General features: G+C 41.9%; 1 long non-coding RNA gene across 1 annotated transcript; it reads right to left on the bottom strand.

Moving 5' to 3' along the window:
• Nucleotides 1-27,553: 27,553 nt before the first annotated feature.
• Nucleotides 27,554-28,089, bottom strand: LOC108094206. Its single transcript, XR_001771534.2, has 3 exons — nucleotides 27,955-28,089; nucleotides 27,642-27,898; nucleotides 27,554-27,582 (listed from the first exon to the last, which is right to left on the bottom strand). It is a non-coding gene; the product is annotated as an uncharacterized LOC108094206 (long non-coding RNA).
• Nucleotides 28,090-72,089: the final 44,000 nt, after the last annotated feature.

Genomic DNA, 72,089 nt, shown 5'->3' with positions numbered 1-72,089 from the left:
GAATCACCACTTGGTTAAGGCTGACCGGCGGACAGTTCCTTCTTCTTTTGGCAAAAGTGGCGTGGGAGGATTTTTCTGCGTTCACCGCTATATTCCACCTGGCCAGACATTTGTCGTACGCATGCAGCTGTTTTTGTATTATTGGTGAAGCTGTTTGCCTGTTAGCAACTGCGAGGAATGCGGTGTCATCTGCATATATTGCCACCAATAGTCTGTCGTCCTTGATGACCGGTAGATCTGCCGTGTATATGGTGCAGAGGACGGGGCCCAGTACACTGCCTTGGGGTACTCCTGCTCTGACTTCCATCAGGTCGGACTCTTCGTCTCCACATCGCACGTAGAAATTCCTTTTGTGCAAGGTACGATTTGAGAAAAGGTAGTACGGAGCAGGGAGTTCCTTTTTAGTTTGTAGAATAGGCCTGTGTGCCAGACCCTGTCGAACGCCTGCTTTACGTCCAGAAGGACCGCTGAGCAATATCTTTTCCTCTCATGTGTCTAGAGGACTCTTTCAACTAGTCGGTGGCACTGTTCGGGAGTCCCTATGGCAGCGTCTGAATCCGAATTGGTGGTCGGGCAGCAAACTGTTGTCTTCCATAATTGACGGTAATCTACGCAAAAATACTCTTTCGAGTACTTTGGAGAACACTGTCAAAAGGATAATCGGACGATATGACGATAGTTCACTATCAGGTTTTGCCAGGCTTGGGAATGAGGATGATCTCAGCGCATTTCCATTGTGTTGGAAAGTGTCAATTTTTAGGCAGGTATGGCAATTTGTGCAAGCAGTGTGATGCAGTTTGCCGGAAGCGCCTTCACTGCAGATGCATGCCGTCGTATCCTGGGGACTTTGTGTTTTTAAGGAGGACAACCTCATCCAATACCTCATCAGCATCCACCTCGGGGACGGGCAGATCCATTTGGCACGGAACATCAAGAAATGATGCCGTGTCACTCATATCCCTGGCAGAGCAGATGTCGAACGGTGTGAATGTGCCGCGGAGGTGCTCAGCAAAGGCGGTCGCCTTGTCCTTATCGGATCTGCACCATGATCCAGCCGCATTTTTCACAGGAGCTAGCCTTTTTGCTGGTCGTTTCAGGAACTTAGTGGCATTCCCGAGATTGTGGTCGGATCACCTGGTTCAGCCTCCTCCAGGAATTTGACCAGACACTGCCTCTTCATGCTGTCCAGCATCTCCTTCAGCTCCTTAACCGCTCTGTTTAGTGCTGTTTTGTCCGTGGGTTGCGACTGACATGCCACACTCGTCTGAGCCGCCGCTTTTCCGCAACTTTTTCAGCCACGGCCCAGGGGTATTTGTCCCTGCTGTGTTGGTCTCCTTACTGGCGTGGCAATGCTGTCAGCCTCATGAATTGCCCTTGTCAGGTACTCGACCACCTCGTCAACGTCTTCGCTCGAACTGAGCTCCAGGTTTGAGTCCACGTGCTCCTCTAGATGGGAGCGGTAACGGCTGATGTTGGTGTGTTAAGTAAACATCCTTGGCCTTGTGGACTTTGTTTCCGTTGGTACGTTCAAAGGTCAAGGCAGCTCCTCGTTTTAACTCTCCTTGGATCTATGCCTTTTCACAAAGCAAAAGTCGAGTAGATCAGGCAGCTCTTTCAGATCGGTCGGCCAGTAAGTGGGCTCTCCTGATGTGTGGCAGTCCAATCTGCGTTCGCAGATGCAGTTGTATAGGCTTCTGCCTTTGGGGTTGGTTATCCATGAGCCCTACCCAGGTATGTTTGGCATTGAAATCGTCTCCAATCAAATACCTATGGCCTAGGCAATCCAGCATCTGTTGGAACATGGTTGAGGTGACACTGCTTCGTGGTGGTATATAGGCAGCCGCCACCACCAGATCTCCCAGTGGACTAGTGATTTTCACACTTGCACACTGAAACCAGGGCTTCTGTAGTGGGGAAAGCTCAGCGAACTTCAACCCACTTTTAATCAGAGTGGCCGCTCCGCCTCTTGTTCTTCCTTTTGGATGGTTCGCATGAACGAGTTCGTAACCTTGAATTTTGAAGAAGGTTTTTTGATTAAAGTGGGTTTCGGCAACTAGCAGGATGTCAATGTGATTCGTCTTTTTGGTACTGCTCAACCTCTGGCCTCCTGGTACTCAGGCCGTTGGCATTCCATAAGGTTATGCGAAGATTTATTTGCATACCTTATTTATCATGGAGGTGAGGGAAGTGAGGAGATTTGTTGAAGGGAGAATGAGCAATCATTTGCTCCATCATGACTTCCATGCATTGGAGCATGGAGTTTTGCGGTAACTCTTGGCTGGATTTGGCTTCTGGTCTGACGAATGTTGAGTTTTGTCCACCAAGTGCATTGGCATAACTTAGATTTCCGCTCACCTTAGCAGATAACTGCTGCCTCTGTGCTGCCGGCTCCGGGACTTGTCTGGGCTTTGGTCCGAGCCGTTCCTTGGCCTTTGATAGACCCGGCAGCCCTTGTACGACGCTGCATGGTCACCTCCGCAGTGTGCGCATTTTGCAGGAACATTCTTGGCCTTGATGCACTCTTGTGAGCTATGGTTCAGTCCACATTTGACGCAGGCATGGGGAGTCGGCAATAGCGTTGAGTGTGGAAATCCCTGGCAGCGGAAGCATTGTATAAGGTCGTCAAACTTCTTCGGTGGCTCGATCCAGACTATGGACCTGCAGAGACGGGTGATTTTAAAAGCGTCACCGTTGTTTCTGGCAGGCTCCAGGTTTACGAAGAATATTGACATGGGGATCTTGGTCGTTTTTTTTATGTCTCTTACCACATGCCCCTGCATGTACGCACGGTCTTCCTTGGGCTGAAAAGTGTGGTACCGTGCACCATGCAATTCCAGGTGGACCTTGAATTAGATAAAAGAAACTTTATCAGGCAGCATGACCCTGACTTTTCCTTCACGCCCAGACTTGAGGTCGAAGCTTTTCTCCTGCCCAATTATGTTCGCTATATCAGAAATCAGGTCGCTCACATTTTGAATGTCAGGCAGGAAGATTGGTGGGGGCTTAAATTTTGGCTGCAAGTTATCATCGTTGTCATTAGGAATGTCCATGTTGTCATCATTGTCGTCAACGGGCATAGCGGTTGGCTCCAAGAGAAGTGCTTGGCTGGGGCTCAGCGGAGTTACCGCTTTTTCTCGATGCTGGCTTCCTCTTCACTTAACATCCTTAGTATCGCTGCTGCTCGGACTGATGCTATCCCTGGCGGTTTCATCGACCTTGACCATCTTCCCAGAGGTCGCTCCTCTGGATCTGTCGGAACTCTTCCTCATTGGAGCAGCTAATTGCCATCCCACTTTGGGAGGCGGCTCCGTTCCATCGCCAACGCCTCTCATGGCAACGAATGCCACAACTTAGCACAAATTTAACGGTACTCCTTGTGCAGATAAGCCAGAACCGCTAAATAACAAACTCACGCACACGCACTATCTGTGCTGTGCAAACGTGTATCGGTGAAAGTTAACCCAGCGGAAAAACCTGTGGAAAATATGCTTCTTTCCTCTGCTTTCTTCATACAAGCGGAATGTGGAAAACCTCCTCTACCCCTTCCTTTTCTGCCTTCTCTCCTTGCCAAATACGGGGTGACACACAAAAGGCAGGGGTAGAGGGAGGTTTTCCAGTGGATCTACAGCTGCCCAAAGCAGGACAAAATCCACTGGATTTTCCCTTACCGCTGAACAAACCTCCTTCTTTCGGCAAAAACCCACCCCGAAATCGGTCCGAAGTCGTCTATCCCTTCCCAACGCCTGCCAAAAGAAGTAGGTTTTCATCTATCCCTACCTACGCCTGCTAAAAGCAGTAGGATTTCCACTGGTTTTTCAGGACAAAAAACCCTACTTCCACTTTCCCGCTGGGAAGTTCACACACACACAACGTCTCAGCTACCCAGCGGAAAAGTGGGAAGGAGGTTTTTAGAGTACCTGAAAACCTGCTTCTTTTAGCAGGCGTACGGGTAGGAGTAGATCATTTCGGACCGCCAAATGGGGTGGGTTTCTGAATAACATCAATATTAGGTCACATATGCGCTGTGTGATTTCTGTGGCATCCTGATTATTATATTTTTACAAAAAAATCAGGAACTTTAATATTCCAGAACCATATGACTTACACCAAAACCTAAAACTTTTTGTTCTCACATTTATATTTATTTGTTAGTATTTTATTAAAAAACGTAAAAAAAGATATTAAAATTTTTATTTAATAAATTAATATCAATATAAATGATTATAACCATAATAATTATTGATGATTTAAAATTATTTTACTCAAAAACAAAACCTACATAGATGTGCCACACGGCTTTTGAATAAGATTCGGTCCCAATTTGATTTCAAAGCAACAACCAAGATTTTTAAACATTTTCTATGAAATAAAATAATTTGATTGTCAGATCGTGGCCTAAGATATTTTAAAGTATTGTTAAAAAATAAAAGTTCGTTTTGGTAGTATTGATAACACTTTACATGAAAATATACCTATAATATACGTAACCTTTAATAATTACGGCCCCAGAAAAATATCATTTAAACGAAATATTTATTCGCGGGCAAAGTATGACATTAAGTTACAACGAAGTTATGACTAATTATTGTCTTTCTTCGGAATGATTGCATTATGAAATATATGATGCACGGTCACATTATAACAAAAATTTCGTAAAAGTGCAAGTGGCTAAACAAAAAAGAAATTTCAGTGATTTTAAAAAAAAAAAACAAGATAAAGGTAAGTTATATGATAAATATTTTTGTTTGTATTATATATCTTTATTTAAGCGTCGGGTATATTGTGAACATCTGCATTTTTTACTAAAACTAAATATTAGCCGCCAGTGGCGTTTGTCAAATTGTGTTTTTTGTTCTTTGTGCGCTGTTTTACAATTACAATTTCTTTCGGCTTTTAATAAATTGTTGATAATATTTATGCAGTACAAACTTCATCTTGGTTGTTAATGAAAATATGAATTTAGACAATTTATTTGTGGCGGTCCGTTGAGACTTTTTTTGGGACCTGTCAGGCTCCATGTTGGTTTTATTTTTTACCGCTTTTATTTTTGGTTGCTTTTCGTTTAACTAGTACAAGGCTGAGTGTAATAAAGGAACTAAAACGGCAGAGTCATCTAATGGGAAGCAAACGTATTTAAACTCTATTTTGTAACGCCCTAAATTGAGGGCGCACAAATTTTATAATATATTTTTCCCTTCTTTATAATTATTAGCTATAAGTTCGGACACGGAGTCCCCCACCCAGTATTAATTTAAGTATTAGAAAATAAGGATATATTGTTAGATTAAGCCAAGACCCACACCCCGACCCTAACGCGTTATCGCACTCGCGCCCCGAACGCGATACTCGACAAAAAGTGCGATCTCTGACCCGAAAATCGCAGCCAACTTCGCGTTACCGGGGATTAGCTCGCCCTCTTCCGTTCCTGACCTTTGCCGAGTGCAGACGCCTGCTCAGGGACCCCCCCCTCCGGGCACCGAACATTGACACGCGTTTAGTGATTAGTGATCCGTATGACTACCGGTATACACACACCACCATCCACGTAAGCCAAGTACACCTATTGTGCGAGCAGCAGCCAGGGCCTCCTTTGTGAATAAAATTAACTAGAAAAGCAATATAAAAATCTCGTGAATTATTAAGTTACACCTACACCCCCTTTTCCTTCTCCTATCCCTAGAACTCCTGCCTTAGAATAACCGTAGCCTCCGAGTCAACCGGAGAGTAATACATTAGAATCCCTGTAGTCTCCGGAGTTAACCGGAGTACCACGCCTTAAAATCCCCTGCAGACTCCGGAGTCCAACCGGAATGCATCACCTTAGAATCCCTGTAGACTCCGAGTCCAACCGGAATATAACACCTTGAAATCCTTGCAGACTCCGAGCCCAGCCGGAGTGTAGAGCCTGGAATCCTTGTAGACTCCGAGCCCAACCGAAGGGGTAGAACCTAAGTCTCCCCTAATACACTCCGAGTCCACCCGGAGTGTAGATTCCCCCCGCCTCCGCAGATTCCGAGTCCAGTCAGAATCCTCCGCCGTAGCCAACTACCACCGAATATTCCCGGGATCCTCACCCCGCAGCTGGATCGCTCACAGTACCTCTTCCCACCGACAGAGGGCGCGGCGAACTAAATATTCCCAGGTTCCCCGCCAAGTGCTGAGATTACCATTCTCTCCACCGGTAGAGGGCGTAGCAAACCAGTTTTATTACCCGGTTCCCCGCCAAGCAGTGCGATCAGGTAGCACTCGTCTTTAACCGAGACTACAACCCCCTCATACAAATTCCAACTACAGGTTCCACCCTTCTATATAAATTTCTTGTATACCTAGATTCCCTGGCCCCGATTGAGATTTTATCCCGGCCAGAGAACAAACATTACAATTTCTGATATTGGGTAGTGTTCTATCTCACTACTTAAGTGATTATCATTTAAATATATACCTATTAAAGAACTAGCCAGTGGACTTTCAAATAAATTACGGCAGTTTAAAAATCGGTTTCCTTTCAAGAAAACTGTTCCATCATGCATATAAAATTCTGCTATTTTAAATTGAACCCCAGACTTCAGGCCGCAAATGTTGTCTGGCCTTTGAAGAGATAATTCAAAATCTTTAAAAAAAAATATTTAACTATTTCACCATGCCGGTTAACTTTAGGTCCCAAATTCGTATTTTTTCCTAGTAAAGTGATTTGAAAATTTATTGTTGATTTGTTCTAAAATCGTCTTGGCGTTTTTGACATTTTTTTTACCTTTTGCAAAAGTTTTCAAATTTATACGCAGTAAAGCCTGAGATATGGCTGTGTTCCTCGACGCAATCGAAGGATGTAGCATATTGTGAACATTATAAGTTAGACCTTCAGCAGGAAATATATTTGTAAATGTTTTAACAAAATGATCTATTAAGTCCCTTTTCTGCGACTAACATTCTACATGGTGGGCCATTTAAAGTTGACCCACTTGATTCTTAAAACAAAAACAAAAAAGTGGACAATTTTTTTTTATTCCAAAAATCATTTATTTTGGTCCAAGGAGATTTTTTACAAATTATTATTAAAAAATGATATCACGTAAATGGGCACCTTAAGCTCTGACAGCCGAATGCATTCTTTTTTCAGCATTTTCCATGACTTTGGTCAATGTTTCCAGACGATATGGCGGCTATTTCGTCTAATGTTGTCTTTTAGTTGACTTAAGGTTTTGGCTTATTAGCGTATACCTTGGATTTCAAATAACCCCACAAATAAAGGTCTGGTGCCGTCAAATCTGGTGATAATGGGGCAGAGTTGCCATATTAGCTATTTTATTGCTAGATCTAGCAATTTTGAAAATGCTATTAGCTAGAATTGTAGCATTTTTTTTTTATGATTCGGCTACTTTTGGCACTTTTTAAATAGTACCGATAGCGCTTCTATCGATAGGATGGTTGAGTGAGGTTTACTCAAATAATTTGCATTATCGATTTTGTTTATAGTTCATGTGCGAACTAAGTTCGTTCACTCATGAGCTAGATACAAATTATGAAATTGTGAAACGGTGAAAAGCTGTCAAGATAAATTCTGTGGAAACTATTTTAAAAAATAATGCCGAAAGTTATATATAAACAACATTTTCGTGACGCGTGGTTGCAGAATGAAGAGTATAAGGATACGCAAAGATGTGACAGATACAACGAAGGCATATTGCTGCTACTGCAAATGCAGTTTTGGCGCAAAGCTGCATGACATCAAGTCGCATGCAAATACAAAAAACATTTTTCAATGAGCGGCAGCTATCAACAAAAAAACAAACTCCAGTTTTCAGCGGTGCCCACTAAAACATCGGAGCAGGAGGCAGCATTATCATTATATGTTGCGGAACACACATCAGATAAATATAAAGATTCGGTCGGGGACACCATTGATATTAACAACATTTCTGTTTTATTTTAATAAAAACCATTTAAAAGTAATACACAAAAAGTAGCAATTTTTTTTTTTAATTTTTTTTTTTAGCTATTTCTAGCATACTTTTTCTATCAATTTAGCTATTTCAGCTCATGAAATTCTGGCAACACTGTGTTGGGGGCCAGTCAAAATCACCACTTTTCGATATCAACCGCCCAGGGAACAATGTTCGCAATAAATCGATTGTTGCTCTAGCTGTATGGCAAGTTGCCCCGTCCTGTTGAAACCAGAAGTTATCCATGACATTTTCACGAATAATAGGCATCGGAAATTCGGTCGGAGGAGTAGTGCGAGCGATGCCTAATTCCTGAGATTGTCGATAAGTCGATGTCGTAGAGTCTCATCAATACTGGCTCGTACAGCTTCGATATTTTCATTAGAACGTCTTGTTCGTCGCCTGGATACATGACTGGTATTACTTAGATTACCGGTGCTTACAAATTTTGCGTACAAAGACTTAATTGTGTTTTTAACTGGAGCACTTTTAACTTTATTCATTTTACGAAACGCCCGTTGGGTTAACACTATTGAGAATTTATTTTCAATGTAGAGCTGAACAATTTAAGCGCGTTCCTTTGGAGTGTATTGTTCCATAGTATCAATTGTCTTCGACTGACGCTTCCAACGCGGTATGACATTTGACGATCTGTCGACGCTGTCAAAAGTTACAGGGTTGCCAAATGGGTCAAATTTAAATGGCCCACCCTGTACATAAGAAATGTGCTTTTCCATTTTTGCCACTCATACGCCAACATAGAACAATCTATTTCGTTCAATGCCCGTTCCATAGTATTCGTTATTACTTGATTTTGCTTATTTCCACTTCTGACACCATGTAATAATTCTGATGCAGTTTGTATTTCAAGATTTTATTTTAATTCGAAACACGTGCTTTTCGTTCTTATGTCTCTTCCAATACAGTCTTATAAGTTATCGATTAATTCTCTTATTATTTACATTAATGGTATTCCTTATTTTCTACTATAGGTGGTAGTTTAGTTACGTAGCCAATTGTGGAACTTTCTTGCTAAAATTTTTAAGAATACTAATTGGCTCAAACCGATTAGTTCGATTATAACGATTATCAATTAACAATCAATTCAGAACTGGCACGGACTTGGGAATCCGACTGTCTAATTAAAACAAAGCATTGTGATGGCCCTAGCGGGTGTTGACACAATGTGATTTCTGCCCAGTGCTCTTAATGTCAAAGTGAAGAAATTCAAGTAAGCGCGGGTCAACGGTGGGAGTAACTATGACTCTCTTAAGCCCCTTAGAACTTTTCCATGTTGGTGCAAATACAAGAATTCAGCCTCGGAGAAGAAACACTTCTGTGGTACTTAACCTGGAAGCACAACATGATCATAGTGCAGGAATCGACCCAGCGGTTGGGGCGACCTGTACGATATGTGGAAGACATTTAGCGCTAAAGAGGGCTTGGTGTTCACATGTCACGTATGCACAAAGACGAGTTTGATCAACTTCGTCTGCGTGTAGACGTAAACCTAAGATGGAGTGAGGAAGACAAGTGGATGATGGCGAGAAAGGAGTTTGACCTTGCAGCAAGTGGTCTCTTACGGCATCCCAATAAGCAACTAGCGGACTTTTTACACACAGCAGCATCGAAGGGATAAGGAAAATTCGACAGAGGGGTGACTATAAGGCAAAAATGGAGCAGATAAGAGGGCAATCTAAGGCAGCAGTACGCAATGGTGCAGCGTAACTGGGACAAACATAAGGGGAGATGCATAAAATCCTTGATTGATGGAGCTGATGAGTCGGTAATGCCAAATAGAAAACGTATGGAACCTTATTGGAGAGAAGTGATGACCCAACCCAGCCCAAGCTCTTGCGAGCACCCACGGTTCCACATGGAACACGCGCTTGAGAGGGTTTGGTCCCCATTACTGAACGGGACTTAAGGGTAAACAAGGTGCCATTATCTTCATCTCCGGGACCTGACGGGATATCTCCAAAAACTGCCAGGAGTATTCCAGCGGGTATTATGCTTCGCATAATGAACCTTATTCTCTGGTGCGGCAATCTACCACAACCATCACGACTGGCCAGAACCATCTTAATCCTGCCTACCGACGAGTGTGCCGATAATGCGACGATAGTCGACTTAATTTTGAGGGAAAACGTTGTAAATCATGCTACATCGCGACACTAGATGTTAGCAAGGCATTTGATTCCGTATCTCTTGCCGCAATCAAAAACACCTTGATTGCAAATGGCCTACCAAAGGATTTTGTCGACTACGTACAAAGATCGTACGAGGTCAGGGCACCACACTCAATGGGGACGGATGGATATCAGATGTGATCATACCTGCTCGAGGTGTAAAGCAGGGGGATTCTCTGTCTCCAGTACTATTCAACCTGATTATTGATCGGTTGCTTAGATCCCTACCCAACGAGATAGGTGCCAAAGTCGGAAATGCCATAATAAACGCGGCAGCATTCGCTGATGATCTGGTCCTTTTTGCGGAAACTCCGATGGGCCTTCAAAAATTGTTGGACAATACAGTTGACTTCTTGTCTTTTGTGGGACTCAACCTAAATGCTAGTGCTAAGTGTTTCACTGTGAGTATAAAGGGACAGCCAAAGCAGAAGTGTAGTGTTGTGACGCAACACAGCTTTCGCATAGGCTCGCGAGAATGTCCCTCGATGAAGCGCACCGACGAGTGGAAGTATTTAGGTATCCGGTTTACAGTGGAAGGGAGAGCCCGGTACAATCCAGCTGAAGACTTCGGTCCGAAGGTGTTGAGATTGACACGGGCCTCCCTGAAGCCACAACAGAAGTTATTTGCCCTTAGGACTGTCCTTATCCCACAACTCTATCACAAGCTGACCCTTGGGAGTGTGACGATAGGCGTTCTAAAAAAATGTGACAAATTGGTACGATTCTATATCCGGAAATGGTTAGATCTTCCGGCGGATGTGCCAGTATCCTTCTTCCACGCCCCCCATAATTCTGGGGGACTCGGTATACCATCATTAAGGTGGATAGCTCCAATGCTACGTCTGAAACGATTGGGCAGTATTAAGTGGCCCCACCTCGAACAATCCGAGGCGGCCAGCTCTTTCATGGACGACGAAATGCGGAGGCCCGGGTTAGATTATTAGCGGGAAATGCGGAACTGTTCTCACGTCCGGTCATAGAATCGTACTGAGCAAATGAATTGTACATGTCTGTTGATGGCAACGGTCTCCGTGAAGCTGGAAAATTTCACCAGCAACATGGATGGGTGAGTCAGCCCACGCGTTTACTAACAGGAAAGGAATATTTGAACGGAATCAAGTTGCGGATAAATGCCCTACCCTCAAAGTCTCATACTACGAGGGGACGGCACGAATTGGATAGACGGTGTCGGGCAGGATGTGACGCTTCCGAAACAACAAACCACATTTTGCAAAAATGTTACTGGACGCATGGAAGGCGGGTAACTAGACACAACAGCGTAGTAAATTCAATCAAGTTGGGACTTGAGAGAAGAGGATACGTTGTTCATGTCGAACCAAGTCTGCAATGCAACGCTCAGGTTGTGACAGACGGACACTCGATCGACGATGCGCACAAACGAAAAGTCAAAAGATACGACAGACCGGACATACAAACTGAATTGCGGCGACAATACGGAGGGACAAGTGACATCGTGTTCCACTCCGCGACACTTAACTGGAGGGGGATCTGAAGTAGTCAGTCCATAAAACGATTGATTGCAAAGGACTTCCTAGAAACTGGTGATAGCAATATCATCAGCATCAGAGTAGTGAAAGGCGGTATTTACTGCTTCAGAAATTACATGTATTGGAGCGGTTACTCTGGCGGTGCGGGTTGATGAAAGCACTGCGGTCAAATAAATTGCCTGCTACCTTGGCATAACATCGTAAAAGGTACAAACATCGCATATGTTGGCATATGAGGAGAGTTTTAGTACGTAGGCGCTGTAGAACTTCGGTTCTGATAGAGCAGCGAATCGTGCATGCTATGAACTCTATAAGAGAATAGTAGTATCTTTCAAAGATTTCCCTTCCTTAGCGCTCAAAACAAAAAAAAAAAAAAAAAGTCAAATGCCTCGTCATCTAACTAGTGACGCGCATGAATGGATTAACGACGGACGTGTTTTTCGCCGCTGTCCAGTGATACGCTCGTAACTTTCGACCCCGTGCGAATTTAAAGCTGATTTTTCCGGTTGGAAAAGTGCGGTTTTCCACGCGAAAACACGGATTGCAAGTTGGAGGGTGGAGATCTTATTATCAGGGTTTACCCTGGTGGCTCCAGGGTTTGATGGAATATGCAGAAGTGGTGAAATCCCGTATCTCGTCAGTCATTGGAAGTCAAACCAAGTCGTCTCGAAACCTCCTCGTGGTATCCTCCGGGTGCTAGACAGTTTACTGACTAGTAGCTAATTCGAGACGGCGAATGGTTCTTTGGGGTTACCAGCCCCTTAGAACTTTTCCATGTTGGTGCAAATACAAGAATTCAGGCTCGGAGAACAAACACTTCTGTGGTACTTAACCTGGAAGCACAACATGATCATAGTGCAGGAATCGACCCAGCGGTTGGGGCGACCTGTACGATATGTGGAAGACATTTTAGCGCTAAAAGAGGGCTTGGTGTTCACATGTCACGTATGCACAAAGACGAGTTTGATCAACTTCGTCTGCGTGTAGACGTAAACCTAAGATGGAGTGAGGAAGACAAGTGGATGATTGCGAGAAAGGAGTCTGACCTTGCAGCAAGTGGTCTCTTACGGCATCCCAATAAGCAACTAGCGGACTTTTTACACACAGCAGCATCGAAGGGATAAGGAAAATTCGACAGAGGGGTGACTATAAGGCAAAAATGGAGCAGATAAGAGGGCAATCTACTCCCAAGGCAGCAGTACGCAATGGTGCAGCGTAACTGGGACAAACATAAGGGAGATGCATAAAATCCTTGATTGATGGAGCTGATGAGTCGGTAATGCCAAATAGAAAACGTATGGAACCTTATTGGAGAGAAGTGATGACCCAACCCAGCCCAAGCTCTTGCGAGAACACACGGTTCCACATGGAACACGCGCTTGAGAGGGTTTGGTCCCCTATTACTGAACGGGACTTAAGGGTAAACAAGGTGCCATTATCTTCATCTCCGGGACCTGACGGGATATCTCCAAAAACTGCCAGGAGTATTCCAGCGGGTATTATGCTTCGCATAATGAACCTTATTCTCTGGTGCGGCAATCTACCACAACCATCACGACTGGCCAGAACCATCTTAATCCTGCCTACCGACGAGTGTGCCGATAATGCGACGATAGTCGACTTAATTTTGAGGGAAAACGTTGTAAATCATGCTACATCGCGACACTAGATGTTAGCAAGGCATTTGATTCCGTATCTCTTGCCGCAATCAAAAACACCTTGATTGCATATGGCCTACCAAAGGATTTTGTCGACTACGTACAAAGATCGTACGAGGTCAGGGGCACCACACTCAATGGGGACGGATGGATATCAGATGTGATCATATCTGCTCGAGGTGTAAAGCAGGGGGATCCTCTGTCTCCAGTACTATTCAACCTGATTATTGATCGGTTGCTTAGATCCCTACCCAACGAGATAGGTGCCAAAGTCGGAAATGCCATAATAAACGCGGCAGCATTCGCTGATGATCTGGTCCTTTTTGCGGAAACTCCGATGGGCCTTCAAAAATTGTTGGACAATACAGTTGACTTCTTGTCTTTTGTGGGACTCAACCTAAATGCTAGTGCTAAGTGTTTCACTGTGAGTATAAAGGGACAGCCAAAGCAGAAGTGTAGTGTTGTGACGCAACACAGCTTTCGCATAGGCTCGCGAGAATGTCCCTCGATGAAGCGCACCGACGAGTGGAAGTATTTAGGTATCCGGTTCACAGTGGAAGGGAGAGCCCGGTACAATCCAGCTGAAGACTTCGGTCCGAAGGTGTTGAGATTGACACGGGCCTCCCTGAAGCCACAACAGAAGTTATTTGCCCTTAGGACTGTCCTTATCCCACAACTCTATCACAAGCTGACCCTTGGGAGTGTGACGATAGGCGTTCTAAAAGAATGTGACAAATTGGTACGATTCTATATCCGGAAATGGTTAGATCTTCCGGCGGATGTGCCAGTATCCTTCTTCCACGCCCCCCATAATTCTGGGGGACTCGGTATACCATCATTAAGGTGGATAGCTCCAATGCTACGTCTGAAACGATTGGGCAGTATTAAGTGGCCCCACCTCGAACAATCCGAGGCGGCCAGCTCTTTCTTGGACGACGAAATGCGGAGGCCCGGGTTAGATTATTAGCGGGAAATGCGGAACTGTTCTCACGTCCGGTCATAGAATCGTACTGAGCAAATGAATTGTACATGTCTGTTGATGGCAACGGTCTCCGTGAAGCTGGAAAATTTCACCAGCAACATGGATGGGTGAGTCAGCCCACGCGTTTACTAACAGGAAAGGAATATTTGAACGGAATCAAGTTGCGGATAAATGCCCTACCCTCAAAGTCTCATACTACGAGGGGACGGCACGAATTGGATAGACGGTGTCGGGCAGGATGTGACGCTTCCGAAACAACAAACCACATTTTGCAAAAATGTTACTGGACGCATGGAAGGCGGGTAACTAGACACAACAGCGTAGTAAATTCAATCAAGTTGGGACTTGAGAGAAGAGGATACGTTGTTCATGTCGAACCAAGTCTGCAATGCAACGCTCAGGTTGTGACAGACGGACACTCGATCGACGATGCGCACAAACGAAAAGTCAAAAGATACGACAGACCGGACATACAAACTGAATTGCGGCGACAATACGGAGGGACAAGTGACATCGTGTTCCACTCCGCGACACTAAACTGGAGGGGGATCTGAAGAAGTCAGTCCATAAATCGATTGATTGCAAAGGACCTCCTAGAAACTGGTGATAGCAATATCATCAGCATCAGGGTAGTGAAAGGCGGTATTTACTGCTTCAGAAATTACATGTATTGGAGCGGTTACTCTGGCGGTGCGGGTTGATGAAAGCACTGCGGTCAAATAAATTGCCTGCTACCTTGGCATAACATCGTAAAAAGGTACAAACATCGCATATGTTGGCATATGAGGAGAGTTTTAGTACGTAGGCGCTGTAGAACTTCGGTTCTGATAGAGCAGCGAATCGTGCATGCTATGAACTCTATAAGAGAATAGTAGTATCTTTCAAAGATTTCCCTTCCTTAGCGCTCAAAAAAAAAAAAAAAAAAAAAATAGTCAAATGCCTCGTCATCTAATTAGTGACGCGCATGAATGGATTAACGACGGACGTGTTTTTCGCCGCTGTCCAGTGATACGCTCGTAACTTTCGACCCCGTGCGAATTTAAAGCTGATTTTTCCGGTTGGAAAAGTGCGGTTTTCCACGCGAAAACACGGATTGCAAGTTGGAGGATGGAGATCTTATTATCAGGGTTTACCCTGGTGGCTCCAGGGTTTGATGGAATATGCACAAGTGGTGAAATCCCGTATCTCGTCAGTCATAGGAAGTCAAACCAAGTCGTCTCGAAACCTCCTCGTGGTATCCTCCGGGTGCTAGACAGTTTACTGACTAGTAGCTAATTCGAGACGGCGAATGGTTCTTTGGGGTTACCAGCCCCTTAGAACTTTTCCATGTTGGTGCAAATACAAGAATTCAGGCTCGGAGATCAAACACTTCTGTGGTACTTAACCTGGAAGCACAACATGATCATAGTGCAGGAATCGACCCAGCGGTTGGGGCGACCTGTACGATATGTGGAAGACATTTTAGCGCTAAAAGAGGGCTTGGTGTTCACATGTCACGTATGCACAAAGACGAGTTTGATCAACTTCGTCTGCGTGTAGACGTAAACCTAAGATGGAGTGAGGAAGACAAGTGGATGATGGCGAGAAAGGAGTTTGACCTTGCAGCAAGTGGTCTCTTACGGCATCCCAATAAGCAACTAGCGGACTTTTTTACACACAGCAGTATCGAAGGGATAAGGAAAATTCGACAGAGGGGTGACTATAAGGCAAAAATGGAGCAGATAAGAGGGCAATCTTCTCCCAAGGCAGCAGTACGCAATGGTGCAGCGTAACTGGGACAAACATAAGGGGAGATGCATAAAATCCTTGATTGATGGAGCTGATGAGTCGGTAATGCCATATAGAAAACGTATGGAACCTTATTGGAGAGAAGTGATGACCCAACCCAGCCCAAGCTCTTGCGAGAACACACGGTTCCACATGGAACACGCGCTTGAGAGGGTTTGGTCCCCTATTACTGAACGGGACTTAAGGGTAAACAAGATGCCATTATCTTCATCTCCGGGACCTGACGGGATATCTCCAAAAACTGCCAGGAGTATTCCAGCGGGTATTATGCTTCGCATAATGAACCTTATTCTCTGGTGCGGCAATCTACCACAACCATCACGACTGGCCAGAACCATCTTAATCCTGCCTACCGACGAGTGTGCCGATAATGCGACGATAGTCGACTTAATTTTGAGGGAAAACGTTGTAAATCATGCTACATCGCGACACTAGATGTTAGCAAGGCATTTGATTCCGTATCTCTTGCCGCAATCAAAAACACCTTGATTGCAAATGGCCTACCAAAGGATTTTGTCGACTACGTACAAAGATCGTACGAGGTCAGGGGCACCACACTCAATGGGGACGGATGGATATCAGATGTGATCATACCTGCTCGAGGTGTAAAGCAGGGGGGATTCTCTGTCTTCAGTACTATTCAACCTGATTATTGATCGGTTGCTTAGATCCCTACCCAACGAGATAGGTGCCAAAGTCGGAAATGCCATAATAAACGCGGCAGCATTCGCTGATGATCTGGTCCTTTTTGCGGAAACTCCGATGGGCCTTCAAAAATTGTTGGACAATACAGTTGACTTCTTGTCTTTTGTGGGACTCAACCTAAATGCTAGTGCTAAGTGTTTCACTGTGAGTATAAAGGGACAGCCAAAGCAGAAGTGTAGTGTTGTGACGCAACACAGCTTTCGCATAGGCTCGCGAGAATGTCCCTCGATGAAGCGCACCGACGAGTGGAAGTATTTAGGTATCCGGTTCACAGTGGAAGGGAGAGCCCGGTACAATCCAGCTGAAGACTTCGGTCCGAAGGTGTTGAGATTGACACGGGCCTCCCTGAAGCCACAACAGAAGTTATTTGCCCTTAGGACTGTCCTTATCCCACAACTCTATCACAAGCTGACCCTTGGGAGTGTGACGATAGGCGTTCTAAAAAAATGTGACAAATTGGTACGATTCTATATCCGGAAATGGTTAGATCTTCCGGCGGATGTGCCAGTATCCTTCTTCCACGCCCCCCATAATTCTGGGGGACTCGGTATACCATCATTAAGGTGGATAGCTCCAATGCTACGTCTGAAACGATTGGGCAGTATTAAGTGGCCCCACCTCGAACAATCCGAGGCGGCCAGCTCTTTCATGGACGACGAAATGCGGAGGCCCGGGTTAGATTATTAGCGGGAAATGCGGAACTGTTCTCACGTCCGGTCATAGAATCGTACTGAGCAAATGAATTGTACATGTCTGTTAATGGCAACGGTCTCCGTGAAGCTGGAAAATTTCACCAGCAACATGGATGGGTGAGTCAGCCCACGCGTTTACTAACAGGAAAGGAATATTTGAACGGAATCAAGTTGCGGATAAATGCCCTACCCTCAAAGTCTCATACTACGAGGGGACGGCACGAATTGGATAGACGGTGTCGGGCAGGATGTGACGCTTCCGAAACAACAAACCACATTTTGCAAAAATGTTACTGGACGCATGGAAGGCGGGTAACTAGACACAACAGCGTAGTAAATTCAATCAAGTTGGGACTTGAGAGAAGAGGATACGTTGTTCATGTCGAACCAAGTCTGCAATGCAACGCTCAGGTTGTGACAGACGGACACTCGATCGACGATGCGCACAAACGAAAAGTCAAAAGATACGACAGACCGGACATACAAACTGAATTGCGGCGACAATACGGAGGGACAAGTGACATCGTGTTCCACTCCGCGACACTAAACTGGAGGGGGATCTGAAGTAGTCAGTCCATAAAACGATTGATTGCAAAGGACCTCCTAGAAACTGGTGATAGCAATATCATCAGCATTAGGGTAGTGAAAGGCGGTATTTACTGCTTCAGAAATTACATGTATTGGAGCGGTTACTCTGGCGGTGCGGGTTGATGAAAGCACTGTGGTCAAATAAATTGCCTGCTACCTTGGCATAACATCCTAAAAAGGTACAAACATCGCATATGTTGGCATATGAGGAGGGTTTTAGTACGTAGGCGCTGTAGAACTTCGGTTCTGATAGAGCAGCGAATCGTGCATGCTATGAACTCTATAAGAGAATAGTAGTATCTTTCGAAGCTTTCCCTTCCTTAGCGATCAAAAAAAAAAAAAAAAAAAATAGCCAAATGCCTCGTCATTTAATTAGAGACGCGCATGAATGGATTAACGACGGACGTGTTTTTCGCCGCTCTCCAGTGATACGCTCGTAACTTTCGACCCCGTGTGAATTTAGAGCTAATTTTTAGTTTAAAATTCGCGAAATTTGCAGACGATTACAATCGTGTAATTTTCCGGTTGGAAAAGTTCGGTTTTCCACGCGAAAACACGGATTGCAATTTTGTAAACAACAGCACGTGCTGGGAATTTTCCGCTGCGGTTTGATAGTGTGGGTGAGTAAGTGCTCAGCTTTAAGCTCTCCCCTGATCATAAAGAGGCTGCAAGATGGCGCCACCACTCCCTAAGGAGAAAGGTGGGCTCTCCGAGAGCGAGCTTTCGGAGAATAGTCGGGGAGTAGGGCGGCGAGTACTGCGAGGCGTCGTCGTGGTAAAAGAGGGAAGGCGACGACGAGCGCGGTGCCGAAACCAACGCAGGCGAAGCTGTTAGCGCTTAACGTCAACGAGCGTCTGCCGGCGCCGGTAGGTGTGCTGGAGGAGAACCCCTTCTCCTCTCTGGAGGAGGCGTTGGCCCCAGCTACTGCTGCTGCTGATGTCGCTGCTATCTTCTCTGCTTCCCCCGCTGCCGCCCCCGCTGTTGACTTTGCTGCTGCCGCCAGAAACTTTGGTGGAGCCGCAGCTGCTCCCCCTGTCCCCGTCCGTCCATGATACGGTGGCCGAGCTGGCCAAGATCAAGGACGAGATTTTGGATGAAATAATTGCGTCGAATTTGTCGACCAAGCAGGCCTGCGCTATGATGCGGTGCCTGAATAGGTACGAGGGCCTGGTGCTTGCGCTCTCGTCGCGAAATGCAGCCTTGGAGGCTCTCCGCGACCAGCAGCGAATGCCTCCGCCGCCGCCCCCGAAGTCCGTCATGGCGCAGGCTGTGGTCCCCATGCCACCTGCTGGGTATGCAGCCGCATATCCCAGCCTGCCAGCGCCTCAAGCTGTTCCGGTGCCTGCCCCGCGGAAGCCACGCGAGACGTGGTCCGCCGTTGTGGTGAGCAAGGACCCGTCAGTGAGTGGAAAGGAGGTTGCCCAAAAAGGTGCGCAAAGAGATCGCCCCTTTGCTTGGCGTCCGCCTGCATGAGGTGAGAGGGCTTGCGCGTGGCGGTGCCATCATCCGCACCCCCTCATCAGGTGAGATTCGGAAGGTTGTCGCAAACAAGAGGTTTGCAGAAGTCGGTCTGGAGGTGAAGCAGAGCCCGGTGCAGCGACCCAAGGTGGTCGTGAGCAACGTGGACACTGCGACGAAGCCAGCCGATTTTATGAAAGATCTGTACAGGAACAACATTGCGGAAGTTATGGATGTGGCCTCCTCTGAAAAGGCGGTACACCTCGAGAAGCCATGGTCTGTGACTGACGGCGTCACTGTAAATGTGACGCTCGACGTCAACGGAGCGAAGGCGTACATCGGCTGGTTCGCATATAACTGCCGAGCCTTGGTGCGCACGTACGCCTACCATAGGTGCGTCGGACTCGACCACAAGGTCGCCCAGTGCCGGTATAAGGAAAACATCTGCCGCCAGTGCGGAAATAACGGCCACAGTGCGCGGAGTTGCACGAACCCGATGGACTGCCGGAACTGCAGCTTCATGGGGTATGTCTCAGGACACAATATGTTGTCCCCAAGCTGCCCAGTGTATGCGGCTATGCTGGCGAGGGTGAATGCTAGACACTAATGTTTAGCTTCATCCAGGCAAACTGTGGCCGAGGCCGAGCTGCAACTGTTGAGCTCGGAGTTCGATTGAGGGAATCTGGATTTCTGTCGCACTTTTGCAGGAGCCATATCCAGGCGTCGGGAGGATGGATGTGCTGCCTGAAGCAATGAGGATTTTCGCCGATCGGCGAGGGAAGGCAGCCATCCTAGTGGATCACCAGGATGTCATCTGTATGCCAGTGGAGCCCCTCAGGGTAATGCGGTCTCAATGCTTTTTATTCTGACCTGACCAAAGCTGATTACTGCTTACCAAACCAAGAGTAGGTAATGCTTCCTAGGTCGTGAGTCGGATCAAAATCCGCACTCTTACGGAACCACCTGCAAATATAGAAATCAGAACTGTGGAAATATCACGATTTGGTTTCGCTAGCGGCATTTAATTAATAACTTCTAAACTAAAATAGATGTCTTCAGTCGGTTTTTTTTTTCACTGCTCAGAGAAAAATAATAAAATTGTTTAAGTTAAAAAAAAAAAAAATTTTAATTTTCTTTTATTTTTTTTTAATTTAAAAAAAATTTTTTTATATAAAATTTTGTTTTACTTTTATTTTTTTAACTTCAATTAACATATCTCATAAATAAACTTTATTTTATTATTTAAAAAAGGCTAGAATTTTATTTGGAATTACCGAAATCAGACAGAGGCATAGTAAAAATACTAGAATATACTAAAAAAGATCCCTTTTTTGCTACTGACATTGTGCCTTAAAAGTTTGAAGGCTAGCAGGTACAAGCAGTTCATATTACACACATTGGACGCCACTGATTCACACTTTCGGCTAATAAAAGAGTTAGACTGAATCCACTTGAATCAGGAAAGTTCTACTCCACGAAAGACAGGTGTACGATAATCCGGGCTCGTTGTTAATACACTGAATTACCACTACGTTTTATGAGCTACACATTTATAGACCGGTCACAAACATTATTTTTTTTGTAATACATACCTTAAAATCATTAAAAAACCAAACTTTTAATAAATTCACTAAAAATTTTAAATTTCCGAGGAACTTGACTTCGATGCGCGCAAACAGGTAAAATTTTGTAAAGCTCTTTGCAAAATCATATGCTATGTTTGTCCGTTCACAGCTGGTGATCAGCTGATCGAAGATCTTTTAAAATGTTTGGATAAATCTAATCAAAGTATCTATTATCGAATTGTGAAAAAAATCATAGCTTTTTGAAAGTTGAAATTTGAATTAAATGCCGCTAGCGAGGCCAAATCGCCCACTGTGATCTGGCGCGAAATTAGATGACATGGAAAAGGTTAGCCATCTTTTGTTGTCTCTACCCGTTTCGTATGACGGCGTCATTACCGCCATCGAAACACTTGCAGAAAATAATTTGACTTTGGGTTTCGTCAAAAATAAATTACTTGATCATGAAATTAAGTTAAGGCAAAAATCTAAAGATACAAGTTTAAAAGTATTGCAAGCTGTGAATAAAATAAATAAAGTGAACAATTTTCAAAACAAAAATAATCAGTTCCAATATAAAAATTACAAGTTTCAAGATAAAGTCCAATTTAAATCCAAATTTAAATTTAATAAACAAAAATGTTTTTACTGTGGCAAGATAGGGCGCTTAAAGAAGGATTGCTATAAATATAAGAAAGATAAATAAAATATGAATAATAAAGAAAAACAGGCACAATTGGCTCAAAGGCAAAAAGAGACAGAGAGATCTGGTTTTGCATTTATGCTCAAACGTCACAATAACATCAGTGATCGGCATATTTCTTTCTTATTGGATTCGGGTGCATCTGATCACTTGACCAACAACGAAAAGCTACTCTCAAGCGTTTGTCATCTTGAATCACCAATCAAAATCGCTGTTGCAAAGTCGGACGAATTTATATTTGCAACTAAAAAGGGATCAGTGAAATTGCTAACCGATACTTTTACCAATGTTACCCTAAACGATGTGCTATTTTGTCCTGATGTATCACAAAACCTTATTTCTGTTAAAAAGATGCAAGCTGCTGGTTTTACGATTGTATTTCATCCAGGAGGTGTGATTGTGAGTAAAGATAAAATAAATATAATGGATGCACATTTTATTGATAATGTCCCTTCTGTGAGATTTACAATACCTAGGAATGCATTTGTATCAAGTAAAATAAATTATAACATATGGCATGAGAGGTTAGGGCATATAAGTCAGGGAAAATATCTTGAAATTAATAACCACAATTTATTTGAAGATACCTAATTGCTAACTAATGTTAATCCAGTTAATGATTTATGCGAAGCCTGCATGAAAGGAAAACAAACTCGACTTCGTTTTGAAAAGGTTAAAAAAAGATCACATAAATAGGCCGATAACACCTCCAACAATAAATAAAAAGAATTACTATGTTATTTTTATAGATCAATATACACATTACTGTGTAACATATTTGTTAACTTACAAGTCAGATGTATTTACTGCATTTAGGGATTTTATTTTAAAAAGCGAAGCTCATTTTAATCTAAAAGTAGTTAATCTATACATAGATAATGGAAGGGAATATTTATCAAATGAAATGCGAGAATTTTGAGTTGAAAAAGGCATCAGCTACCATTTAACAGTTCCACACACACCTTAGCAAAATGGTGTATCCGAAAGGATGATAAGGTCTATAACTGAAAAAGCTCGTGCCAAACTACAGAAAAGTTTCTGGGGTGAAGCTGTATTAACAGCAACGTATTTATTAAATAGAAGTCCAAGTAATGCACTTAAAGATTTATTGAAAACACCATAAGAAATGTGGCATAACAAAAGTTTAAAGTATTTAAAAGTTTTTGGTTCCACAGTATATGTTCATTTTAAACTACAAAAAAGAAAGTTTGACGAAAAGTCATGGAAAGGTATACTTGTGGGGTATGCACCAAATGGGTACACAGTGTGGTGTGTTGGAAAATAAATATTTGTAACAGCAAGAGATGTTGTTGTTGATGAAACAAATATGGTAAAATCTAGAGCTGTGGTTGAGGATGACATGTATCTTAATAATAAGGATGGTGAAAGTATTCAATTAAATATTGATAATGAAAATGTCCTCAAAAATAATGGGAAATCTGATCAAGCAGATGAACAGTCTAGTGATATGGTAGAATTTGATACTGCCGATCCAGAAATGTCTGGTGAAAATTCTAATAAAAAAGAAGACTTGGAATCGCAGATAAATATTAGAAAAAGTGATCGAATAAAGAATAAACCAAAAGTATCTTATCAATATTTAATAAATAATTGTGTAATGCATACTCAATCTTTAATCTATTCCATACCTAATAAATTTGTCGAGGTTAAATACAGTAAAGATAGAACATATTGGGAGAAAGCTATTAAAGAAGAACTGAACTCACACTCATTAAATAAGACTTGGTCAATTGTACAAAAGCCTAAAAATAAAAATGTAGTTGGTTGTAGATGGGTTTTTACAATCAAACAAAATGAATTCGGCGAACCAATAAAATATAAAGCCAGACTTGTTTCTCGTGGTTTTACGCAAGAATACTTAGTTGATTATAATGAAAAATTGGTACCTCTAGCAAGAATCTCGAGTTTTAGATTGATTATGTCTATAGCAAATCAATATGATTTTAGTACATCATATGGATGTTGAAACAGCATTTTTGAATGGAATATTAAAAGAAGAAATTAATATGCAAATACCCAAGGGTCTAATAAGTAGAGAAAATTATGTTTGTAGACTACATAAAGCTATTTATGGTCTCAATCAAGCTGCAAGGTATTGGTTTGAAATATTCGAGAAAGCATTGACAGAAATAGGCTTTGTTAATTCACCAGTAGATCGTTGTATATATCTTCTTGACAAAGGGGATATATTCTCTTATATATATATTCTTTTATATGTAGATGATTTAGTAATCTCTACCAAAAATAATCAAGTAATGAAAGATTTTAAATTATACCTAATGAACAAATTTGGAATGGCTGATTTAAATGAGATTTAATTTTTCTTAGGCATAAAAGTTGATAAAAGTGATGGTCATATAAGTCCTAGTCAATCTGCTTACATAAAATCAATACTTTTAAAATATAATATGGAAAATTGCAATCCTGTTAACTGTCCTCTGCCAACTAAACTTAATCATATTGCTCTTAGCTCAGATGATAAGTGTGATGCCCCATGTCGAAACGTAATAGGATGTTTAATGTATATTATGTTATGTACAAGACCTAATTTAAGTACAGCCGTTAATGTCTTAAGTCGTTATTGTGAAAAGAATAACACAGAACTTTGCCAATGCCTGAAGAAAGTTTAAGGGGGGCTTCTCATGTAAAATTTTAAAAAAATCTAAATTTTTTTTTTTTCATAAATGGATAGAATAACGTCTTGAGAGTATATTCCCGAAGTTTTATAACTCAACTCTCAATATTATGGAAAATATCAGTGATTGAACGAGCGCGCTCAAGTTCAAGACCCACACTAACTCAAAACTTTAAATCGTTTTTTCTCAAAACGATGTTTTAAAAAACGCGGTACACGATTACGGAAAAACTGCTGAACCGATTTTTGATTTCTAAAAAGTGTTTTGCAGATTATACATTGAACGAGTGCGTGAATATCTGAAATTGTGAAAAAAAGTTATTTTATACACTTTTTAGCCCAATTCAGCAAAAAAAAAGACGAAAAAATGACACTTTTTTTTCAAGACGTGATTTCAATATTTTAAAATCGAATTTTTGAAGTGGCTGACATTCACGCACTCGTTTGAACCTTGCTGCATACAAAAAAATTTTTTTGTTTTTTTTTCAGATGAAAACTTTTTGCTCCACACTGTACCGCAATAAGTCCCTCAGCCGCGTCGAGCTACACGCGACCTTGAATAAGTCCGCCATTTTGTTTTTTAGAATTTTCAAAAAATGTTTTTCTCATACTTTAAACATGTCTTCAAATATGTGCAAAAAATTATTTGTGTAAGTTTTCATTTTCCAAGAGAAAAAAATTCCCAAAAAACCACTACTTTTTGGCATGTTACATGAGAAGCCCCCCTTAAAGGTGCCTAAAGGGTACAGTTGATTTAAAGTTATCTTTTCAGAAAAACTCAAATTTTAATGAGTTTTTGGTCGGCTATGTGGATTCAGATTGGGGTGGCAGTGAATCAGATAAAAAAAGTACTACTGGATACATATTTAAAATGTTTGATTCTAATGTAATATGTTTGATTCTAATGTAATATGTTGGAATACAAGGAAGCAAAACTCGGTAGCAGCATCTTCAATAGAGGCAGAATATATGGCCTTATTTGAGGCAGTTAGAGAAGCCAAGTGGTTAAATTCATTTTTAATAAGTTTAAAGATAAATGTAATTAATCCAATTAGATTATATGAAGATAATCAAGGATGTATGTATAAGTATTGCCAATAACCCCTCATGTCATAAACGTTCAAAGCACATTGATATAACATATCATTTTACAAGAGAACAGCTTGATAAGAACCTAATTGAAACTGTTTATATTCCCACAGGTAAACAAATCGCAGATATGCTAACTAAATCATTACCAGCGCAACGTTTTTGTGATCTGCGAGATCAAATGAATTTGATAAACTGAAAAATGGAATGGAATGGGATGATATGGATCTCATTGAAAATCAAGAGGCTGTCTCAACTTTAAGTTTTTTTTTTTATTTTTATGGTTTGAAATAAAATTGTTTAACGTAAATTATAATTTTTATACATCAGTCTGATTGGGTTTTTGTGGGTTTTCCCCAATCCTTCCAACAAATGTTGGACTGAAATTGTACAACTCCCACTATAGCACATACAGACACTTTTCTTATCTTAAGGGGTTATATCCAGTTGCGATTTTGAAAAAATCGAAATTTTTTTTTTGCCTATTTTGAATGTATATATGTATATCTAAGAAGATTATCTGAAAATTTCAAAGTATTCCGGTAAATAGTATTGGAGTAATCAGTGTATTTGTAAAGACGTCTCCCATGTAGTTCAACTAGTAGCCAAAACTTTAAATGCGTTTTTCTCGAAACTATGTCTTCAAAGTCGGTGAGCAAAATTTCTCAGAGACGGCTTGTCCGATTGACTTGAAACTTTCACATTCTCTTCTTAGATATTTTTTTTCAGGTAATGAAACTTGGAATTTTGGCTCCGACAAAAACTTCGATTTTTTTAGCCACTTCAAAGTTGAAATTTTTGTGCCAAAAACAAAGTTTTATGTTTGGGAAGCCGCCATTTTGTCAAAAATCAAAATTTTGAAAATCCCAAGTCTCATTACCAGCATTTGTCTATTCTTTACGTAATCCTTTTGGTTTTTTGCAATTCAGATAATTTGGACCGGAGAAATTTTGCTCACCGCAAAACCTTTTTTTGAAGTGGACCCTCGGGAGATCCTCTACAGGACCGACGGAGTCCAAAATTTTTTTTTTTTTTTTAAATATATTCTAGAACTAGAAATAATGACCTATCTTTTCATATATATTACGTATTCATACAATAAATTGCCTCTCCAAAAATAATTTTCAAAAAAGCTCATTTTTTTGGCCTCGCAACTGGATATAACCCCTTAAGTAAACTATAACGAATATATATATACTATTTTTGAGGAGGTGTGTGGAAATATCACATCATTAAAGGCAAATACAGTATATATATAATATAATATATATATATCGAATATCTATATTTTTGGCATTTATGGATTATACGGCCATACTATTATTTTATGCTTTTTCGTCCTCTTCCTTCTTGGTTCCTTGAACAATAAACACGTGTGTCTGCTATAAAATTGAAATACTCTAAACAAAGTGTTTTTCTTTATTTGCCTATTGGAAATATACAAAACGAGGAATCAAGACAGACCAAGGAGATATTAAGAATTGATATCTGTTTTCCACTACCTAACGGCTCTGCGAATTGATCTGTTTCTTACAGATTTTCTACAAGCACACTTAACCTGCTGATGTTGTTGGGTCATACGCTAGAGCACAAGTAACTGATATGGTGATGTGGCTCTGCTTTTATAGGCCGCGTTGGTGGTTAGTGTGACCAGATCAGGTAACGGAATTGTCCCATCAGCTATCGGGTACTTTGGGTGGCGTGAGTGGCTAACGATTGTTATCGTTTGTCCAGGGTTGCGTGACAGGCGATTGTTATCGTATCCCCAGGGTTGCGTGAATGGCGGTCGATTGGTATCGTGTGCCCGCGCTTTTGCCCTGATGAGAAAAATCTACAACAATTTAAATCTCGACGACCGCTTCTTCAACGACTTGCCTTGTACTCTGCAAAAAGATCACTTCTGCTCTGCACCTTTGGAAGGACGACGAGGGACCTTTTACCACTGCCACCTGCTCCTTAAATACTGGAACACGTGGCCACAAGATGACCGCTACTCCTGCTGCTGCCGTGGCTGCTGCCGTGGCTGCTGCCGTGGCTGCTGCCGTGGCTGCTGCCCGTTCTTGCCTTGATGAGAGAAATAAACAACAATTTAGAATTCGACGACCACTGCTACAACGACTAACCTTATGCCCTGTAAAAAACACCACCTCTGCTCTGCACCTTCTGGACCTGGACGACCCCATCAGAAGAAGAATTCGGCATACTCCTAGGACGCACCTAACGATGACGGCTGCGCTCCTTCTCACTGGACTGTTGCTGCACTCAAATTTCCATTTAAAGCTTGCCATGGAAAAATCATCAACGCCAGTCTTGCTGCCCAGGCCTGCCATCAACACCGCTACAAAGAAGGTACTCACCGCAAAGCATTATCACTAATCAACTAAAATAAATTAGAATAAATAGCATTTTCAAATTGTAAACAAAGTAAACACTTACCTATTAACAGCTGTTATTTGTAATCAAAGAGCACGGCCACTCTGAAAACACTTCTTACATTCTTATACGCCATGTTATTGGTATTTTATATTTCTAACTAAACGAATTCAGTATATTATTTAGATTACATTTACTACTTATCGATTATGTAGCGAATAGGTAAATAGAAAGCAGCTGTTATTTGTAATCAAAGAGCACGGCCACTCTGAAAACACTTCTTACATTCTTATACGCCATGTTATTGGTATTTTATATTTCTAACTAAACAAATTCAGTATTTGTTTATTATTTAGATTACATTTACTAATTATCGATTATGTAGCGAATAGGTAAATAGAAAGCAGCTGATCGTAAGCTTTCTGCGCCACCTAGAGGAGGATAATGGCACGAGTTGGCGTGAGCAGGGCCGTCGACTGGGAGTGGTGACGGGGTGTTTCCCCCGGGCCCGGACTTCTGAGAGGGGCCCGAATTTTTGGCGAAAACTCAAATAAACTGGGTATAAAAAAATGCTCCGCCATATTTTAAAGAAATCGCTAAGATGTGGAGCCTGAGAAATGATCACTTTTGCCAGAATCGCTTTTACAAACAGCGGGCAGCGGGATTTCTGGCTTTTTATTTTGTTTAAATCAGGGACCGTAAATAATGATTATTGTCGCTATTTTTAAATGAATAAATAAATCACTTCCAATCAACATAGAACAAGCATGACTAGCACGTTTTTATCCTTTAAGGATACACAATGAATATCCTTGATGATTTTTAATTGTTATATTTATTCTTCTATTATTAAACATTATTTTTGAGCAAAAAAAATAAAAATCACAGGTAATCATTAAAATCATTAAAACTCACCAAGCAACAACTTTTGATCCTTTAAGGATATTACCAATATTGTCATATGTCCTTATAAAGGGACCCTAGAGCAACAATTGACAACAACAACAACAAAATGTATTTTACCTGTGTTTGTTGCAGTTATTTAATATAAGGTCAACTGTTACATACAGAGCAGCAGCAGCAGCAGATATACACAATTACCAAAACAATGATAATAATGATAATGATAATCATCATAATGATCAACCAGTAGAGCAATTAGGTAGGGGAGAGTGGTCCCATACCGACCGGTCGTACCATACCGACCCCCCCATGTTTCTCAGAGATGGCGATGCTAGCCGAATTGTCGGTAACTTCAGTGAAAAGCTGTTATAACACAGACATTTTGGAGATAGATAGCCAATTTGACTTCTTTTGTTTCACTGAAATTTTTCCGTTTGTTTTGTTTCAACGCCTGTGACATTCATTTTTTTTCTTTACTGAACTTGAGCTTAAATATTTTTAAAGTTTTTTTTCTCCGCATAAAAATCGGAAGGTAAGGTTTTCTGATAGTTGATAGTCCTAGCTGTCATTCACGCTATTAGAATCACATCGCTCTTTGCGTCATTAGATAATGGCGAGCAGTTAATTAGAAAAGGTTGTGGTGGTCCGAAACCGACCGCGAAGTGATGGTCCGAAACCGACCCCCATTTATAGGCAGCTTAATATGTCATAGCGTATTTTTGAGGGAAAATATGAAAAAGTAAACAAGATTCAGTAAAGAAAAGTAACAGAAACAAAAAAAAAACATCAGAAGAAAGCGAAGAGACAGTCATCAACCAGCGGCTTTCGAAAAACAACGCGACTCCTTACTATGAGAAAGAGGACAACTCAGACTTCATCAATTGACTACAGTGCCCTTTATTTCATACATTAATTTTTATTTTCTGGAAAGAACCTTCATTATATTTCTTAATAAACGTCAAAATCATTAAATTCTATTTTATGTTATTAAATTTTTCTGTTAAGAAATAGGGGGTCGGTTTCGGACCACTACTTTTGAGTACGACCAAAAAGTGGAGTTTTATATTTGCCTGAATATCTAACGCTTCAAAGCACCCACGCACTTACTAATCATTTAGATGTATAGTAAACTGATCCTTCTACATAGTAAATTTTTGAACTGAACTGAAAAATTGATTTTTCTCACCTTTATCGCCTTTGCCATTTAGGGGGTCGGTATCGGGCCACCCTCCCCTACATTAATTTTCAATTTATTATTTCTCAGCTAGCTGAAGGGTGTGTGCTGCACAACGTACGGAGGTGATGGAACCAATGCTAGTATTAAACATTAGCTCTTCCTCATCGTCGTCGTCCTCGTCAATGTCAGCAGTCTCCGTATCATTAAGCAGCTCAACTGCTTTCACCATATTTCGGCCATTGTCCATTGACCATAACCACGGTGTATATTTGCTGCTTCTGAATCGCGAATTGGCTCAGCAGTGACTCAATGTCAGCAAATGTTTCTGGACGTGTGCGACATCTTTAACTCAATAAGGCCCAAGGTCCTTATCGCAATACCAGTGTCGTGAATATATTGCACATTTACGCACAAGATCCCACGATTACACCGGGTGGCTGTGTCCATTTTTAAGCTAAGCATTTTGTCCTTGAGACTGGCCATTATGCTGTTTTTAATGTCATTATATTTTTCCTCCACCATGCCCATTATGTTTCTGGACGAAACAGCCGGCATATCCAGAGCAGAAAATATTTGAGACGTTAGCGTTTTGAAGCACTCCGAATCAAAAATAGCCAACGGAAGCTTTTCCAGCGTCACCAAATCGATGCACGCATCCTTCACTTCATTTTTGCCCATTGTTATTGCAAATTTAATTTTTTTCGGCAGCTTCGTCTTCCTGAATGTTAGCTATCTCAGCTTCATACTCCGATTTATGCATAGTTTGCATATGCCGCTTCACGTTGCACACGTACTCGCCAACTAACATTAATTTGCAAATTTTGCACTCGGAAACAACTTTTCCCGCGTGGAAATTGAAAAAATTGGGGAGAACAAAATTTCGCTTGCGAACCATATCGAAACTCAATAGAAATGATATGTCATTCTTACTGATAAGTTTCAGTCTTAGACTAAGATAAGCGCTACTAAAAATAGATCTAAGCGCGTGCGCTTCCGCTGTCTTCTTTTGTTTTCTCTTCTCGTACGCTTTCGGCCTAAGGTAAGCTTTATCACATTGATCATTATGATCATTATCATTATCATTATCAATATCATTATTATCATTGTTTTGGTAATTGTGTATATCTGCTGCTGCTGCTGCTCTGTATGTAACAGTTCACCTTATATTAAATAATTGCAACAAACACAGGTAAAATACATGTTGTTGTTGTTGTTCTTGTTGTCAATTGTTTCTCTAGGGTCCCTTTATAAGGACATATGACAATATTGGTAATATCCTTAAAAGATCAAAAGTTGTTGCTTGGTGAGTTTTATTTTGAGCGAAAAAAATAAAAATCACGAATAATCATTATTTTTGAGTTTTATTTTTTTTGCTCAAAAATAATGATTACTTGTGATTTTTTTTTTTGCTCACAAATAATTATTAGTCTTGATTAAAAAAATTGAAAATCGATAAGTAATCATTACAAAGTATTTTTTAAAATATTACTTATAATGATTACGGTCCCTGGTTTAAATGATTTTTTTGTTTATGATCGTTACATTGGTTGCGTTCAGTAAAACATGATTAACGAATACTGATCCATCAATGCAACGATTGTTACTTTTAAGAATATTCTTAAGAATACTTTTAAAAATACTTGTAAGAATACCTATAGGGATAGCATTAGAAGAAATACCTCTTTTCTGACTTTGGTCACAATGAAACGAATTTCAAGAAACGGGAATGACAAGAACGACGACTCTCAAGCTTAAAAGATGCCAAAAGATTACAAGCAAAAAGTTCGCAATGTGTGGCTTAAAAGTGACGAATTTAAGGAACCGTTCTTCCAGTCAAAAAGAGCTTTTTTTTAAAGGAAAAGTTGGCGCTTCTTTCGTTTCCATGAAAAAGAAAGGACGTTACAGTACTGAATAACGATAACCACCTATATCACTTTGACTAAGTCTCTGAGGCTCGAATTCTCTCATTGCGGACCGATATAATGCTTTTGTAATTATGCACATCTCCTCAACAGACGCTCGTAAATCATTCACTGGATTTAGCACATCGATGTCTCCTTGGATAATCATCAATTTCTCGCAATTATTTCGAGAAGTTGCATTCGGTATTCCATTTGAAACCTATCGAATGAAATGGTTTTTTCCTCGAATGACGTTCTCATACGTTCAATATCACTCATCACCCTGCCGTGTTTTTGCATAGCCACTATTAGTTTAGCACTAGGCTTTGACGATACTTCCTTTTCTTTTTCAGTCAGTTTAGGTTAATATAAATAAATAAAATATTCTAAGTAAAAACAGTCGGACACAAGGGTAAAATAAATTTATTTCCAAAATGCTCAAAATGCTTCCTTAATAAATTTCCAACAATATCTAAATTTTAAATTTTAAAAATTAAAAAATTTAATTCCTCCAAAAAAATGTATTGAGTTGTGTAAGGGTTAAATGTGCACAGAAGCACCACCAAAATGCACAAAATATGTTTGTATGTGTGTTTGCCGTTTAACCAAAGCCGAAAAATGCACAAATGTTGAATTTTATTTGACAATAAATTGTCCAAACTATTTAAGTGGATCCCGTACGGGTTAAAGATGCCCACAAACACCTGGATAAAAACTAACCGTGATAGCGACGATAACTTGAAAATTAGTCCTTTTTTTATAACCGTCATGTTACGAGTCCTTGCCTTTGTGTTCACGCCATTCTCGAATATTGTGTCCATTTCGCAACACTTTATTTTTGTCAGAAAATAAAATTTCACATTACACTGTAATTTTTATATTGATCTTTATTATTCAAGTAGTAGTTGAAATAAAATACATTTGAAACTTTCGCTATTTTCAAAAATATTTCTTATCGCGGGCCCCCAGCGCGTTGTACCCCCCGGGCCCGAAATTCCCTCTCGACGGGCCTGGGCGTGAGATGTAATCTATGTTAGGTACAACTGCATTTTTGGATACGTCAGTGGTGGTTGGGATATCGGTTTTAGTTGGCAACCGTGGACAAAAGGTTTATTCGATATTAGGTACGGCTGCATTTACGCTAACGTAATTTTTGGCTGACTTTGGCATCACTAAATCGGCAATTTGCACATGAGGGAAATCTCATACTTCCTTTTCAAATTTTGAAGCTCGGCGTGTGTAGTCCAGCCAGTGATTTTATTATAAAGTGAGAAAATAAGGTTGTGTCTGATCAAGGTCCGGTTGGAGCGCGACTTCACCAGACGTCGTGCAGCAGATTGCATAACCCTGCTGCAAGTCCATTGCAAGTGTAAGTAAACAAGGGATTTTTAACCAGATTTTCGTCTATTAATTCCCCTTCCGTACCCGAATAGGTACACTCGGAATTTTAAGTATTCCCTGCGCGGAGGCGGGAATTACGATAACGTCAGCAATCACTGTTTCCCCAAACAGGGGGCAGTTCAGTCTACCTTCTTCAAGCAGTATCATCAAGTTATATCTGCGGCGCATAGGAGGAAGGATTAAGGATTATTTTCACCAGCTAGTTCCTGTCGGGTACCCTATAATTAGTCATGATCTTCGCCAGAAACTTGGCAATAAATGGCTGAGTGGCTCTAGGTGGCCGAATACCTTAAAAGGAGGTGTTTTCTTTTGCCTTTTTCTTGTCTTGCTGTCGGAACTTGTAGACCCCGTCAAATGTGTTAATTCAAGTTCAAGTAAAGTACAGTGGTCCGAGATACCTGTCGCAGTGCAGTGCAAAATTGTCGTTGTGCCTAAGCAGACGCCTGCGTGTAATATCAACTAAACTAAAAGAAGTGGCTAAATACGGAAATCAGTGAATTGTAAAAAAAATGTGAATTGTAAAACAGATAATAATTTTGTTAAAATTTGAGCCTCAGGAAACAGTCGAAATCATGTGAGTTTACAAAACGTGTATATGAAATAAAATCACCTATGTTTAAAAATAATTAAGCTAGGTTAAAAACATTGTAGGTTAAACGCAAAAATAATGTGAATATTAGGAAAACTGAATTTCAACTATCGTTAGCAGTAAAGATTTTTAATGAAATTATTGGAAGAATTAAAAAAAAAGGAATATAAAATGAAACTGTGTCAGAGGTATATGCCAAGTTCGGTCGCATTACTGACAGCTATCAGCCAATTAGGTTTTATTGCCAATCTGCTTTGTTAATAATTTTTCAGCTCAAATCCCAATTCTTGGAAGCGCTTTCATCACTAGAGGAAATTCAAGTGAGCCCAGCATGACTCTAAATAATACCCAATCTGGCACACAATATGTAATTACTGTTTAATGCGAACCTACATCTGATTTTTTAAAAATGAATTTAATATGATCTTTTAATATAATGCAATCTATGACACTTTTTGATTAGAAGTAAAACAAAGAAAACTTAAACAATCATGAAAAAAAATCATTAATTAAAATTAGGGCGCTAACGAATAGTTGTCAATGTGAATCAAATTTGAAATTAAAAAAAAAAAAATAAATCTAGAATTAAAGGATAGAACCAAGTATTCATGAACATATTGAAATTATACAAAAATTAAACTAAAATTAGTTCTTAATCATTTGTAAATTTATCTTGTAGGTTATTTATATTATTTTATTATACTTTATGAAGTCATACAAGTTTGCAAAGCCAAGGAGAATTTTTTATGGATTATATTATCTTTAGCATTTATATTTAGGAAATAAAAACAAATTATAATGTCTGAGAAGTTTTTAACTATACCTTGATTAAGACGACTAGTAAAAAGCAACTGCATATGGTACTTTTCCAACAAATATACATTTATTCATTAAGAAATTTATTGTTGCACGGTGGGTAATGGATTATATTATCTTTAGCCTTTATATTTAGGAAATAAAAACAAATTATAATGTCTGAGTAGATAACCAATCTTATTAACTCCATGCTGACCCGAGAGCCACCTTAGTTGCCTTTTTCTAATGGGGCCTGTTGCAGATCATGTTCGGAATATTGACATGGCCAAGGAAGGGAGGGCTAATATCGCGCCCGCATACATCTTGTGGCGTATGTTGAGAAAAATTCTATTATTTTCTGTCTGTCCGTTTGTCATGCTATCTCTATATCCGGCCGATTTTGGCTCGTTGTTTTTTTTTTTGCACGCAAGAAAATTTAATTATTAAGGATTTAAATGAGCACCCAAAAGCTGCAGCCTCTCTAGAACACCACGACAATTGCCGACGAGTTAAAGCCGGAATAAAACGCGTGCAGGGCTCACAGTTCGGGATAACATCAGCCAGTGGCGTAGATAGCTTTTTGATATGAGGGGGATATGACTCAGAATATGTGTTTTTTGAGAGTTTTTTTTGAGAGTTTTACCATTAATTGCCGTATTGCACATTGAGACAAAATAAATACTGGCGCTTCAAAAATGTTATGCTTACATTAAAACACATGCCTGGAAAAAATTCGATTTTATCATCTTATAATTCTCAGACCCAAGGGGGGATTGATCCCCCTGATCCCCCCCTATCTACGCCACTGACATCAGCTCACCGTTGTTCGTTACAATTATCACGAGTTAGCTTCTCATTGTTTGCCGGCTTCCTAAATAATCAACACGTATTTCTCTATAAAAGCAATTATACCTATTGTTTCCCGGTCTCAACATTGTGAACTGTATGGAAAACAAAAAAAAAACTAACTGGTTGCAATTCTCAGGCAATCCAGTGATATTTGTGTTCGCCTTGCCGACACCAACCTGAAATCCATCGGCACGAATAGGCGCCCGCCGTCACAATAAAAAATGAAACATACAGTGGCTCCAAGCTTTTTTCGTGCAAGAATAAAATAAAGTTTTAAGCAAAAAAATTTAAAATTTCAGAAAACACTTATTTTATTTAAAAAACTAAAAACAAACATTCTTAACTACAAAACAAATTTTCATATTAAAACTAAAAAACAAGGAAATCCGGATGCGCAAGCTTCCGTGTAAATACAAACATATAATTCAAAAGCGCGGGCACACGATACCAATCGACCGCCATTCACGCAACCCTGGGGATACGATAACAATCGCCTGTCACGCAACCCTGGACAAACGATAACAATCGTTAGCCACTCACGCCACCCAAAGTACCCGATAGCTGATGGGACAATTCCGTCACCTGATCTGGTCACACTAACCACCAACGCGGCCTATATAAGCAGAGCAGTGATGCCAATTTGTCCTTTTTCCGGACAGATCTGTCCTGTTTTTAACGCTTCATCCGGAAAAAATTGAAATTCATCCGCATACCTGAAATCTGTCCTTTTTTAAAATTTTTATCCGGAAATCTGTCCTTTTTTTAAATCTAATATTATTTGCTTTCAAAAAGGCTCAATTCTGCATATTTTAAATATATTTTCAATAAATTCTGAGATTAAAAGCAAAATAATTTCACAATATTCCAATATTCATCTAATAAATTGGGAAAATATTGAAAATACTTCAACATGTTGGTCAGAAGTGAAGATGTATCGGGATTCTGCAGGCAACAACCCCTATGAGAACCTCTCAGTCTGCTTTCATTGCCATGGTCAAATGCTGAGGTAGAGAGTTTTTAGCCAAGTAAACCTGGTAAAAACCTAAATTAGGAACCGTTTAGAGGGAGATTCATTAAATGCCATTTTGGCAACCAGGTAAATATATATATTTTTTCAAAAGCTTACCGCTTATAAATACATGTACATGTGTTCTTTCTTGAGATTTGGATTGCGTCGTTGCCTGAAAAGTCTCTCCAACTAATTGGCTCCATGCCTACTTATGAGGACAGCAATAATAACGAAGGAAAAATAAGCGAAGATGCCTTAAAACTATTATTTTAATAATAAACAAGAAAGGAAGCTAGCTTCGGCAAGCCGAAGCTTATATACCCTTGCAGTCATCAAATATGTCGAACAAAATACATAAAGGCTAGCAACATCAAATCTATGGCGATTTTTATATTATTTTTATATTGTTCATATGACAGCTATATGATATAGTCGTCCGATTTTGATGAAATTTAATTTGTAACTCAAGAGTCATTAGAAACCTCTATATTCCAAAAATCATGATTGTCTGATGAAATACAACGATGTTATAATTTTTTTCCGTTATTTCTATATAGATTTTTCGATCTCTCCTATGGCAGCTATATTATATAGTACTCCGATTTTTATGAAACTTTTTCTCATTATAAGGGTTATTAAAAAACTTGATGTTCAAAAAATCTTGCTCGTGCGATAAAAAACAACGATGTTATCAATTTATTTCCATTAAATCTATATAAATTTTCGATCGCTCCTATGGCAGCTATATGATAGTGTTATCCGATTTTGATAAAATTTAATCCGAAATTCAATAACAGTTAGAAAACGCCATCTTGAAGAATTCAACTCGATCTGATCAAAAACAACGGCGTTAGAATTTTTCATTTCATTCCCTCGTATGGGAGCTATCCGATATAGTCGGCCGATCCGGCTCGTTCCGACTTATATACTGCGTGCATAAACTACACACCTTTTGCGAAAGTTTCAGCAAGATAGCTTTAAAAATGAGAGACTAGTTTACATAGAAACAGACAGACGGACAGACAGACAGACAGACAGACGGACAGACGGACAGACGTACAGACGTATTCCGACTCTGCTCGTGATGCTGATCAAGAATATATATACTTTATGGGGTCTGAGGTGTCTCCTTCACTGCGTTGCAAACTTCTGACTGAAATTATAATACCCTTTTGCTCTGCAAGGGTATAAAAATACAATTACTGTAAACTGTCCTTTTTTCTATCCTTTTTATAATATTTTTATCCTATTTTTCCCGTTTTTTTTTCTCAATCTGTCCTTTTTTTTCGAAAAAATTTTGGCATCACTGAAGCAGAGCCACATCACCATATCAGTTAATTGTGCTCTAGCGGATGACCGAACAACATCAGCAGGTTAAGTGTTCTTGTAGAAAATCTGTAGGAAACAGATCAATCCGCAGAGCCTTTAGCTAGTGGAACACAGATATCAATCCTTAATATCTCCTTGGTTTGTCTTGATTCCTCTTTTTGTATATTTCCAATAGGCAAATAATGAAAAACACTTTGTTTAGAGTATTTCAATTTTATTTTTTTTTTTTTTTTTTTTTTTTTTTTTTACGCGCGTAGTCCCACGGCCCACTTTCCCGCCCAACCGACCGAGGGGCGACCGCCGTGTAACGTACGGCACGATTCGCGATAATTTTGACGCGAAAGAAAAGTTAAATTTGACGCGATGTTAATTAAGAAAAAAAATTAAAAACGAAGAAAAATTTTTAATTTAATTTAAGTTTAAATTTAGCAATCTAATTTTGTGCCAGAAATGTTAAAACTAATTGCTTAAGGAGCTGCAGAGAGTCAGAAGAGGATAAAATAGGAAAAAGTCTATTGTAGTCAGAACAAAGTACTCTGAAAGGCTCATGCACGTTATAATTACGTCTACACTGATTTAAAACTAAAGGAACATAATTTCTAGTTAATCTACTTGGTACCGAGAAATTTAGTCTACTCAGCAAATTAGGACAGTCAATATCACCACGTATAAGGTTATGAATAAATACAGTACCAAGCATCGTTCTACGGTTAGTAAGGGAGGGCAGGTTAATGAGGAGCAATCTATGCGAATATGAGGGTAGGAATAGGTTTGCATTCCAGTTAAGGCGGCGTAGTGCAAAAATTAAAAAGTTTTTTTGTACTGATTCAATGCGATCAGCATGTACTCCGTATTGAGGACTCCAAACGGGTGCCCCATACTCGAGGATTGGCCGGACCAACGATATAAATAAAGCCTTGGTAACGTAAGGATCCTCAAATTCCTTCGACCATCGTTTAATAAATCCAAGCATTCCCCTAGCTTTATTAACCATGCTCGAAATATGCAGAGTGAATTTAAGTTTGGGGTCCAATAGGACGCCAAGATCGTCAACAAGCGCTATTCTTTCCAAGGCACCACCACTTAGCGAATAGGTGACGTTATGCGGATTGACCCGACAGAACGTCATCAGCTTGCATTTGGAGCTGTTTAATTTTAGTAAATTGTCGTGACACCAGTTTTGAAAATTGTTTAGGTCTGCCTGAAGGCTTAAATGACGGGAGCAATCATTATACTGCAGACAGAGTTTTACGTCGTCCGCGTACATAAGTACGCGGGAATGCGTAATGATCGATGGAAGATCATTAATGAACAAAGTGAAAAGTAATGGTCCCAGATGGCTTCCTTGTGGTACACCAGAGGTAACTCTGAGGAGACCGCTTAAGGAATTTTTGAAAAGGACTCTTTGAGTTCGGCCACTGAGATAACTAAAGATCCAACTTAAAAGATCTGCTGGAAACCCCATCATGTCAAGTTTGCGAATCATTAGGAAGTGATTTACAGAGTCAAATGCTTTACTGAAGTCTGTGTAAATGACATCAGTTTGGAAATTATTTTTAAAGCCATCTATCACGAAGGATGTGAGCTCTAGAAGATTTGTTGTGGTAGACCTGCGTTTCATAAATCCGTGTTGGCATGGAGATATGATTGATCTACAAAGGTGCTGCAAGTGGGGGGTTACTGCACGTTCGAAAAGCTTTGGAATTGCTGACAATTTAGAAATACCTCTATAATTGCAAGCATCCGACTTGCTTCCCTTTTTATGAAGGGGAATGACAAATGACTCCTTCCAAATGAGGGGAAGGACAGACACACGTGTTTATTGTTCAAGGAACCAAGAAGGAAGAGGACGAAAAAGCATAAAATAATAGTATGGCCGTATAATCCATAAATGCCAAAATATCGATATTCGATATATATATTATATTATATACATATATACTGTTTTTGCCTTTAATGATGTGATATTTCCACAGTTCTGATTTCTATATTTGGTGGTGGTTCCGTAAGAGTGCGAAAATCCTCATTCCTTCAGGCAGCACATCCGTACTCCCGACGCCTGGATATGGTTCCTGCAAAAGTGCGAACAGAAATCCAGATTCCCTCAATCGGACTCCGAGCTCGACAGTCGCAGCTCGGCCTCGGCCACAGTTTGCCTGGATGATGCTAAACATTAGTGTCTAGCATTCACCCTCGCCAGCACAGCCGCTTACACTGGGCAGCTTGGGGACAACATATTGTGTCCCGAGGCATACCCCTTGAAGCGGCAGTACATCGGGTTCGTGCAACTCCGCGCACTGTGGCCGTTCTGTCCGCACTGGCGGCACACGTTCTCCTTGTATCGGCACTGGGCGACATTGTGGTCGAATGCGACGCACCTGTGGCAGGCGTACGTGCGCACCAAGGCTCGGCAGTTGTACGCGAACCAGCCGATGTACCCCTTTGCTCCATCCAGCACCTCAAGGGCCACGGCGTTGACGTCGAGCGTCACATTGACTGTGGCGCCGTCAGCCGCAGACCATGGCTTGACGAGGTGAACCGCCTTCTCAAAGGAAGCCATATCCATTACTTCCGCGAAGTTGTTCCTGTAGAGGTCCTTCATGAAGTCAGCTGGCTTCGTCGCCGTGTCGACGTTGGTAACGACCACCTTGGGTCGCTGCACCGGGCTCTGCTTCACCTCCAGACCGACTTCTGCAAACTTCTTGTTCGCAACAACTTTCCGAATTTCGCCTGATGAGGGGGTGCGGATGATGGCACCGCCACGCGCAAGCCCTCTCACCTCATGCAGGCGGACGCCAAGCGAAGGGGCGATCTCCTTGCGCACCTTTTCGGCAACCTCCTTTCCACTCACTGACGGGTCCTATTTAGGCATCGCATCATGGCGCAGGCCTGCTTGGTCGACAGATTCGACGCAACAACTTCGTCCAGGAACTCATCCTTGATCTTGGCCAGCTCGGCCACCGTATCAGGGACGGACGCGACGACGGGAGGGGAGACGGGGACAGGGGGGGCAGCCGCGGCTCCACCAGCATTCCTGGCAGCAGCGGGAGCAGCAGCGACGTCAGCGGCAGCAGCAGAGGCTGACGCCAACGCCTCCTCGAGAGAGGAGAATGGGTTCTCCTCCAGCACACCTACCGGCGCCGGCAGACGCTCGTTAACGTCGAGCGCCAGCAGCTTCGCCTGCGTCGACTTCGGCACCGCGCTCGTCGTCGCCTTCCCTCTCTTTCCGCGACGACGCCTCGCTGTACTCGCGGCGCTACTGGCCCGACTGCTCGCCGACATCTCGCTCTCAGAGAGCGCGCACTCCATTGGGAGTAGGGGAGATTAAAAGCAGTGCTTTACTCACCTACACACACAAGCTGCAGCGGAAAATTCCCAACACGTGCTTTTGTTCACAATCTTCAATCTGTCTTTTCGCGTGGAAAACCTCACTTTTCCAACTGGAAAATTACACGATTGTAATCTACTGCGAATTTCGCGATTTTTAAACCAAAAATCAGCTTTAAAATCGCACGGAGTCAAAAGTTATTTGCGTAATACTGGACAGCGGCGAAAAACACGTCCGTCGTTAATCCATTCATGCGCGTCACTAATTGAGGTGTGCATCGGATCCCTCCGAGTTTTATTTAACGTGGCGTGTTTCACACCGAAGGGAGTACAGCCAAGACACTCTTATATACCCATGTATATAGTGCATGTGTCTAGATTAAGCGCCAGACCAACGCCCCAAAATAGAAGCTACAGCTATGTACGTGGCAACTATCCCGGTAGCAATTCGAGTGTGTGCTTGTCGGGCAAACACTCCCCCTTGCTGAGGAGCGAGATCTATCTAAAATCTCTTCTGATCTTTGGGTCACAGCACCCGAGTCGTATATATGGTACGCAACTCCTCGTCGAACTCGAAGGTTCTACCCGCGATATAGGTATCAACCACAGCCACCACGATACTCCCACAAGGGGGCCGACCTCAATGAGCAGCCTTGGAAGGCACTGCTCAACCCGTGGTACCGAAATGCAGGGTTCGGTGGACCCTCCCTTTTGGCTCCGACAAGCCCGGATAGAGTGCCCATGCCATATTAGTCGCCTCCTACGACAAGCAATGGTGGGCTGTGGCAGTATTCTCCGCTCACCACACGGCGTAAACAAAAGGAACTAGGAGTTCCTCCCTCTCCTGGTGAAAACTTCCTCAGCAGACTCCTTCAGCCTTCGAGTCCTGTCCTCGTCCTCCAGAATCCTTCCAAACGTCCATGCGGCGGTATCGCTAAGAGCTCTGCTATGCAGAAATGCGTTTAACGACCCGTGCCCTGTAAGCAGGAATCCCATGCGCATCGAAAACCCAAAATTGGGATTTCGATGGACGAAGCCGACATTTGGGATGAAGTTGTGGGTCACCCGTCCTGGGGGGTCCACATCATCCCTATGGACAATGGACATTAGTTGCGCTCCTTTTTCTTCAAGCGCGAGTCGGGAGTTTCCCTCGATGAGAAGAAGCAGGTCATCCGCGTACGCGCTGAGTGCGCAGTACGGGTCAAGGCGCTGTAGCAGTACATCCATCAGTAGATCCCAAATAAATGGGCCACTGATTGACCCCTGCGGGCAACCTCTAGTGACTGGTACATTCACGGTACCAACACTCCTTCGGATCACTGCTCTTCGGCCGGAGAAAAAGCTTTGCCACAAGCTCATTTCCCGGCATCCCAACTCGGCCAATCGGCGCAGTGCAGCGCACCATTCGACGTTGTCGAAAGCTCCTTTGAAGTCCACGAAAAGTCCAAGCACGTATCGCGCCGTGCTGGCGGCGACACTGCTCTTTACGTGTCTCCAAGCTTCCTCCACACATCGTCCTCGGCGAAATCCAAACTGCCATCTGCAGCCTTCCGGAAGAACTTCTCTAACGCGATTCACCATGATTCCCTCAAGCACCTTGCCAAAAACGGGCAGCAGGCAGATTCCCCTGTACGAGGATGGCTCGCGCATGGATGGCTTGAGCAGCGCCACTACGCGTGGACACTTCCACTCGCTGGGAAAGTACCCCGACCGAATACACCGGGAAAACAGCCTCGTGAGGTATTGAGGTATGGCGCGCCAGACCGCCTTGCAGATCGTGCCGTTGATGCCGTCCATGCCAGGCGAGCGTCTGCTCTTCAACCTGGCGACACAAGCGTCAACCTCGAATTCATCGACCGCCGGTGGGACTGTCAGCGCGTAGGCAATCGGTGCATAAGATTCCGCAACTGGGAAAAAGTTACGGAGGAGCACTCGCGCACAGTCACTCCAATCGGTGACCAGCTCGCCATTCACGCGAAGACACCCAATCTCCGAGCGTTTCTTACAACTGCGGCAAATCTTGTAGACGCGCCCCCATGGATCGTCTGCGTTTTCTCCCACGAAGTTTCTCCAGCTGTCCTCCTTCGCCTTCAGAATGAGGTTTTTGTAGCCGGCTGAGGCGATCCTCAGTTCAACCACAAGCAGCTCAGTCCTTTCGACGTCGCCCCGTCGGCGGGCGTCCTGGAGCCTGCGCCGAAGTCTTTGACTTCGCGGCGCGCAGAGCTGAGGTCGGCGGTCCACCAACGTGCTCTCCTCCTAGGCGATCTCGGCGTCTTCCTACCCAGCGCAGAAACTTGCTGGTCCAACGACGATTCAGAGAAGTCTTCCGAAAGTCCGGCTGCCCGGCTCACCAACTCCTCTTTGAACAATCGCCAGGGAGCAGTGGAGAAGTTCCAGGACGGCACAGGAGCTATGCTCTCAACTGCGCGCGTGGTAGTTGGTGTGGCAACAACAGTAATCCTGTTGTGATCACTTAACTCCCACTCGCCCACTCTCCACTCATATGTGGCCGACATAGATGCTGCTTCGTTGGCGATCGTCACGTCGATATCACTGCGGGCTCTGCCGCTATCGAACGTGAACACCTCACTATACTGGTTAAGAGCGACGACTCCTTTCTCCAGCATCCACTCAGACAGCAGTTCACCCCGGGTGCGGTTAGCTTGCCCCTCGGTCTGCCGAGAGAGTTTGCTAAACCACATGGGGGATACTGCATTCGCATCAAGTCCCATGATGCACGGCGTTCTGCTGGGCTGCAGCAGGACCGCATCCATGTATCTGAGATACGGGTCTAGGTCGGCGTCGAATTGGCAATATACGGAGCAAAGGAAGATTGAGCCAAAACTCCCTTTAACGCTCACGCATACGCCGTGGTCGGTGGTGAGGGGCTCCACTGGCATAAAGATGACATCCTGGTGATCCATTAGGATGGCTGCCTTCCCTCGCCGATCGGCGAAGATCCTCATTCCTTCAGGCAGCACATCCGTCCTCCCGACGCCTGGATATGGTTCCTGCAAAAGTGCGAACAGAAATCCAGATTCCCTCAATCGGACTCCGAGCTCGACAGTCGCAGCTCGGCCTCGGCCACAGTTTGCCTGGATGATGCTAAACATTAGTGTCTAGCATTCACCCTCGCCAGCACAGCCGCTTACACTGGGCAGCTTGGGGACAACATATTGTGTCCCGAGGCATACCCCTTGAAGCGGCAGTACATCGGGTTCGTGCAACTCCGCGCACTGTGGCCGTTCTGTCCGCACTGGCGGCACACGTTCTCCTTGTATCGGCACTGGGCGACATTGTGGTCGAATGCGACGCACCTGTGGCAGGCGTACGTGCGCACCAAGGCTCGGCAGTTGTACGCGAACCAGCCGATGTACCCCTTTGCTCCATCCAGCACCTCAAGGGCCACGGCGTTGACGTCGAGCGTCACATTGACTGTGGCGCCGTCAGCCGCAGACCATGGCTTGACGAGGTGAACCGCCTTCTCAAAGGAAGCCATATCCATTACTTCCGCGAAGTTGTTCCTGTAGAGGTCCTTCATGAAGTCAGCTGGCTTCGTCGCCGTGTCGACGTTGGTAACGACCACCTTGGGTCGCTGCACCGGGCTCTGCTTCACCTCCAGACCGACTTCTGCAAACTTCTTGTTCGCAACAACTTTCCGAATTTCGCCTGATGAGGGGGTGCGGATGATGGCACCGCCACGCGCAAGCCCTCTCACCTCATGCAGGCGGACGCCAAGCGAAGGGGCGATCTCCTTGCGCACCTTTTCGGCAACCTCCTTTCCACTCACTGACGGGTCCTTGCTCACCACAACGGCGGACCACGTCTCGCGTGGCTTCCGCGGGGCAGGCACCGCAACAGCTTACCCAGTAGGTGGCATGGGGACCACAGCCTGCGCCATGACGGACTTCGGGGGCGGCGGCGGCGGCATTCGCTGCTGGTTGCGGAGAGCCTCCAAGGCTGCATTCCGCGCCGATAGCGCAATCACCAGGCCCTCGTACCTATTCAGGCATCGCATCATGGCGCAGGCCTGCTTGGTCGACAGATTCGACGCAACAACTTCGTCCAGGAACTCATCCTTGATCTTGGCCAGCTCGGCCACCGTATCAGGGACGGACGCGACGACGGGAGGGGAGACGGGGACAGGGGGCAGCTACGGCTCCACCAGCATTCCTGGCAGCGGTGGGGGCAGCACCGGGAGCAGCAGCGGGAGCAACAGCGAGAGCAGCAGCGGAATGGGCAGCGACTCCAGCGGCAGCGACGCCAGCAGCAGCAACGCCAGCGGCAGCAGCAGAGGCTGAGGCCAACGCCTCCTCGAGAGAGGAGAACGGGTTCTCCTCCAGCACACCTACCGGCGCCGGCAGACGCTCGTTAACGTCGAGCGCCAGCAGCTTCGCCTGCGTCGACTTCGGCGCGCTCGTCGTCGCCTTCCCTCTCTTTCCGCGACGACGCCTCGCCGTACTCGCGGCACTACTGGCCCGACTACTCTCCGAAAGCTCGCTCTCGGAGAGCCCACCTTTCTCCATAGGGAGGGGGACCTCTAAGCTGAGCTTTACTCACCCACACACACAAAGCTGCAGCGGAAAACTACCAGCACGTGCTGTTGTTTACAAACTTGCAAACCGTGTTTTCCCGTGGAAAACCGCACTTTTCCGACCGGAAAACTAAACGATTATGATCGCTTGGTGAATCCGCGAACTTTAAACTAAAAATCAGCTTTAAAATCGCACGGAGTCAAAAGTTATTCGCGTATTTATGGAGAGCGTCGAAAAACACGTCCGTCGTTAATCCATTCATGCGCGTCACTAATTGAGGTGTGCATCGGATCCCTCCGAGTTTTATTTAACGTGGCGTGTTTCACACCGAAGGGAGTACAGCCAAGACACTCTTATATACCCATGTATATAGTGCATGTGTCTAGATTAAGCGCCAGACCAACGCCCCAAAATAGAAGCTACAGCTATGTACGTGGCAACTATCCCGGTAGCAATTCGAGTGTGTGCTTGTCGGGCAAACACTCCCCCTTGCTGAGGGGCGAGATCTATCTAAAATCTCTTCTGATCTTTGGGTCACAGCACCCGAGTCGTATATACGCAACTCCTCGTCGAACTCGAAGGTTCTACCCGCGATATAGGTATCAACCACAGCCACCACGATACTCCCACAAGGGTGCCGACCTCAATGAGCAGCCTTGGAAGGCACTGCTCAACCCGTGGTACCGAAATGCAGGGTTCGGTGGACCCTCCCTTTTGGCTCCGACAAGCCCGGATAGAGTGCCCATGCCATATTAGTCGCCTTCTACGACAAGCAATGGTGGGCTGTGGCAGTATTCTTCTCCGCTCACCACACGGCGTAAACAAAAGGAACTAGGAGTTCCTCCCTCTCCTGGTGAAAACTTCCTCAGCAAACTCCTTCAGCCTTCGAGTCCTGTCCTCGTCCTCCAGAATCCTTCCAAACGTCCAGGTTTCGCCAACGCGCTGCACACCAAGTCCATTGAGGTCGCGCAAATCTGCATAAAGGGGGCAAGCACAAAGGATGTGGTCCCAATCCTCATTAGGATCGCCACATGAGCATGCGGCGGTATCGCTAAGAGCTCTGCTGTGCACAAAAGCGTTCAACGACCCAATTGAGTAGGACAGTAGGAACTTTTCTAATTTATTGAGAAACGTTACTTATCGGTTAACAAGACATTGAACTACACTTTAAAAATTACAGTTACTCCCGCCATTCAAGTGTGTATTTAAAAAAATCTTTTCTTAGACAAGGTTACTTTTATCGTAATAATAAATTAATAACCTATTTTAATTATACCGTAGTATGATAGTATATGACGATTCACAAATAATATTATTTATAGATTATTAAATATAAGTTTATTTTTTTATTCATTACCGGTTACCATTTGTCATATGGCTATACATTACCTATCACTATCACTATTAATATGACGAGAGACCTGGTTACCGTAAAGAGGTTATATATTAATCTCAAACATAAGTTTGTTTCTTTTACTTTGTCATGATCTTATATGCGTCACTTATTATATGACGGGACATTTGACTACCGTAAAGAGCTTCATAGTAAAGAAGGCGGTGAGTGGTTCTCCAATGAGAAAATGACCTGGAGTGATTGCTGTAAAATCATTTGGATCAGTTGACATGGGAACTAAAGGTCGAGAGTTGAGTATTGCTTCGATCTCGACTATAACAGTTTCTAACTCCTCATAAGTTAGATTAGCTGTGATAACAATTTTTAACAGCAAATGCTTAGCTGATTTTACCGCAGCTTCCCACAATCCTCCAAAATGCGGAGCTCTTGGTGGACTAGGTTTAAAATTAACTCCCTTGTCAATACAATTTTCGACAATGCATTTTCTTGCCTTTTCTGGAAATATGGCATCTTCCAGCTCCTGTAGCTTTTTCCTTGCTCCAACACAATTAGTCGCGATTTTTGACTGTAATCGGCTTTTTGCTCAACTCGGACGTTCATTTTTTATGTACAAAAATTGTTTCTGCTCAACTCGGACATTCATTTTTTATGTCCAAAAAGCGTTTCTGCTCAACTCGAAATATTTTTTTTACCGTAATCGGCTTTTTGCTCAACTCGGTATCGCCCGCATTTTCAGACGCATCAACAAAAGTGTGGATCTCCTTTAAGGTTGGTACTTGACCTTCAAAAACATGACGTGAAATTTTGATGTTGTTCAACGCCTCTAAGCTGTTACGGAATTGTATCCATTGTTTTTGTAAGGTATCAGGCAAATGCTCATTATAATGGAATTTCTCCTTTGTTAGGCTCTGCATAAATATTTTTGCCTTAATTACGACTGGTCCAAGTGGATCAAATATTTTGAATATTTCTGAGACAACATCTCGCCTCGTAATTTTTTCGGTTGTAGCAATTTGTGTCTTTCCGCAAAGCTTATCTATCTTGGGATTCCAGATAATTCCAAGAGTCTTGATGCTGCAATCTTCGTATGCCGTATCTTCCAATTGTACATTAGGGATTATGTCATCTTTGTCATCTTTAGTCCCTGTAAAAGTTGGTTGCTGTTTGGGCACCATTTTCTTAATTTGAATCCCGAACTGATTAATATTTTATTGAGTTCAGCCCGGATTTGTAATGCTTCCTGGATTGTGCCTGAAAAACAATATTAGTTTATATTGCCGAAAAACGCGAGAACTTGTGATTGCAGTGGTTAATTCTTTGCGATGGTTTATTAAGTCGAAAAAAGACGAAAGCGAAACGAAAGTTGCGGCGATGCGCACGAAAAGGAGTTCAATTTTCAACTAACTTTAATTCCATCAAATTCTCTTACATGCTAACCTAAGGTGCTGAGCGGGAGAGCGGCGGCCGAATTCGCCTGAGCGATAAAGCTTTATTTAGCCACGATCCCCGCTTTACATTAAATACAAGAGAAATCTCCAAACACCACCCCCTCTGAAGGGACGACGTCCTTCAGGACAAGATCGGTAACAGAGCCAAAGGATGGATTGCTCGCCTAAACGTTCCCTCTGCCGTCTTGATGTCCGCCACTCGGACCTTCCCGTCAGCGCCGACGTGCACCGCTACTACGCGCCCGATCCTCCACTGCTGGGGCGGCAGATTGTCCTCGCCGACGACGACGAGAGCTCCCACGACGACGTTTTGGACCTCCTTGTTCCACTTTTTCCTCCTCTGCAGGCTGGAGACGTACTCCCGGGACCATCGCTGCCAGAACCTGTGCCTGAGCGACGAGACACTGCGCCATCTTCGCAAGCAGGTCGTGCTGATCTGGTCCGGGAGTGCCAACGGTGGTGGAGCGACCAGCGGGCCGCCGATCAGGAGATGTCCGGGGGTGAGGGCTTCGCCGTCGCTGGGGTCGCTGCTTAGCGCTCCGATGGGCCTTGAGTTCAGCACCGCCTCCACGCTGGCGAGGAGAGTTCCGAGCTCCTCCGCGGTCAAGAGGTCTTGACCGACCGTCCGAAGGAACAGGTGCTTTGCAGACTTCACACCTGTTTCCAATAGACCGCCGAAGTGAGGTGCTTTGGGCGGTATGAACGCAAACTCGCATCCTTTTTTTGACGCGAATGCTTCGATACCGCCCCCCCTGCTCCTCCAGACGGGCCCGGAACTCTCTCAGATGCCGATCCGCGCCGACGAAGTTGGTCGCGTTGTCGCACCACACTTTTTCCGGAATCCCGCGACGACTCACGAACCTTTGAAAAGCCAATAAAAATGCATCAGTGGTAAGGTCAGACACTAACTCTAAGTGGACCGCTTTGGACGCAAAACACACAAACAAAGCCACATATGACTTGTACGGTGGTTTACCACGGATGCGATATGTTGTGCTAAATGGTCCACAAAAATCGACGCCACAGATATTGAAAGGGCGGAGAGCTCGGAGTCTGTCTGATGGCAAGTTCCCCATAATCGGCGTCAAGAGCTGCGGCTTGTATCGAAAGCAGCGCATGCACGAACGAACTGTTCGGCGACATACGTCTTGAGCATTGACCAACCAGACTTTCTCTCGCAGGAGACTCACAAGAGCTCGAGGACCAGCGTGAGAATTCGTAACGTGCAGATACGACACGTAGGTTTTAACAAATTGTGAGCTTTTTGTTAGCAACAACGGAAATTTGGCTTCGTACGGGATAGGAGCATTCAATAACCGACCACCATCTCGCAATAATGTCGAAGAGCACCAATCTGATTTCTTTTCCTGCACAAAGGGATTTAGCTTTTGAATCTGCGTTGATACCGGTTTCTTTTTCCGAATTTTGCCTATGTCGTCACTGAATTCGTGAGATTGGAAGACTTCTACAATTTTCTCGAACGCAAAATTTAATTCTCTTGGCGTAATGCTTTTTTCAAAAGGCTGTAAAATTTTCTTACACCTCCGAATAAATCTTAAAACCCACACGAATACTCTCAGCAGCTTCAGGTGCGACGAAAAGGACTTGATTTTCTGAAGCAGGTAGTTGGGCTCTGGTGTGACAACAAGAGTTAACGCCGACTTGCGTAACTCACTCGACACAACTTCTGAAGGGAGTTCGAAATTCTGATTTACAAGCCAACTACTTTCTGTGTCGAGTAAAAATGACGGCCCAGCGAACCAAATGGACGTTAAAAGATCTTCAACGTCACATCCTCGAGACACTATATCCGCTGGGTTAACTTTCGTGGGAACGTGTCGCCAAATTGCGTTCTCCGACCACTCTTGGATCTCAGCTACTCGGTTTGAGACGAAAACGGACAACGACGAAGGATGAGTTTTGATCCAATGCAGAGTGATCTCGGAGTCGGTCCATAGGACCACTTTTTTGATAGGGCAATTTAGTAATGGCCTTACACGATTCAGAAGATCTGCTAGAAGGTGAGCTGCACACAGCTCAAGGCGAGGCAAAGTTTTCGTCTTGAGGGGAGCTACTTTGGATTTGGCAGTCAGTAATGACACTTTTAAACCTTCAGCAGTTTGAGTGCGAACGTAGATGCACGCTCCATATGCTCGCATGGAAGCGTCAGCGAAACCGTGTATTTCAATCGGGACTTGCGGATCTGTATGAACGAATCGCGATACCTTGACTTTGGGCAGTTGCAGCAGAGTTGCTTTGAAGGCTTCCCACGACGTTTGTAGCTGCATCGGTAGCGACTCGTCCCAATCTAATTTTCGAAGCCACAGCTCCTGTAGAAGCATCTTTGCCTTCGTGACCAAAGGACACAACAGGCCCAGTGGATCGAAAAGTCTCGCAGTCACGAAGAGTATGTTTCGTTTTGTCGGACGAAGATCCTGGAAAGAGTCATCCAACCGAAATTGGAAGTAATCTTTACCAGGTAACCAAACCACTCCAAGGGTTTTAGTCACATCTGAGTCAGCCAATAATGGCATGATAGCGCTGTCAGATGCGGAGATCTCTGGGCAGTTCGAAAACCACTTTGCCAATTCGAAACCTGCCTCTTGAAAAACCTGAGAAACTTCCTCACGAAGGCTTTGCAGGTTCTCAACGCATCCGGCGCCTGTCAACAAATCGTCAGCATAAAAATCTTTCTGAATGACCTTAGCGGCATTTGGATACTTAGCTTGCGCCATCTCTCCAAGCAGCATTAAACACCGGATTGCCATGAAGGGTGCTGGCGATGTTCCGTATGTCACGGTATTTAACCTGAAGATCTTCAGAGACTCAGAAGGATCTCGTCTCCACACTATGAGCTGATAGTTTCGGTCAGCTTCGTCCACCATCACTTGGCGATACATCTTTTTAATGTCCGCTGCAAGGGCGAACCTGTGCATTCTGAACCGAAGTAGCGTCGAATACAGCTCCTCTTGAATAGTGGGGCCTACCATCAAGATATCATTCAACGCAACCTGCGTCGATGTGCGGCTTGAGGCATCGAACACCACTCTCAACTTGGTTGAGGTGCTTTGAGGCCGCAGCACGCATTGGTGCGGAATAAAATAGTGTGGACCATCTGGAATTCTATTATCAGTAGAAGACATATGGCCCATTGACGCATACTCCTCCATGAAATCCAGATACATTTTTTTTAAGGAAGGATCTGTGGACAATCTCCTTTCCAGCGACAAAAATCTACGTTTCGCAACTTCATACGAAGAACCAAGAGAATTCGGGTCAGATTTGAACGGCAGACGAACCGAAAATCTCCCGGACGACAGTCTTTGAGTATTCTTCTCAAAGTGTTGTTTACAAAGTTGCTGCTCAGGAGTATGGACTTTAGCCTTAGGCGGCAAGTCCTCCACAGACCAAAATTTCTGCAGGGTTGTGTCGATTGACTCCAACGCTTCTTCCTGGCAGCTGAGATGTACCGAATTTTCTGCCTTAATTTTGGTTTCCGAGGTACATCTCCCTGACACTATCCAGCCGAGAACAGTTTTTTGTAAGATGGGAAGTTCAGGCCCCTGCTTTATCCGATAAGCATGTCTATTTTTTGGGGCTTGAAGAAGAATGGATCTGCCAAATTAATATTTTCAGGCACCCTCCACCCGCTGGTGTTCACCGCTTGATCCGGATGATAACCAGAAATATTCTTTAAGATATAAAAATCGGACGACAACTGGCTGCTCCCTACTCGCGACTTCACTATTGTATGTATCTTCTTTGTTGCTTGGGCATTAGTTTGACCAATGCCCCGCAAGCTCATACGCACATCCTCTCTTTTAATTTGTAGTCTCTGAGCGAGCTCGTCGGTCACAAAATTTATTTGTGAACCAGAGTCAAGCAACGCTCGAGCCACAACAAATTCGCCACTTTTCGATAATACGCTCACGATAGCTGTGGCAAGAATGACTCTATCCGAAGCAGTCGCATGCAAAACATGTGAAGTGGATGGAGTCTCTTGCATGAGCGTGGGCTAAGGAGGAGGCGGCAACGCGAGATTTGTCTTAGGCGAGTATATGTATGTGCAGCAAAGTGTGGTGTGAAGATTTGCACACCCTGCACCTGTTCGATATGCATTTCTTGACCGTGTGACCCTTGCGAAGGCAGTTAATGCATAAGGGCACTTTCTTGGCAAAATCTAACCTCTGCTGCATTGTTAGAGCTGCGAAAGAAGCGCAGTTTCCTACTTGATGCTCTGCTGATGTGCAAAACACACATAGGGAAGGGTCGTCCCTGGCAGCGATCAACGAAAAATTTTTATTTCCACTCTTCTTCGGAAAAGTCTGGCTTGGCTGAACATTTTTCGGCTTGGAAGCCTCTTCGGCGACCATGTGTTGGTATCGCCTGTCCAGAGCCGACTCACATTCGCTCCAAAGCGGAAGCGAAGTATAGTCCAACTGTTCTTCCCACTTTCTCTTTGTTCCTGCATCGACTTTGCTCATTATTAAATGAATGAGGATGGCATTCGTAATTCGTTTGTCATCCCCAATAGACAGCAACGAGTCATAAAGAGCTCTGACTGTGTCGATCAGGTTTCTCAAGGCTGTAGCTGGTGGCTGGGACATTTTTGGCAGATTAAAAAGTGTCGATATATTGTCGAAGAAAATCAGACAATCATTATCGTACACTCGCTTCAGGCTAGCCAGGGCCAGGGATATTAAATGGTTAAATTTTTCAATATCGTGCAGAGTGTCATCTTTGTCGACAAACGTTTCGAAAAGGCTTATAAAGTTTTTAAACTCGGAGTGCTTTCCGCTAAATGTTGGAAGAGACACGGTCGGCAGGCGGCATTGGGGAGTGCGCCTTGCCGGTGGAGCGGATTCATCGACGCTCGCACGCCTGCTTTTGTTTATAAGGGAAATTAGCAGCGACTTGGCCAATACTGCGGTCTCTTCCAATTCTTCCCGGAACAAATCTTCTGGGTCTCTCGCTTCGATTTGATTCTGGATTGTCGAAGCATTTTCAATGTGCGAACTTAATATTTCCAAACGACATTCCAATTCGACTGGATTCAGAGATAATCTACCCTCATCCAAATATTGTTGAGTTCGGGATATACTTCGCATAATTCCGTCTCGTTTATTTTTAAGCGCTTCGATTTCTTTGTTGCTCATTGTGATTTATTATTTGATTAAATTTGGTTTGAAATCGAAAGGCTGGGAATTAATTTTTATTCAAATAACAAAAATCAAAATAAAAATTTTAATTTATTTTGTATTATTTAAACAAAAATAAAAAAATAAACGAGTGGTATATGCCGAACGTCTACACTGTAGGGGATTTGTCGAATAAATTTAACGAAGTCGTTTAGAATAATATTAATTAATTTATTAATTCCGTACGGAACTAATAAACCCCACGCACAAATTGTAGAGGAGCACACGCTCAGCGCAAACACCGAAAACACAGCGATAACACCAAAAACGCTTGCAATAGTCCAGCGACCGAAAACGAAAAGCGCGAAAGCGAGTTCAAAAAAACACTGGCAGCGCTGCGTGGGTGAGAGTGCGTGTGTGTGTATGTCTGTATTTAGCTGGCGGCTCACTCTTTGGTAAATGCCGACTAGCGGAAAATGATGCACTGACCGATATATAAGGGCAACGAATATATAAGCCGGATGCTGGTGAAGCGCGGGAAATGGCGCTAAGGCTTGGGAAAATGGCGGAAAAGCGCGGCAAATTTTATTTAAATCACTTTATTTTCGACCTTAATTTTTAACCCTAAATTGGTGCCCACTACGACGAAATTGGTGGAATTAATTGCACTTATTGGGTCAACAACGAATTTAAATTTAAAGGTCCAAAGCGATTCACTTTAATTCAATATTTATAGTAATATAAAATATAAGGGTATATCAATATGTATGTGAATGTATAATATTCGAATTAAATTGTTAGTGCATGCGAAAATCAAATTTTTTGGTTAGAATGCTCACTATCAACCGTTTTTACACGAATGCAAAAAGTTGACAGATTGGCCGAACACAATTTAAACAATACGCCACAATCAACTTTTTACACTCTATACCTGGCTGGCCGATTCGGTCTGATCAGCGACTTCCCTTTTGGTATCCATATGCCTGGGGTATATAGGGTGCGAAAGATGACGGCACTTCTCCAGCGCACAGTAGGGCGGATTGCCAAATAAGCGGCATAAAATCGAAAATTGTATATATCGAGCTGAAACTTGGCATATTTTAAGAATACACCACTATGAATGTTTAAGCAATGTTTTAAGTAAGTTTGACCACGCCTACCTTAACTGCCCATGGAAGACAACATAACGTATACGTGACCTGAAGTTAGATTTCTTTTTTTATACCTACGTTAATTATTTTCTCACATATTATACTGATTTTTATTATCTATAATAAAGATGGATTTCATTTTTGCTTAAATAGGAATAAAATCATATATATTAAGATTTTATGCTTACATATACTTAGTATTAAAAAATGTTCTTTGACAAAAAAAAAAATAAAACTGAAATAAAATGTGTTCAATCGTTCTCTACAGCTAATTCAAATGAAAATGGATTTATTTCATTTGCATCCGAGTCTTCCGAGTCATCTGAAATATCATTAAAACTGCTGTTGTTAGTAAAAGATTCTGTAATACTAGGAATATCATTTTGGGGTGCTGCAAAAAGTTCAATTACGTCTTGCGGAAGGGGTTGTTTTTTATGTCGAGCTGCCCTTTTTTAATTGAAATACTTGAGATAAAGGGATCTGATGAGTCCATAGATCTGTGGAACACATCCATCATATTATTTATTCGAGAGTTCTGTCGAGCATGCATTCGCCTATCACGCTTGTAGAATTTATTTCGCGCTTCTGACGCGTTTTCTCCAAGACAGCCTACTGGCACTACTGATTCTGCTATTATTTGGGATCCATGAATTAAAATTTTTGTGTAAAGTTGGTGACATCGGATACCATGGGTAATTCAACATGTATAGCTTAATGGTTTTTTCTGAGAATTTTTGAAATTTTTGAGGATCGATTGCAAATTCACAGTTAATAGCTATTAGAATAGTATGCAGACTGTTAATTAATTCCAAGTCGACATCTAAAATTGATGCGAATAAGTTTGTATTAGAAAAAGCCTTTCTGGCTGTATTACCATCATTTGTGTTTCCGCTTCCATTCTGTTTCGGCTTATCTACATGCAATCCCATTTCTTGCCACATTCTCTTTTGCACATTTTTCTTTTTAGAAAGCATAACGAGTTTGTCACTTTCGTTTCTTGCTTGCCATTTTTTAAACTGCATTCTATAGGATATTTTAAGAAGTAATTCAAAAACACGTATCCACGCATGTAGTGGACTTATCCCATACTGAAGGTGTCCAGGTTTCGGAGGGAAAGATTTTACATCAACTGAATTCATAAATTGTTTTGGGCCTGCACCACAGATCGAACATAATTGACAGGAGTTAGTTCCCGTCACAACGTTTAAAACTTTCCCGTCTATAAGTGTCATGTACAACTCATACGAGACGGTGATTTTTTTTTCATCTAAAATCGTTATTTCACAAGGAGTCAAATTTTGTATTTGTCCATCCAAATCGTTTTTTTCCTTCAAAATGTGATCAATTGTTTCCTTGGCGAATTCCATTTTGAGAGGGCGACAAAATCTTACAGATTGCGGGGATCCATTATTCCAAAAAATTGTTCCTTTTTCATCTACAAGCTTCAAGGGTATGACGGTTGTAACAAATAAAGACTGATCTGATGTGTCTGTTTCGTTACTTTAAAATCTTTTTTTATACATACTTTGTCCAGACGATCCATCAAAACCGTAACTCGCAATTAATTTAACGCTGGACACACTTTCTAAATTAACGAATATTTCTTCCTGTAATAATAAAATTCGGCTAGCAGTATGATTTAATAAACTTTGTAAAGCAACTTTTGCAACTGTTTCTGTCACTGTTATTCCTACAGGACTCAATTGTAATTTTGCTTCCTGAACTTTGTGGTAGTTTGGGTATACATATATCGCAATTATGTATTTTACTCATATGACGAATTTCATTGTATAATTGTTTGCTTAATGAATTTTCTAGCAAAAATTCCAATGCATCATTTATTGTGAGAGGTATTGCTTCAGCTGCTAGAATCTTTCTTTTTGCTTCAGTTGCCTGTCTTTCTGACGTACAAGAATTTTGAAGTAGAAATGCAGTATTGTTTTCATTCGATTTTCTGGCTGACATTGTGGCTGCGTGAATCAAAAGTTTGGTATCATTGTCATTTGTAACTGCCACATCACTAGCAAGTTTTCTTTTAAGGCGCGTTCCTCCTTCCTCATAAGCTAGCTTTGGTCTTCCCTTTTTTAAGTTTGGAATATCCGCTTGGTTATCCAGAACTATTTTTAAAGACTTTGATAGCCACTCTGAATGTTTATTCTTGAATGTTCGCATATTACGGCTACACTTTTGTAGATTTGATTTTATATAAATTTCAAAGCTTTTAATTTTTTTGTGAAGTTCGCCCTTTTGGTCGACAGTCAGCTTACCCTCATTTATCTGGCCAAATATCCATTCAGCAAGCGCGGTAGAGTCGCGAGCGCTGTCAATCCATACGTCTAGCAACGTTGCATGACAGAACTCATGCACATCTAGAAAATGTAATTATCGGAAAAGCCCCAAAAAGCCGCAAATCGGATTATTATTATATTTTACTAAACAGTTTCTACTTTTGTTAAACATACATTACACATTGCAGAAATATGCAGAAGACTTTTTTTTCTCCACAGAAGACGAACATATAGGTTAGGTTTTTTTCGCTTTGGACAACACAAAACAATACACATATTATACACATAAAATAATTTTACACAAAATGCTTTCATAAAACTCAATTTGCTTACCTCGAAGTTTAAAATCCATTTTAAATAATGTCAAAATCTTTTCTCGTTTGTGATTGCCAAGAGCACAAAGTCAAAAAGAGTTTCCCGCCAAATTAATCACACAAATCAGCTGTTCAATCACTTGACTTTGAAGCTCAATAAAAATTGCAAGGTTGCATTTGAACTAAAAATACTTTTTAATACTTTCTATACAGGCAATTTAATATTAAAAAGTAAAATAAAAATTAAGATTTGCTTCAATAAAATTTTCGTTTTTATGCCGCTTATTTGGCAATCCGGCCTACTGTGCATTGGAAATAACGAAGAGCTAACTGATATCGAAAAACTTCAGTATTTGCGGTCTAGTTTAGGCGGCGTGGCTTTGGAAACCATACGCTCGCTCGAACCGTCAAATGCAAACTACCAGAAGGCTTTGAATTTACTCCTAAATCGATTCGATAATAAAATCTTACATTTCCAGGCACACGTAAAGGCTATATTTGGGTTGAAGGGTGTCGAGAAGGGATCTGCCAAGGGTTTGCGGGAGCTCAGCGATTTACTGAATTCTCATCTTCGAGCAATCCGAACCCTGGCTACCACGGAGCAGATTTTGGATGGACTTTTGATTCACATCGTCGCTCACAAGCTGGATCAGAGGACGCTGGAAAAATGGGAAGAGGTCTTGCCCATTGCTGAGCCTCCAACATGGACTGCCATGGAGTCGTTTTTGGAGAGGAGGTGTAGGATGATGGAAAATTTGGATCAAGCCTTGGTTACTCAAGCACCAGGCCAGCAGGTGGGAAAAAACTTGCAGAGACATTATTCGAATGTACTTTTCGCTTCTGCTAGCAACTCAAATCCCATGGTATGCCTATTTTGCAATGGTAGGGACCATCATTTGCCGAAGTGCTCCCGGTTTTTAAATTTGAGTTCGAACCTTCGATTTCGAGAAGCAAAGAAGATGCACCTTTGCCTAAACTGCTTGCGCAAGGGGCATCAGCTGCAGCAATGCAAGGCATCTCATTGCAGGCATTGTCGCAGGAAGCATAACTCATTATTGCATATGACCCCGAAGCCTTCAGCATCTTCCAAATCATTTTCGTCTCCATCATCCGACCCACTCCTGAACTCTCAGCCATTACCATCCACCTCATCTGCGTCACAGTCTCATCATCATTTGACAAACCCTCCACCCAGAACCTCGAATATTACGCCGACTGACTACGTGTTGCTTCCAACTGCTATTCTCTACCTAAAAAATAGAGTTGGTACGCTTATACCTTGTCGAGCTATATTGGATTCAGGTTCTCAATCCAACTTCATAACTTCGCGCCTAGCTAGCCAATTAAAGTTGAAGCATAGGCCATCGCTTACGCCCATTTCGGGGATCGGAAAATCGACCGTAAAGTCGAATAGGTCAGTCGACATTCTTGCGCAATCACGGGATGCAAGCTATCGTGCGTCATTCGCAGCAGTTGTGACGCCAAGTATCACTGACTATCAGCCTCACTTCGACATAGATGCAACAGGGTGGAGGATTCCAAAGGATATTTCGCTCGCTGATCCTCACTTCAATAAATCGCAACATATTGACCTGCTAATTGGAGCTGGTCTTTTTTCGAAATAATTGCCATGGGGCAAATGCATTTGGATAGCAACTTGCCAACTCTTCAGAACACCAAGCTTGGTTGGATCGTTTCTGGAAGGATGTCAAGGCTGCCAAATCAAAGATATATTTCCTCTGCCATTGTCCAGGATCCTACTGATTGTTTTGCTATTACTTCCATAGGAAAGCGGTCTTCGAATATTGAGGACTTCTCATCAGGAAAGCCAGTTTCGTTGCCTGAAGACTGCGATCGGATGCATCGTATTGTTAAAGGAGGACCACATTCCATCTCTAACATGGCCGCTTGGACATCATCAGAGTAGCTATGGTCCGTACAGCTACGGGCATCATCCTGGGAGCCGTCTCCGAACCGTTCTGCTCATCGATTTCCATATAGTTGGAACCCTACCTCTTCCAACGGGGGGAGTATGTTCGGAGCAGAACGCCAGCACATAATTTGATGCGCATAGGTGTACCGCTGCAGTCATATTTCGAATCCGCTCTTCAAGCTTCTCTTAACTATGTTATCTATGTTATCTCTACTCGTGAGAATGATGGTATAAAGAAGCCGCGCTTTCGGCTTATCTCACCTCAGATCAAACACCAACTCATCTCGCATACATTGTTCGCGCAAATATCAAAAAACGAAAAGAGTTGCAACTCCAAAATAAACATACTTTAATTAACTTAACCTACTCGTTCGTTATTTAATTACAAGGGTGGCATATTGGTTGTCTTCCCCATAAACACTATGCATAAACTATTTTTGATTGGCACCTTAATTCTTATCCATTTTTTTCATCAGAGAAGCGTAATTTTTGGAACATAGAGTTTTCTAACCACTCTTGAATTACGAATTAAATTTTATCGAAATCGTATAACCATGTCATATAGCTGCCATATAAACAATAGTCGAAAATATGGAAAATTAATAGGAAAATCGTCATAGCTTCGATGTTGTATTTTGTTCGACATATGTAAATACATATGTATGTATTTGATGACTGCAAGGGTATATACATAAGCTTCTTTTCTTGTTTAAAAATAATATAGTAAAATCTCAGATGTTGAATATAAAATTAATTTCCTCGTGATTTTTTGTTAATAGTAAAAATACCTGACCTCAATATAAATTTATACAAAATCATTGTAAATTAATGATAACTATAAAAGTTCCAGATTTTAACTTATAATTGTTAAAGTTGCGCTTTAGGGGCTTTTGCTAAAAATGGGCTAGGAAATTTATTCTTTTTTAAAAATGCTACCTTGTTATTTTTTAAAATAGCTGCGAGACAACCCGTTTTTAGAACATTGCCATGTTTTTCAAGCGAAAAACTTTACCGGAAAGAATTTATTGTCTTCTCAGATGTTTTTACTATATTATTATACTCTTGCAGAGCAAAGGGTATTATAATTTTTGTCAGAAGTTTGCAACGCAGTGAAGGAGACACCTTAGACCCAATAAAGTATACATACATATTCTTGATCAGCATCACGATCAGAATCGAAATACGAATGTACGTCTGTCCGTCTGTCTGTTCCTATGTAAACTAGTCTCTCAGTTTTAAAGCTATCTTGCTAAAACTTTCCCAAAAGGTGTGTAGTTATTGCACGCAGTATATAAGTCGGAACGGGCAGGACCGGTCGACTATATCTGATAGCTCCCATACGAGAGAATGAAATAAAAAATTCTCATGCTGTTGTTTTTGATCAGATCGGCTTGATTTCTTCAAGATGGAGTTTTCTAACTACTATTGAATTTCGGATTAAATTTTATCAAAATCGGATAACTCTTTCATATAGCTGCCATAGAAGAGATCGAAAAATATATATAGAATTAATGGAAATAAATTGATAACATCGTTGTTTTTTATCCCACGAGCATAATTTTTTGAAAATCAGGTTTTTTAATAACCCTTAAGTTGAGAAAAGAGTTTCATGAAAATCGCACAACTATATCTTATAGCTGTCATAGGAAAGATCAAAAAATTATATAACAAGAAAGGAAGCTAGCTTCGGCAAGCCGAAGCTTATATACCCTTGTAGTCATCAAATATGTCGAACAAAACTCATAAAGGCTAGACAGCATCGAAGCTAAGACGATTTTTCTATTAATTTTCCATATTTTTGACTATAGATCATATGGGAGCTACATAGATGATATAGTTGTCCGATTTTGATCAAATTTAATTCGTAATTCAAGAGTCGTAAGAAAACTCTATATTCCAAAAATCATACTTGTCTGATGAAAAACAACGATGTTATAATTTTATTTCCATTATTTCTATATAGATTTTTCGATCTTTCCTATGGCAGCTATAAGATATAGATGACCGATTTTTATGAAACTTTTTTCTCAATATAAACGTTGTTAAGAAACTTTATATTCAAAAAATCATGCTCGTGGGATAAAAAACAACGATGTTATCAATTTATTTCCATTAATTCTATATATAATTTTCGATCTCTCCTATGGCAGCTATATGATAGAGTTATTCGATTTTGATAAAATTTAAACCGAAATTCAATAGTAGTTAGAAAACGCCATCTTGAAGAATTCAAGTCGATCTGATCAAAAACAACGGAGTAAGAATTTTTTATTTCATTCTCTCGTATGGGAGCTATCCCATATAGTCGGCTGATCCGGCCCGTTCCGACTTATATACTGCGTGCAATAACTACACACATTTTGGGAAAGTTTCAGCGAGATAGCTTTAAAACTGAGAGACTAGTTTAGGCAGAAACGGACAGACGGACAGACGGACAGACGTACAGACGTATTCCGATTCTACTCGTGATGCTGATCAAGAATCTATATACTTTATGGGGTCTGAGGTGTCTCCCTCACTGCGTTGCAAACTTCTGGCCAAAATTATAAAACCCTTTGCTCTGCAAGGGTATAAAAATAACGGATAAGCTCCAAAAATCAGAATATAAAGTTTTCCCACGACTCTCGAATTACGAATTAAATTTTATCATATAGCTGCCATATGATCTATAGACAAAAATATGGAAAGTGAATAGAAAAATCGTCCTAGCTTCGTTGTTGTTCAGCCTTTATGCGTTTTGTTCGACATATTGGATGACTGCAAGAGTATTCGGCAAGCCGAAGCTAGCTTATTTTCTTGTTTTTAATAGTGTATAGTGAATAGTGTAAATATTGAAGAAATAAATTTAAAAAACTAAATTTATAATTTATATTAATTTTCAACACTTTCAATACTTTAATGAAAATTAAAATCCCAACATTTCTTCCTTTTTCCCTTTCTTTAAGTCTCGGAAATCTAAAGTTTTAGATTTGTATAAATATAGACAAGACTGATAAATTAGTTCGCCAAAGAAGTTTCACTTCTGACATGTGTACTTTGTACGCACACACTTTTTTTGTATTATTATTTTACAACGTATTATTTAATTTACAATTTTTTCTGGTATTTTTTTTTAATCAGGTTGTTTTTTATATTGTGTATAGCCTTTTTTATTGTTTTTTCAGCATCCTCCAGTGGAGCTGCTGCTTCTGAGACCTCTGAAAATGTAAAACTTATTAAATTATTGTTATTAAAATATTTTTTTTATTTGCTTACCTTTCAAAGTTTGGTAAAGGTTAATAAACCCTTTTAGCAATTTTTTTTACCACTTGACCCATCTAAGTTGTAGTTCTGGACAAGGTTTTCGTCCAGGACCATGCGGACTGCTTTGACAAAATTGTCGTCCTTGGCCATGTTTATTATTATTTTTTTCTGTATTGATAAAAAGTTGAAATATTTTGCCTCCAACAGCATAAAAAAACTTTCGTAAAAATCTCGGAGGGTTGGCGTCATAGTGGACTCGAAGAGCTCCAAGTCCTCATCTGACTTAAGGGGGAAGGCAACCCCCGAAAGCCCTTCTTTCTGCTCCGCCTTCGTTCTTATTTTTAAGAGCGCGTTGTTTTCTGCGAGCTTCTCAGCCATCAAATCCAATCTGTGGTGCAGAGAAGCGTTCTGCCCACGCAAATAAGTTATTTCTTCTAAAATGGTAAATAATTTTATTAAAAAATGAAAAATACTCGAAAAGAAAATATTACCTTTTAAAACATCAACGATATACTCCGCAGTGGTATCTAAAAATAAAATTTAAATAAGTAATAAAAAAAAAAATAAAAATAAATCAACAAATTTACGGGGTACTGATGGCCTATCTGTAAATACAAGAATAATATTTTAATTTCTGTTTTTTATAATGGAATTTATACTTACCCGACTCGGAAAAGTTGATGCGGCGAATTTTCGAATTGGGCTCTGACATTCTAAGTAAATAAAAAAGTACACAATTAAAATCATTGTCATATTTCATTAAATTAATTTCATTATTTCAAGATTTTTTTTTTTTGGCTTCGAACCATGGCAAGTGAATCTTCAAAAGATATTTAAATAATATGCCCGATGCGTAATTAAATTACGCCTACGGACTTAACACCTCCAAAATCCTAAAAATTCCTATGAAAAGTGCAAGCAGGGAACTAAAACTGCATCCTGTTTGAAAGGCATAACTACAGCCTTTCTTCTAAATTCCCTAACTGAAAATTTTTAACGCTCATAGGCGTTCTGAAATTTACTAGGTAAATACCCAGGCTAGACGACCTTAAGGGTTCATCAAAAAAGTTTCTTTTATCATTTAATTCCCTACCTATTATAAACATTTCTCCTTTATTCCCCTTAAAATACTCTATTTGTATTGGGATCTCATCCCCAACAAAACAAACATTGTCTGGTGCCCTATCGCTAAGTCTTTAGTCTTTAATTTTAAGAAACCTGCCTTCTAACTTAATTTCTTCCCTTTCTGGAGCTCTACCGTTCTTCTATAAATTTGTTCTAGAATATTTATTGGCTTTCGGACCACTTTTTTTAATAAGTGCAAATAATTCTCAAACGCGTAAGAGGAACCTGCAATCGGATTTCCGATTTGATTTACAGTCTTTCTTACATGGAGTAGGCCATGAACATTGTAGGAAACACTGTTTTCGCCGAAGACAATGGGAAAATTTTCAACAAATAAATTTAACATTTGTTGAGCAACCTCAACATTATTTTCCCGCTGTTTTTGCGAGCAGAGCAGTCTATATGCGCAATGCAACAGCAAAAAAATATAGTACTGCTCTTCATGGATTGTATGTATCTTTAAAAACTACATTTCCAGTATATAATAAAAATTGGCGAAATTCAGTGCTTTTCCAATTTGGAAGTTCTAACAATGTTCCAGGCTTACGTGAGAATTCCCAAGGTATGTAGCCCCGCATTGACGTTAATGTATCAGACATCTTCATTTTATTTTCTTTAGAAATTTTTTTTATTACTTTATTATAATAAATTCTTTCAAAAAATTGGGAACTTGGGTAACCATACCGATCCAAAGTTTTTCGAAAGCGGACTGAGAGCCTAAGTAATTTTTCTGGTGATGATTTGGATATTTCCTACATTCAAAGTCAACATTTCTAATTAAATCAGCACAAGAAGTGCTGTATGTTAGAGTTCCATCTATTTTGCGTCCCACCTGAGTGCATTTGGTACAGCCATAACTGGATTCATTAAATGATTACTTTTGATTACCAGGGGGGGGAGGGGGTCAAAAATCGCAGAAAACGTGATTACGTAATTTATGGACAGCCCCATAAAGATTATTTAATTGTTTTGAAAGTCCAATATGCAAATAGGAACCATTTCCAACTTGCATAATATTTGGCTTTTCATTGCAATTAAATTTATTAAAAGGCCTAATATTTAAATTTTCTTCATTTAAAATTTGAATTAATTCGATAACACAGCTACGCTTGGGCTTGTGTTTTACAAACCACTTCTTAAGCTTATAATTAAGATCATGCTGACTCTGCTCTACTTCCATGCTTGCTTCCTGACTTGATTCTTCATTTAAACTATCTTCCTCTACATCTTCCTGAAAAAAATGATTATTAACCTGAGCGGTTACTTCAATATTTTCTTCTATCGGACTTTCTTCTGTTAATCTTAGTCTTTTAGCTAATTGGTCTTTTTCCTTTCTAACTAAATTACGAATCTGACGAGTTCCTATCATTTTTATTTTACTTCTAAAAAATATACAACAAAAAACAACCGCTGGAAATTGAAAACAATTTTTTCAATTATATAATTTAACGTTTTCGAGATATCGAGATATTAAGGCAAATGCTCACCTTGTGGAGAAAAATCGATTTTTCATTTTCAGATCAAAATTGTAAAAATTACAAGATTTTTTTTTAAATGTTCCTAATTGTTTCCTTTAACTAATGAACTAGGATTATCCAAAAATTTCGCTGACTTGCTACTATTTAAACATTAAAAAAAAAATTGATGACGATTGGTTAACCCCAACGCCTTCAATTACTTCCGTAAGGTCAGAAAACGTGGTTCCGGGATAAACGCGTTTAAAGTTTTGGCTTCCAATGGAGGGCCTGTAACTTTTGTCGTATTTCAAATTTGGGTCTGAAATTTTTTGAGAACATTTTCGGAACATATCTATACGATAAGCCAAAAAAAAAAATCAATTTTTTTTTTGCCACAAGGTGAGAACCTGCCTTAATAAAAATGTAAAAGAAATAAAAATGTAAATAAAATAATAATAATAATAATAAAATAAACAATAAAGAAAAAATGAATGTAATAATATTATTTAAATATGTATGTTTATCAAAATATAAAATTTCCCAGTTATTTTTTTGCGCGTTGCCCGCCCACTGTGACGTATAACGCGCGCAGTATAATCTCACATTAAAAGGTCAATATCTCGGAAACAGTGCGAGATGTCGAAAATTTTTATTTATTAAAACGTTTTTGTTTTTTTGGCCAATTAAAAATAATATCTGCTCAAATCTTGTCATCCCAGTAACTAAAATCGCACCAATAGCAAAATTTAAAATTTTATTTATGAACAAAATAAACTTGGACCCACTGTACCTCGCACAAATCCAATAAACTCGTGCAAAAAACCATAAGGCGGCGAGCGACACTTTAAATTTGGACCGGCTTAAACTGCATTGAGCATTTAGCATTTAACTGCATTTAGAATTGGGCCCAGCTGACGATTGAAAACAATTAATTTATTAAATGTGCGCCGGCGCACATGAAACGGAGTTCACTTTTTTTTAGACACAAATTACACTTTGTTTTATTTCAACAGCACCGCAGCGCCTTATGGTTGTTTTTCAAAACTAAAAAAAAAATAACTCTTAAACATAATTTAAACACTTACCTGGCTAAAACTTTTTTAGTAAAAATTCTTAATACTAATATTGGAAATGTTTATTTAAACTATTTAGTCAAATTATAACAAATTAAACAACATTTTTTATTAACAATATAATTTTGTAGTATAGCAATTTATTAATGTATAATTTGACTAATAAATGTAACTTAAAAATTATTACTGGTATTTAGTATTTTATTGCATATATTTATATTTATTTTAAATAAATTATTTTAAAAATTTTAAAACCTAAGGGTATACATAAGTCGGGACGCCCCTAAGCCGTATTTACTATCGAAAACCCAATTTTTTGTTTCTAACGGAGAATGCATTGCCATGGCAACAATGCAATAAGAAAAACGAAAGCATTAGAAGACAAATTTGGTGTCGGGCCGTCGTTTGCAAGCAACGATTCGTGTTATAAGAGTGAGAAAGAGAGGGAAACTTAGGAACATCCCTTTTCCTTTCCTACACACACGATTGCTTAAATGACACGAGTCACCAGGTGCAGCCAGAACTGCACAACAGTGCAAGATCCTTCGTGTCGCTGCTACGCACACAAGCAAAGGTGCCGATCACTAATAAATACATACATTTCTAAGAGCGTGTTTTGATGCTTAAATTTGGCACTACTGGTTAAATTTTTTAATTTTCTTGAAAATTTCGTTCGTATAAGCGGTTTGTCGCTAAGGCGGAAACGCTCTAATCGGAGGCCCTTTCATATAAGCTTGTATGGGGACCAACCAAACCATCGAGCTTTCGTCACACAACCCGGACGGACACTATAAGCGGAGTCGTTATAACAGGATTCTACTGCATTTAAATTTATGCTGAGCGCGGGAAACAATAATTGGTTTTATAGAGAAATACGTGTTGCTTATTCAGGAAGCCGGCAAACAATGAGAAGCTAACTTGTGATAATCGACAAGTAGTAATTTTTTTTTCTCAGAGTATATTTTAAATAAAATCCCTATAGGGACAATCATTAAATTTTATGATTACATTGACTTATTTAATTAACTTAATTTTTATGGTATAGGGATAGGAATTAGGTCATGGGATGCCTTAGCCTGGGTCTCTAAATGGCAGGTCCAGGGGATGGTAACGCCTGAGTCTCCTAGTGGTGGTGCTGTTGTCCAGCAAGTTAATGGCCAGTGGGTTGTCATGGTCTGACAGTTTCGCCGTGTATTTGGTGTTTATTCTTTTAATCTCCTCCGCCACCCATGGGATCTTCAGCGTCGTGTGCAGCTCTTCTTTGGAGGTTAAGAGGTGCTCCAGTGGCTATGCGCAACGCCTTGTTTTGCACTCGCTGGATGACCGCAATATTCGAGTTGAAGGCGGTACCCCAAAGCTGGATCCCGTAGATCCCATACAGGCTTGATTATAGCCTTGTATAGCAGGAGCTTGTTCCTCAATTTTAGCTTTGAGTGCTTTCCGATAAGCCAGTAGAGCTGCCGTAGCTTGTGGCTGACTTGCGCTCTCTTCGCCTGAATGTGCTTGCTCCAGGTGAGCCGTCGGTCGAGTGTGAGCCCCAGGTATTTTACCGAGTCGCTGTGAGGAATCACCACTTGGTTAAGGCTGACCGGCGGACAGTTCCTTCTTCTTTTGGCAAAAGTGGCGTGGGAGGATTTTTCTGCGTTCACCGCTATATTCCACCTGGCCAGACATTTGTCGTACGCATGCAGCTGTTTTTGTATTATTGGTGAAGCTGTTTGCCTGTTAGCAACTGCGAGGAATGCGGTGTCATCTGCATATATTGCCACCAATAGTCTGTCGTCCTTGATGACCGGTAGATCTGCCGTGTATATGGTGCAGAGGACGGGGCCCAGTACACTGCCTTGGGGTACTCCTGCTCTGACTTCCATCAGGTCGGACTCTTCGTCTCCACATCGCACGTAGAAATTCCTTTTGTGCAGGTACGATTTGAGAAAAAGGTAGTACGGAGCAGGGAGTTCCTTTTTTAGTTTGTAGAATAGGCCTGTGTGCCAGACCCTGTCGAACGCCTGCTTTACGTCCAGAAGGACCGCTGAGCAATATCTTTTCCTCTCATGTGTCTAGAGGACTCTTTCAACTAGTCGGTGGCACTGTTCGGGAGTCCCATGGCAGCGTCTGAATCCGAATTGGTGGTCGGGCAGCAAACTGTTGTCTTCCATAATTGACGGTAATCTACGCAAAAATACTCTTTCGAGTACTTTGGAGAACACTGTCAAAAGGATAATCGGACGATATGACGATAGTTCACTATCAGGTTTGCCAGGCTTGGGAATGAGGATGATCTCAGCGCATTTCCATTGTGTTGGAAAGTGTCCAATTTTTAGGCAGGTATGGCAATTTGTGCAAGCAGTGTGATGCAGTTTGCCGGAAGCGCCTTCACTGCAGATGCATGCCGTCGTATCCTGGGGACTTTGTGTTTTTAAGGAGGACAACCTCATCTAATACCTCATCAGCATCCACCTCGGGGACGGGCAGATCCATTTGGCACGGAACATCAAGAAATGATGCCGTGTCACTCGTATCCCTGGCAGAGCAGATGTCGAACGGTGTGAATGTGCCGCGGAGGTGCTCAGCAAAGGCGGTCGCCTTGTCCTTATCGGATCTGCACCATGATCCAGCCGCATTTTTCACAGGAGCTAGCCTTTTTGCTGGTCGTTTCAGGAACTTAGTGGCATTCCCGAGATTGTGGTCCGGATCACCTGGTTCAGCCTCCTCCAGGAATTTGACCAGACACTGCCTCTTCATGCTGTCCAGCATCTCCTTCAGCTCCTTAACCGCTCTGTTTAGTGCTGTTTTGTCCCGTGGGTTGCGACTGACATGCCACACTCGTCTGAGCCGCCGCTTTTCCGCAACTTTTTCAGCCACGGCCCAGGGGTATTTGTCCCTGCTGTGTTGGTCTCCTTACTGGCGTGGCAATGCTGTCAGCCTCATGAATTGCCCTTGTCAGGTACTCGACCACCTCGTCAACGTCTTCGCTCGAACTGAGCTCCAGGTTTGAGTCCACGTGCTCCTCTAGATGGGAGCGGTAACGGCTGATGTTGGTGTGTTAAGTAAACATCCTTGGCCTTGTGGACTTTGTTTCCGTTGGTACGTTCAAAAGGTCAAGGCAGCTCCTCGTTTTAACTCTCCTTGGATCTATGCCTTTTCACAAAGCAAAGTCGAGTAGATCAGGCAGCTTTTTCAGATCGGTCGGCCAGTAAGTGGGCTCTCCTGATGTGTGGCAGTCCAATCTGCGTTCGCAGATGCAGTTGTATAGGCTTCTGCCTTTGGGGTTGGTTATCCTTGAGCCCCACCAGGTATGTTTGGCATTGAAATCGTCTCCAATCAAATACCTATGGCCTAGGCAATCCAGCATCTGTTGGAACATGGTTGAGGTGACACTGCTTCGTGGTGGTATATAGGCAGCCGCCACCACCAGATCTCCCAGTGGACTAGTGATTTTCACACTTGCACACTGAAACCAGGGCTCCTGTAGTGGGGAAAGCTCAGCGAACTTCAACCCACTTTTAATCAGAGTGGCCGCTCCGCCTCTTGTTCTTCCTTTTGGATGGTTCGCATGAACGAGTTCGTAACCTTGAATTTTGAAGAAGGTTTTTTGATTAAAGTGGGTTTCGGCAACTAGCAGGATGTCAATGTGATTCGTCTTTTGGTACTGCTCAACCTCTGGCCTCCTGGTACTCAGGCCGTTGGCATTCCATAAGGTTATGCGAAGATTTATTTGCATACCTTATTTATCATGGAGGTGAGGGAAGTGAGGAGATTTGTTGAAGGGAGAATTGAGCAATCATTTGCTCCATCATGACTTCCATGCATTGGAGCATGGAGTTTTGCGGTAACTCTTGGCTGGATTTGGCTTCTGGTCTGACGAATGTTGAGTTTTGTCCACCAAGTGCATTGGCATAACTTAGATTTCCGCTCACCTTAGCAGATAACTGCTGCCTCTGTGCTGCCGGCTCCGGGACTTGTCTGGGCTTTGGTCCGAGCCGTTCCTTGGCCTTTTGATAGACCCGGCAGCCCTTGTACGACGCTGCATGGTCACCTCCGCAGTGTGCGCATTTTGCAGGAACATTCTTGGCCTTGATGCACTCTTGTGAGCTATGGTTCAGTCCACATTTGACGCAGGCATGGGGGAGTCGGCAATAGCGTTGAGTGTGGCGAAATCCCTGGCAGCGGAAGCATTGTATAAGGTCGTAAAACTTCTTCGGTGGCTCGATCCAGACTATGGACCTGCAGAGACGGGTGATTTTAAAAGCGTCACCGTTGTTTCTGGCAGGCTCCAGGTTTACGAAGAATATTGACATGGGGATCTTGGTCGTTTTTTATGTCTCTTACCACATGCCCCTGCATGTACGCACGGTCTTCCTTGGGCTGAAAAGTGTGGTACCGTGCACCATGCAATTCCAGGTGGACCTTGAATTAGATAAAAGAAACTTTATCAGGCAGCATGACCCTGACTTTTCCTTCACGCCCAGACTTGAGGTCGAAGCTTTTCTCCTGCCCAATTATGTTCGCTATATCAGAAATCAGGTCGCTCACATTTTGAATGTCAGGCAGGAAGATTGGTGGGGGCTTAAATTTTGGCTGCAAGTTATCATCGTTGTCATTAGGAATGTCCATGTTGTCATCATTGTCGTCATCGGGCATAGCGGTTGGCTCCAAGAGAAGTGCTTGGCTGGGGCTCAGCGGAGTTACCGCTTTTTCTCGATGCTGGCTTCCTCTTCACTTAACATCCTTAGTATCGCTGCTGCTCGGACTGATGCTATCCCTGGCGGTTTCATCGACCTTGACCATCTTCCCAGAGGTCGCTCCTCTGGATCTGTCGGAACTCTTCCTCATTGGAGCAGCTAATTGCCATCCCACTTTGGGAGGCGGCTCCGTTCCATCGCCAACGCCTCTCATGGCAACGAATGCCACAACTTAGCACAAATTTAACGGTACTCCTTGTGCAGATAAGCCAGAACCGCTAAATAACAAACTCACGCACACGCACTATCTGTGCTGTGCAAACGTGTATCGGTGAAAGTTAACCCAGCGGGAAAAAACCTGTGGAAAATATGCTTCTTTCCTCTGCTTTCTTCATACAAGCGGAATGTGGAAAACCTCCTCTACCCCTTCCTTTTCTGCCTTCTCTCCTTGCCAAATACACGGGGTGACACACAAAAGGCAGGGGTAGAGGAGGTTTTCCAGTGGATCTACAGCAGCCCAAAGCAGGACAAAATCCACTGGATTTTTCCCTTACCGCTGAACAAAAACCTCCTTCTTTCGGCAAAAACCCACCCCCGAAATCGGTCCGAAATCGTCTATCCCCTTCCCAACGCCTGCCAAAAGAAGTAGGTTTTCATCTATCCCTACCCCTACGCCTGCTAAAAGCAGTAGGATTTCCACTGGTTTTTTCAGGACAAAAAAACCTACTTCCCACTTTCCCGCTGGGAAGTTCACACACACACACAAACGTCTCAGCTACCCAGCGGAAAAGTGGGAAGGAGGTTTTTAGAGTACTTGAAAACCTGCTTCTTTTAGCAGGCGTACGGGTAGGAGTAGATCATTTCGGACCGCCAAATGGGGTGGGTTTCTGAATAACATCAATATTAGGTCACATATGCGCTGTGTGATTTCTGTGGCATCCTGATTATTATATTTTTTACAAAAAAATCAGGAACCTTTAATATTCCAGAACCATATGACTTACACCAAAACCTAAAACTTTTGTTCTCACATTTATATTTATTTGTTAGTATTTTATTAAAAAACGTAAAAAAGATATTAAAATTTTTATTTAATAAATTAATATCAATATAAATGATTATAACCATAATAATTATTGATGATTTAAAATTATTTTACTCAAAAACAAAACCT

This window comes from Drosophila ficusphila, unplaced genomic scaffold (genome assembly GCF_018152265.1).
Source record: "Drosophila ficusphila isolate 14025-0441.05 unplaced genomic scaffold, ASM1815226v1 contig_668, whole genome shotgun sequence".
NCBI lineage: Eukaryota > Metazoa > Arthropoda > Insecta > Diptera > Drosophilidae > Drosophila > Drosophila ficusphila.
Note: the sequence above shows the minus strand (reverse complement) of the source record. Positions and strands in the feature narration are given on the sequence as shown.